The sequence below is a fragment of the Crinia signifera genome, chromosome 4 (genome assembly GCF_055691185.1).
Source record: "Crinia signifera chromosome 4, ASM5569118v1, whole genome shotgun sequence".
Lineage (NCBI taxonomy): Eukaryota > Metazoa > Chordata > Amphibia > Anura > Myobatrachidae > Crinia > Crinia signifera.
The window spans coordinates 338986791-339058879 of record NC_139220.1 but is presented as its reverse complement, the minus strand read 5'-3'; the positions used below and the strand labels follow the sequence as shown (position 1 = coordinate 339058879).

Here is a 72089-nt window from a genome sequence, read left to right as displayed (position 1 = left end):
TACATTTTTCCCTGTCCATGTTAATTGCCCAGAAGCAGACCAACAATAATGGCCAACCCCTGCAAGCTACCCCATCACAGCATACTTTATGCCTGGCAACATGATAACACCTATAACAATGTCAAGTAAGTACTGTAGTTTTCAGTGTGTGCAAATGTTGGCAACTACAAATGAACATAGGCTTCATGGATGGAGGTGACATGGATCATTGATTTCAGGTGCTTGAAATGGTGCAAAAAAAGTGGTGGCTACACTTTCTCGGCTCCTAAGTTGGCCGCTAGGCGGCCAATGGAATCATTCTGAGAAGAGGCGCGGAAGATGAAACATCTCTGCGCCTCTTCAATCCGTGAGCGGGTACCAGCCGGGAGCAGCGCGTCTGCCGGAGAGGATGCCGAGGTCGTCGCCGGGGACCAGGTGAGTAGGATTTCCTTCCTTAGGGACCCCTTTTGGACTACTTCGGATCCTGGACCCCGGAGACATCAGCCCTGGAGCCCAGGACCCCGGACCAGCCCCAGAACCAGGACCAAGGCCCCGGAATCGGACTCTTCTGTCCAGGAGCCCCGGACCCAGGATCCAGGGACCGACCTACGGGCTCAAGGTAGGTAAGTATCAGTATGTGTGTGTTATGTGTGTATTAAACTTTTATTTTTCAGGGTGTCAGTGTGTTTTGTTTAACTATTTTTTGTACTGTAGAACTACAAGTGTCAGCGGGCCCTTTAATGCCCCGCATGCTGGGACTTGTGGTTCTCCAAGTCCCAGCTTGCGGGGTAGGCTTGCTGGGACTCATAGTTGTACAGTAGAAAACAATAGTTTTTCTTCTATTTTTTACACTTTCCATCAGCCCGATGCCCACCGCCCAGGGGCATCGGGGACAGCCCCGGACTTTCAGCATGGGCTGGTAAGTCCTGGAGGGGGGGGACCCCTTCATTGGGGGGTCCCCACTTCCCCAGGACCCCTGCCCATGCTGACCAGCCAGGGGCATAATGCTTTGGCCGCGGGACCTTATATAATAAGTGTCCCCCGGCTGTGGCATTACCCTGCTGGCTGGTTGGGTCTGGTGCTGGTTCTTAAAATACGGGGGACCCATAGTCATTTTGTCCCCTGTATTTTGGGAACCAGCGCCGGACCTTGAGCCTGGTGCTGGTTTCATTAAATCAAGGGGACCCCTATTTGTCGGGGACCCTGATTTTATGTCACCAGCACCGGCTCAATGAGCCCGGGGCTGGTTATGCTCTAGCGGGGGACCCCGCGCTGTTTTTTTTTTTATTTTCATTTGCGATTTCCTGCAAATGTGCGATTATCAGACATGAAAATCGCACTTTTTCAGGACTAAAGACATCGCACCAACTCGCACCTATTCGCACTATTTGGCCCGTTTTTCGCATCTCATTAAATATGCGAAAAACGGGCCAATCTTGCGATTTTCAAAAGAGCGAAGTGGTGCGATAAAAAAAATGCGGATTTATCTCAATCCATAGAATGTCACCCCTAGTCTCTACCATAGTGCTATAGGCGCTGCGTTCCACATAGTTGGAACGCATGACATGCTTTTGCCATCCCGTTATTAAAGTATCATAAACTTTTATTTTTATAAAATCTAACGGCCTTTTCCGGGATGATGGTGACCACTCCCCTGGATAAGGGCGGTCCCTGGCCCAGTAGGTATAAAAATGGGTCCAAGGGAAAAGCACATATACACACCTCGGTGTTTGATAGGAGGGGACATGTCCTGGCAGATAAAGATCTACATATGGCAAGCTATTACGCCTGTGTATTTCTGGTTGTATTTTAACATCTAGATGTGATACCCAGTTTTTATACACAAATAAATTGTTGAAAATATCATCATTGAGAAGTTATTATTTGGACTGGAGGACCCCTTAAAAGAAACCTTTATATGAGGATTTCCTGCACGACTGTATAAGCATACGTGTGAGCAGCCCCTTTGTACCCTGATTATGTGCTGTGGAAAAGATACCTTTATGTGTTTTTAACCAGCTGACGAATGTGAGCCGATTGTTATTTTGTTATTTGACACACAACGGTGATCCTTTAGGAGGAACATTTTGGTGCACCAGCCCTATTGGAGGAGGAAAAATCTTTGTCCCACACGTGTGATTTGATATATCCAGTTTCCAAACTACCTACTGTACGATGATACTCCCTTATTTCTCCTATTTCTGCACATATTGTGTACAATACCATGGTTGGCCACCGGGAGTCGGCAGCACCTAGTTAGTTAGATGCCTATACTTATTTATCAGTGTTTAGATAGACAGTGACGCTAGATTGGCAGGAGGAAGGCAGCGACGGGAACCTGGTCAACAGTAGCAAACGACTAAAACCCGTGTCAACCTTGCTAGTGTCATCCAGGTTCCTGTCGATGCCTTCCTATACATCATATATGTCATAATATTGGCCAATAGTATGAGCCTGCCCACCAAACCTAAAGGAAACCTCTTCAGGTAGGTCCCTAACATGGGGGCAGATGTATTAAGCCTTAACAAGAGATAAATGCCAGGGTGATAAGGAGAGATAAACGTCCAGCCAATCAGCTTCTTACTGACATGTTACAGGCTGTGTTTGAAAAAAGTCAGTAAGGAGCTGATTGGCTGGACATTTAAATATATATATATATATATATATATGTGGCAGAAGGGCATGTCACTCCTCCGGGCTTGCAAAGAACGGACACGACACACAGCAGGGTGGTCACCACCCTGCTGTGTGTCGTGTCCGTTCTTTGCAAGCCCGGAGGAGTGACATGCCCTTCTGCCACAAATATATCATTGCATTTGTGCACCCCGGCGCCTTTGGTTTGATGGACTTGAGTGCCGGCCACTACTGATAGATATATATATATATATATATATATATATATATATATATATACGCTGTCTGGGGGGTTGGCGACACTCAGAAAAAAATAGACCAGGCTGTGGGTTTACTTAACCAACATTTCAGAGCCTGTTGGCTCTTTTCTCAAGGTGCAGGGAAACATTAAGAAAAGAGCCAGCAGGCTCAGAAATGTTGGTTAAGTAAACCCACAGCGTGGTCTATTTTTTTCTGAGTGCCGCCAATCCCCCAGACAGCGTACATTATAGCAGCACATTGCTGCGCCTCGGAGGGCACCAGGATTTATCTGCATAAGCCAATTTATGGCGATTTTGGATTGCGGTAGTGCCACCTACCTACAAAGAGATATATATCCTCCTGATTAGGTGAAACTGTGTCTATTGACTGGAACTAGAGGAACAGGTTATTTAACACTTCTTCAGCTTCTTTTGTTTGACTGCACGACACACACGCAGCCTCCATGGTTAGAAAAAGATACAAACTATTCACACAAATGTATAATGGCAGTGAAAACCCAAATCAGGATCTGATTAACATTAATATGGAGGTGAATGAGACGTATAACAATGAACGGTTATGTCACTTTTACCCTCCCCTGAGACACTAAAACCCTGGCAGTAATTATTACTGTCTGTTATTAATATCATTATTATTTATAAGGCGCCACAAGTGTTTTGCAGCGCCGCACAGTACATGTAGCACATACCAGAACAATACATAATAAACAGAATTAAAGATAAAAGTAACTGGGGAACTGTTGCACCTCCATTTGATTTTAACCCACGGTCTGACCATTGGAGCTTCCAGACAGTGTTCCTGCTGTCTCTGAGTCATACATTCACGCAGAGGACTCAGGATGAGAGGATATGGCCGGGTTTAAGGGTCAGATAAAGGCAGAGGAGATTGACACTTCTGCTATTAGCAAATCAATACCAGTTATTAATAACCAGTCAAATTTGGTATGATGTGGTATTGTCCCAAATTTTCTTATTAACATAAAATATTAAAAGTTAAATTTTTCAGGAGTGCCCCCCAAAAATGACTTTCAAGTAAGATTCGGAGGTGCTACTTACTGCTTAGATATAAACCTGAAGCACTAAGAGTCTTATAATGAAAATATAACTTTTATTGTTTTTGATAAAAATTTGTGAAATGTTAAAATACATTAAGTGAAGAAAGAATGAAAAAAGTCTGTTAAAATATAAGTGGCCACTGCCTATATTCTGTATATTAGGGGTATCCCCTACAGTATATGTGCTTATGTCTCCTATTATTACTGTATGTTAATAAATCCTGCCCAGTTACTCAGCGCATCACACTGTTTTATTACTCTAGATAATGTGTGTAACGGTGTCAGTATCTTCCATGACACATTTTAGCAGGATAACAGTATCTATTCATTATTCTATTATCTATCTATTTTCTTTGGCTCTTCAATATGCCATAGGACAGTGGTTCCCAAACTGTGTGCTGCAGCTCCCTCGGGTGCCGCGGGTTGGTGGTTCAGGACCAATTCAAATCATTTATGGCCGGTGCAATAGACAAAACCACTGCCGGGGGCTTCCAGTCATAAAATATGCGGACAAGTAGAAGGGGATCCTTTCTAAACATATTTATTGACGTTTTTTTATTTGACAAACAAAAATAACAACAATGTAAGTTGGGCCTGATTCAGACCTGCTCGCTGAGGGCCGATTGTTCAAAACCCAGCCAGCAGGAACCCGCCGCCCCACTGAACACCCTGCACTTCCCCATATCTGCGCGCAGCTGCGAAGGCGTAGACAGTCATGCGCACATAGGGAAATCATTCACCATCATATTATTGCCCCCTGCTGGCCACTTGAAGTAAGCCTGGACATGCTCGTCGCTGTGAAGGTCGCGGGGAGAAGAAGGCTGCTGCTGACCTTGGCCGGGAAACGCCTGTGTTTTCTGGGGGACAGGGCCGGCGCTACCCACTCAGCAGCTCCTACAAAGCAGGAAGGCGCCATGCTGAAAAGGCGCTGTCTCCCTTCCTGCTCTGCTAAAGCTGCCTCAGCCCTCACTGTCACTGCCTCCTGCACGCCGCCCGCAGCGCCTGTCTGACAGCGGGCGGCAGTATGGAGAAGCTGAGCAGCTCCCTGCACTGCGCACACACTGTCCTCCTCCTGCGACCTGCCCCCTCTTCCTCACGGACACTTGCGCTGAGACATGTAGCGCTGTCTGTGAATGCCTGGATGACATGTCATGTCCGGATCCGCCCCCTACCCATTGCTCCCTGCGCCTGTCAGCTGTCAATCAAATGACAAACAGGCAGCAGCGCCGGCTCCCCTTCCTTCCCTCTTCTCAGTGTGCTGTGCCAGTGCCACTGCCCGTCCTCAACACTTCGCCCCCTCTATCTCCTCCCCTCTTCTTCCATCTCCTCCTTCTCTCCCCTCCTTTCCCCCTCAGTCACGAGAGGGGTGTAATGGCGTCCTCAGCGTCCTGCCTACGCAGATAGAAGAGGAGGGACTGCACAAGAGTTAAACAGCAAAAGAACAGTGAGTCTTTTATTGTACATGTTTATAACAATTTTTTTAATACTTGTAGTTTTTTTTTTTATTAATTTAGACACTTTTTAAATAATGGGCTGGATTATGTGCCTAAGGGCCTTACTCTGGTTGGAGCGGCCGGGCCGTACGCGTACGTCCCGGTGTTTTTCATGATCTGCGCATGTGCAGATACGCTAATGCGCCGGCGCGAACACTCCACAACGCTTACGGCCGGGGTCTCAACGTGCGAAAAAACCTGTACGCGAGTGTACGGGTAATGGGGCGGCATAGGGGCGTGTTGATGGGAGCGGCCGAAATAATGAGGGAAAATGGGCGTAAATATGGGCGTACACGGGGGTGTGCACCAAAAATGAGCGGTGCTACTACCGCACGATCGACTAAGGCACCGTTCATTTCGGACACAAAACAGGCGGCTTCCAGCCGCCATCTCAAACTACCCCTACAGATACCGCATGCCAGCGTGCGCCTGAGTTTGCTAATTAACGCTGATTACTACTCAAACACATACACCTGAATGTAATAAGCAATGCTGCAGTCTATTAAGTCCAAAGCATGATTTCACTACCTGCAAGCCACACACACAGCACGCAAACACATTGGAAGCTTCTCTTTCTATACTTCTCGACATTTAAAGGTTTGTTTAATTTAAGGTAAGAATCTTTTTAAGACCTGCTTATATACGCTAAGGTAGGGATTTGCTAAACAGTTAGACACATTCACTACGTACTTTCATAGACTTTACACAGTAGCACACTCAATCTACACAAGTCGACATGTGTCAACGTGTTCACTCTAATACAAACATAGGTTTTCTATTTAGGATACAATAACATAAACCACATCTAACACCTACAAAGGATGTTTCAGCAATGTTTGAAGGCCATGACCACTATTTTGCACACAATCTTTGTATAGTACCCAAAATACTGAACTGTACCACTATCTTATCTGCTATGAATTGGATTTTACTACACTCTGGATGTAAGATGCCACCAATCACATTATTGCACTCACATCTCTCTAACAAAGGATTCCTACATCTGCTTATGACACTGTCAAATCATATATATTTAAAAAGTTATGCATGTTTGTTCACAAGCTATTTTATCATGTTTGGCCCATTCACACATCTTTTTTTAGGGAGGACACATATGCATTCCTACACAAATGTACCTTTTCACCCTTGTTTGTCTGCCTCACCCACTCCATGAAGAAAGCATTGTTCTGGACCTGCTTTTACCTACTACTGTAGGAGCTACCTCACCTGCACACAAACTGCTTTCTCACCTATTAAGTTGCTCTGCACATGTGCTGACACAAACTAATTAGCTGGGAAAAGTTGGATAGGAACATGGGAATGGCCATGGAGAGGGTTACACATGGGAAACTTCTACCACACTTCAACAAATGTTCAAAAATACCCTGGTCAGTAAGTACACATACATCTAGTATTTGTTTCACACAAGAAATTACACAGACCACAATTTTGATTTAATTTGGAAAAGAAATTTATTTGCTGTTCAGCATCACAGCTTATTTCACACTTTAATGTAAGAAATCAAATAAACAAATAAAATAGACACAAAAATAAAAAAACTGCCAGAACAAGAGGTTGCATATCTCCAAACATGTGTTACCCTGCAAATGCAATGGTGAAAGAAATGGGGACACCAGAATACGTACTGCAACAACCAGGGTGAATACTAAGCAAGATACACACCACCAAAAAAAAATATCCTGCATTTGTAGAGGTCAAAATACGAACTTTCATGCCCATGGCACGCAAATGGATCGATGGCCAACTCAGGAAGCGGATGTCCAGTGCAATTTAAACCTTTGGCCTCCAACCACAGAGGAAGTGAACCAGGTCTCATTTGTGCCCTTTTTTCCCTCTTTTAGATGGGGCATTGGGGACAGGGGCCTTTGGCTCAGCTGGCTTTCGGCATCTTCCCCTAGTCGACACAGGAGGGTCAGCAGAGGTGGAAGGTTGGGGAGCAGCTTGGGGTGGGGCAGCAGATGGGGGATTGTCCCTTAGGGACCTGGCGGTGGACAGCTGCTCCGCAAGAAGTTCATTCTGGCGGCTGAGGTGTTGGCCAATGCTTACTATGCCAGCCGCCAGAGTTTCATTAATGCGGTTCAAGGCCTCAACCTGCAGCTTGTTTGTGGCCTTCCACTCCGCCAGAAAATCCGCCACCTGCTGCTGACGGATCGCAGCATCCACCCCTTGCTGCTCGATCCTCTCCAGCGTCACCATCATGCTCTCTTCCCATGTCTCCTGTGGCTGGGGCTGGGGGCGACGTCTTGGTGGAGGCTGGACCACTTGCTCCACCTGTGGCTCTGCAGAGGAAGATGCTGCCGGTACATCCGGGGTTTCTGCTTCTGCTAGGATAAGAATTGAAAACAATGTCACCATCACATACGCAATAAAAAATATCTTTCTAAATACAATGCATTACTGTGACTTACCATCAAAAGCAGCAGCAAAGACCTCCGCCGGGAGCTCACTGTCCATATTGGAGATCCCCCTGATCTCCCCCACATCAATCACGTCCATGGAGTCCAGCTCCAGGGGGGTATACTCCAAATTGTCAGGCATAGGACCTCTCCCGGTGGACATGCTGTGGTTGTACCGGTCAGTCATCTTCCTCTTCAGTGTACTTTTGAAGTCAGTCCACCTACAAGTTTAAAAATACAAATATCACCATGAGATATGTGCACCACTGTGCTACGTGTAGGGTTACCACCTAGTCCCTTAAATTCCGGACACATGTTAATTACACAGGTTCTGTGGCAGTTTAAAATTAGGTGAAGTGGAGTCTTGAAGTCAGCCAGCCACAGAACCTGTGTAATTAATATGTGTCCGGAATTAAAGGGACTATGTGGTACCCCTAGCTACGTGACATTTCCTAGTGTGGGTGCTCTTATGTTTTTTTGCCATATGTGTCCCACACACACATTCATGTCTCAATTAGGAGGCATTTCAGTGTCTCATCTCATTCATTAGGCCACTAAATGCACATACATACATCACTATGCAGAAATGACATCATCCATGGCCAAATTAGGCACCTCCACCTGGTGTGAAACTACACATTCCACCATAGCTTGACAATGTGGTTATTATGGAGTAATTTAACTATGGAATGGCATACTGGGATGTGTAGTTTTTCACCAGCTACATGTGCACAGTTTGCTCATTCTTGTTTCAGTAGCATCATATGGAACATGTTACAACAACTCTTTCAAAAACACACTTTCTCTTGTCCCATCACATACTTCACATGAGCAGAACTGTGCCCATAACCTCACATCACAACAATGGTGCATGTTTCATATATCAATGTGGGTTATTAGACATGGTTGTGTTCACATGTGACATTGAAGTGTAGCACTATCTACAAACACACCTTTCTATTAGTCTCAAAACATACATGTAACATATGTACACACATATGACATCAGGGGGACAAAGACCAGGGCAATTTTTCAGCCGTCTCCAGCAGGAACTGAGGCCCTTATTCTAGTTCACTCTTTCTGCCCAAATATTTCTTTGATGGACAAAACCATGTGCACTGCAGGTGAGGCAGGTGTAAAACCCCACCCAAATCTGATTATCTCTGCACAAGTAACACCTGCCTCACCTGCAGTGCACATGGTTTTGTCCATCTAAGAAATATTTGGGCAGAAAGAGTGAACTAGAATAAGGGCCTCAGTTCCTGCTGGAGACGGCTGAAAAATTGCCCTGACAAACACACTAACCTTTTCTTCACCGCGTCCCAATTTCTGACCACTGGTGCCACCTGGTTCACTTCCTCTGTGATCTTCTCCCAAAGGTTTCTCCTTGCACTGGCACCCGGCTTCCTGGTTGCCAATTCAATCCATTCGCGTGCCCTGGGCACTAGAATTCGCATTTCGGCCTCTACAAATGCAGGGTTTCTCTTTCTGGTGGTGGTATCCTGCTCAGTCATCACCCTAGATGTTGCAGCTCGTTTTCTGGTGGCCCCAGTTCTCTCACCATGCACCTGCTGGGTCACACCTGTTTGGAGAGATGCAACCTCTTGTTCTGGCTGGTTGCTTGGCCCTTGTGGAGCTGGTGGAGGTTCAACAGGGCCTGTTACTGAGGGGCCCGCTTGGTCTTGCAGGCTACTCCTCTCTTGGGCCCTCCTTCTCCGCTCCTGTTCCCTCTTGTTCAGTGCATCAAGCAGGGATTGTGCTGTAGCTCTCTGCAGAGCGTCCTCAGCTGCGGAATCGTCTGAGTCAGACATGTTTGCAGCAATTGTGGCCTGCATCTGACTGAATATTTATATGTTAATCTCCCGCCATGAACAAGGGGGCGTATATTTTTCCACGCAATGTAGATGCAAATTTACGCCGATATTTCCCGCCGATAATTCCCGCTTACATTACGCAGGTCTCAACGCACCTGATCAATCACCTGTATATGCACATACACAGGTTGGGGAGCATTGTGGGCTACATCGTGAAATGTGTGCACCTGTCATTCCAATGATGAGTGTTGTCAGCTGGTATCTGTTGGAGTTCGTGTATGCTTTGTGAGTCACATTTCAAAACATCACGTTATAATGCTTTCCTTACATATGTAATGTGTATGAAATTGTCATACAGCAACATGTTGCATTGTGCCCCCTTTAAGCAGCGTAGTTATGACTAGAGGGTTGCGTGTATTATTTTCCGCACACTGTAAATACAGTACTCCTCTCCATGGATATCGGTGTATCGTGCCCCCTTTAAGCAGCGTAGTTATAAGTAGAGGGTTGCGTGTATTATTTTCCGCACACTGTAAATACAGTACTTCTCTCTTCATTGAATGCATGCTGTTGGTTGTGGTGTGTGTATATCGGAACGGTCCGCGTAAGTTTCTATTCGCATCCAGTTTGTTAATGTAAGAGGGATTAATAAAGTTAATACCAAACAAACAATTTTTTCGACCAATCAGCAAGCACCAAAAGTGATATATGTACCTGCAATTAATAACTGCGCCATTGCCACTATGACTTCTAATCGAGCTAGGCCCTTTTCCACCCCTGAGCTGTTGGCCCTGGTCGACGTTATGGACCGTCACCTGGGGCCCAGGGGCCCATATGTTAGTAATGCGGACAAGCGGCGGGCGTATACTGCTGCCCGCCGCCTGATCTTCTCGACGACCGGCGTCCGCAGAAGCCTGGGGCAGGTTGAGCGGCGCTGGTCAGACCTGCGCCGGCGGCAGCCAGTGTTTCTCAGTAGCCTTCGCCGCCATATTGCCCGATGTAAGTTTTGATTACTAGTATGTCAGCGTTTTTTAGCAATGTTTTGTGTACTTTTTATAAATATGTTCCTGAGTATGGGGGTGTATATGGGGGTGTATATGGGTGTATATGGGGGGTATATGGGGTGTATATGGGGGTATATGGGGTGTATATGGGGGTATATGGGGGTGTATATGGGGGTATATGGGGGGGATATGGGGTGTATATGGGGGGTATATGGGGTGTATATGGGGGGTATATGTGTGTATATGGGGGGTATATGGGGGGTATAGGGGGGTATATGGGGGGTATATGGGGTGTATATGGGTGTATAGGGGGTGTATAGGGGGGGGTTTAAGTAGTTGCTCATTTTTTGGGTGTAGGATATCAATTAGTTTGCATGATAAATGTCTGAAATATCACAGCAATGATAATTTTGAAGGTTATGAGCATGACTAATGTGAATTTTTCTTTCCCCCTTTTTTATGAAACCCAATCTTCGATTTCTATGCCATCAACATGAACATTTCAGCACGGGCAAGAGCCGCCAGAGAAGCCCGGGAGCAGGCACGCCGGGACCAGGCAGCCCAGGAGCAGCCGGAAGAGGAGGAGGAGGAAGAGGAGGAGGAGGAAGAGGAAGAGGAGGAGGAGGAAGAGGAGGAGGAGGAAGAGGAGGAGGAGGAAGAGGAGGAGGAGGAGGAGAAGAAAGAGGAGGAGGAAGAGGAGGAGGAGGAAGAAGAGGAGGAGGAAGAAGAGGAGGAGGAAGAAGAGGAGACACTGGGTGCAGCTTGGACCCACACAATTTCCCCATCCCCTTCCCCCTCCACAACCCCCACCACCTCCCCAACCCCCACCCCCTCCCCAACCCCCACCCCCTCCCCCTCCCCAACACTGGAGACACTGGGTGCAGCTTGGACCCACACAATTTCCCCATCCCCTTCCCCCTCCACAACCCCCACCACCTCCACAACCCCCCCCCCCCTCCCCAACCCCCACCCCCCCCTCCCCACCCCATTTCCAACCCCCCTACACCTCTCCACCACCCACCCCCAAACCTCTCCACTCCCCACTCACACACACTACCTCGGTCCAAACTCCAGGACCATCCCCCTTGCTCCTGACCCCCCCAACCACTGCACAGCCAACCAGCGGCGACCAGGATGGCTCAAGTAGCCGTAAGTAAATAATGTGTCTAATGTTGACCTACACATTTCTACACATAAACAATCACAACAACCACATATGTGTATCCAACATCAACATTAGTTGCAACATATCACTGCAGGCCGACCATGAGGTGTGTCCTGTCCTTCTCCAGGAACAAGGGTCCCCTTGGTGGTTTTTTTGAGTGTGGCCATGCCTCACCCCTTGAATAATTGACATAACAGTACATCCAATGAGATATCCGACATTAGTGGTGTGGTAGTTATGTGGCTCCAGGTGTTGGGTAACTCCAGTTCCCAGCATGATGTGCAACACAGGGCCGGATTATAATGGAGGCGCAAGGGGTCAGTGCCCCTGGGCCCCCCTCTAGCTAGGGGCCCCCTGTGGTTGTCATGTATTTTTTAAAAATAAAATGTTTAAGTTATGTTTTTTTTTTAGCTAAATGTTTTGTGCATGGGTGGGGTAGTGCTGCAGCTTCACCTATCTGCCAATGTGACAATGATTTATGGTGCTGAGCATCGGGAGCCAAGGCACACTGATTGCACAAGTGTGCAGTGCATTTCTGGGAGTTGACTAAGTCCCATGACACTTTGCACCAGAGGACAGAGGCTGAGAAGTTTGTGCTGAGCTCTGATTGGTGGAGCTCATTACATGCTTCTCAGGTCCATGGAAAACAGCAGCAGCAGCTTAGTCATAGGAGGGTTTTTAATCAGAGGCAGCACTAGGACTGTGAGGTCTCCTCCAGAGTAAGGGGCAGAGGGACAAACACAGGCTTTTCATGTGGTGTGTGTATATATATATATATATATATATATATATATATATATATATATATATATATATATATATATATCCCCTGCAGGTAACCATTGACCAAGTTTATTCTGCCTTTACTCTGTGTTTTGACAGTATAATATTCGCCCATGCAGTGTGCGGCCAGTAATGACAAGTGCAAGGGGGCCCCCCGCTCTAAAGTACCCCGGGCCCCCCAAAGGCTTAATCTGCCACTGGTGCAACTTAAATGTAGAGATTGTTTTGGTAATAGTGTGTGAGGCCATGCGGATGCATGCTTTACAAACATAGCTGTAGGCCTATAATTTGTACAGCAATGTCCTAAATTTAAAATACTAAGGAGTGCTTAAGCCACAACAATGTCATAACCCTTAAATAGCACAGGCTAATTGTGAGGTTAGAGGACAGTCCCCCAAAACCAAAGTACCAATTGGGATACAGCATACATTCATCCATGAAGGAGTAATTGAATTAATGTTATTTACTATGTACAGTATGTGTGTGTTAACATATTATTTTTTAGTACTGTGTTTACAGCAGACCCATCTTCAATGTAGTTTAAAAATGTATGTGGCCTTCACACATAACTCTGAACTTTTTATTATGTACAAATACAACAAACATTTGTGTATGTTATATATTAATTTTTTTTTTTTATCCCTTCACTACAGACACTGAACAGCAGCAGGAGGAGGTGGCAGCCCTAATGCGGGAGATCGTCCTCACCCTCCTGTACCTCCAGATCCTGTTTGGCCTTCTGGAGGCCCGCATTTAATTTTTTTTTATCCCCCCCCCCCTTATTATTTTTGTTATAAATAAAAGTTTATGTACAGTTCGAAATTGCCTGTGTTTTTAATCAGAAATATGTTAGAGGGCTTGTAAGGGTAGGTACATACAGATGTGTACTGTAAGTTATACTTGTATTTTGATGTGAGGGGTAACGATTGCTGTGTGAATGTGTGTGTTTTTGAGTTAAATAACACAGTGAAAATGCATGAATGTTTAATGTTGTTAGATGAAAACATCACACATAACATCAGGGTAGGTATACATGTTACACATTGTGGACAAAGTAATTATGGACATAATTTAGTACATATACTGAAACACCAACATAACTTGATTTAAAAGTAACAGCAATATGGGGACACATAGATAGTGATTAAAATGCCACATTAGAACATAACAAATGTACATGTAATGAGGGTTCAAATGTTGTTTTATTAGGTCTTTATTAAGGTAGACAATTGAGTTAATAGAAAACAATAATAGATTAACAAATAGATTAATTAATCAATTGTCAGAATTGTAGTTGAAAGGCAAGATTTGCAGGTCCATATATGTGAAGGGTATGGCAGCGTACACGGACGTACGCTCACTCTCACGAGCGGTGACATAAGCTGTGTTTTCCATTGAAAACAATAGGGACCCGTCCGTGCAAGCTGGCGTACGCTCAGATCTCCGCAAGAAGTCGGTGGGAAGACGGACGAGAGACGTCCGTAAACGGCGCCATACGCTCAGTTGTACGCCTGTTGTCGGAGTGCAAGGGCTGGCCCGTCCGCGTACGGTGCCGTACGCTCATTTGTACGCCACTCCCCTTCTACGTTATTTCTGCCCGTACGTAAGCGGCTGATTTGTGGGTGGACCTAACCCTAACGGCCGCGTACGGCTAGCGTACGTTAATAGTGAACGTACGCACGTTTGGCCGCTCCGATCAGAATAACCTCCTAAATGTGGCCATACACACTGCAATAGCAGTGTGCGATGCGATGTGCGCTCCTGCGGGCATCGCATCGCATCACATCGCATTGCACAGTACAAAAAGTATGTTCTGCACATACTTTTTGTACTGCTTTCGGATCGCATCGCACACACATTCCATGCATGCCGTGCGATGCGATCTAGCCCATAACGTATGCGATTCTCGCAGCGTGTATGGCCACCTTTAGTGCCTGTAACATTTTGCGGATACAGCACTGAGATGGTGTATGCATACATGTACATGCACCCGAGATCCTCCATAGGATCGCATGTTGCATACACTCCCACAATCGGGCTGCAGCTGTGAAAGGGCGCAAAATGTATGGTTTGTAGGAGGGCGCCGGACACCCTAGCACCGGTCCTGCTGGGGGATGCCCCCAAACGCCTACAGGATGTCAATCACCCTGAGAGCAGCGTGACGGCTAGCCCCCACTCACTGCCTTTGGTCTATGGCTCTTGCATGCGTACTGTGTATGGGGCCTAACGTCTCGTAAGACAGAATACACCGAGGTAGGAGCGTTTCATATACAAAGTGACCCGTAACAATTCCAAAGCCCACTTAGGTTAACAGAATGAAAATTTTAGGTAAAAAAAAAACTGTTTCATTTCAATAGTGTTCAGATCGTCTCTATGAGGTAATGCTGGTGGGTTCACCCTCCAATATCAATAGGTCGTCTTTCCTCCTCCTGATGCAGAAGGTCCTGGAATGGGCAGAAAAAAACATCATCCTGCAGGAACATTTTCTATATTTGTATTTTCAAAAATGAAGTGGAGAGTAGGGAGCCAATCAGATCACTGGGAACCAATAACTGCTTGTGATGTCACTCATGGCTTTGTGACTGGGAATATGGTCACTGCATGCAGGAAACTAACTACCAACATGATGTCACTGGTCTGGGACATCGCCGAGACCTCTGTCTCCCCCTATCCCAGCTTAATTAGATCCACATTGTGACCTTTTGGGGCCAACCTAGATCCTCTGATCCACACATGTGGACCCTTAGTACTTTGGTCTGAGCCAATCCCTGTGTGGTTAGTGTGGTCGCAGGGTGTTATTACTCACAATGAACATGGTGCAGGCCAGCAGCAGGGCTTTCATAGTGACATCCAGGTCCCCCGGACATTGGACAACATAGTGATCGGAGAGGCTGAATACTTCCTTCTTAAATCCCTGCCCCACGCGTGTGATTACACCCAAAGTCACCGATTTATCGGCTGACATCACCTGTAGAAGAAGAGACTCAGTCATCATCCCAGAGGGTCTCACCCCAGCCTGCCAGCAACAGAGTCACCACCAGGAATACGATGGACGCCAGCACAGAATGTCTGACCAATGGCAGATTGAACAGAAGAGATAAGGTTAAAATGGGCACCAGGTTTCCTAGAAGTTACACATAGTGTAGTGTGACCATTTGTTTGTGAAAGTAATAGATGTCTGTGAGACAGAACACTCAGCAGGACAAACATAACTAGGACTATGGGGAAACAGGACACACGAGCGGACCGCAGGACAAACATAACTAGGACTATGGGGAAACAGGACACACGAGCGGACCGCAGGACAAACATAACTAGGACAATGGGGAAACAGGATACACGAGCGGACCGCAGGACAAACATAACTAGGACTATGGGGAAACAGGATACACGAGTGGACCGCAGGACAAACATAACTAGGACTATGGGGAAACAGGATACACGAGCGGACCGCAGGACAAACTTAACTAGGACTATGGGGAAACAGGACACACGAGCGGACCGCAGGACAAACATAACTAGAACTATGGGGAAACAGGATACACGAGCGGACCGCAGGACAAACATAACTAGGACTATGGGGAAACAGGATACACGAGCGGACAGCAGGACAAACATAACTAGGACTATGAGGAAACAGGATACACGAGCGGACCACAGGACAAACATAACTAGGACTATGGGGAAACAGGATACACGAGCGGACCACAGGACAAACATAACTAGGACTATGGGGAAACAGGATACACGAGCGGAACGCAGGACAAACATAACTAGGACTATGGGGAAACAGGATACACGAGCGGACCGCAGGACAAACATAACTAGGACTATGGGTAAAAAGGATACACGAGCGGAACGCATGGCAAACATAACTAGGACTATGGGGAAACAGGATACACGAGTGGACCGCAGGACAAACATAACTAGGACTATGGGGAAACAGGATATACGAGCGAACCGCAGGGCAAACATAACTAGGACTATGGGGAAACAGGATACACGAGCGGACCGCAGGACAAACATAACTAGGACTATGGGGAAACAGGATACACGAGCGGACCGCAGGACAAACATAACTAGGACTATGGGGAAACAGGATACACAAGTGGACCGCAGGACAAACATAACTAGGACTATGGGGAAACAGGATACACGAGCGGAACGCATGGCAAACATAACTAGGACTATGGGGAAACAGGATACACGAGTGGACCGCAGGACAAACATAACTAGGACTATAGGGAAACAGGATACACGAGCGGACCACAGGACAAACATAACTAGGACTATGGGGAAACAGGACACACGAGCGGACCGCAGGACAAACATAACTAGGACTATGGGGAAACAGGATACAAGAGCGGACCACAGGACAAACATAATTAGGACTATGAGGAAACAGGATACACGAGCGGACCGCAGGGCAAACATAACTAGGACTAAGGGGAAACAGGATACACGAGTGGACCGCAGGACAAACATAACTAGGACTAAGGGGAAACAGGATACACGAGCGGAACGCATGGCAAACATAACTAGGACTATGGGGAAACAGGATACACGAGTGGACCGCAGGACAAACATAACTAGGACTATGGGGAAACAGGATACACGAGCGGACCGCAGGGCAAACATAACTAGTACTATGGGGAAACAGGATACACGAGCGGACTACAGGACAAACATAATTAGGACTATGGGGAAATAGGATACACGAGTGGACCGCAGGGCAAACATAACTAGGACTATGGGGAAACAGGATACACGAGCGGACCGCAGGGCAAACATAACTAGGACTATGGGGAAACAGGATACACGAGTGGACCGCAGGGCAAACATAACTAGGACTAAGGGGAAACAGGAAACACGAGCGGAACGCATGGCAAACATAACTAGGACTATGGGGAAACAGGATACACGAGTGGACCGCAGGACAAACATAACTAGGACTATGGGGAAACAGGATACACGAGCGGACCGCAGGGCAAACATAACTAGGACTATGGGGAAACAGGATACACGAGCGGACCGAAGGAAAAACATAACTAGGACTATGGGGAAACAGGATACACGAGCGGACCGCAGGACAAACATAACTAGGACTATGGGGAAACAGGACACACGAGCGGACCGCAGGACAAACATAACTAGGACTATGGGGAAACAGGATACACGAGCGGACCGCAGGACAAACATAACTAGGACTAAGGGGAAACAGGATACATGAGCGGACCGCAGGACAAACATAACTAGGACTATGTGGAAACAGGATACACGAGCGGACCGCAGGACAAACATAACTAGAACTATGGGGAAACAGGATACACGAGCGGACCGCAGGACAAACATAACTAGTTCTATGGGGAAACAGGACACACGAGCGGACCGCAGGACAAACATAACTAGTACTATGGGGAAACAGGATACACGAGCGGACCGCAGGACAAACATAATTAGGACTATGAGGAAACAGGATACACGAGCGGACCGCAGGGCAAACATAACTAGGACTATGGGGAAACAGGATACACGAGTGGACCGCAGGACAAACATAACTAGGACTATGGGGAAACAGGATACACGAGCGGACCGCAGGACAAACATAACAAGGACTATGGGGAAACAGGACACACGAGCGGACCGCAGGACAAACATAACTAGGACTATGGGGAAACAGGATACACGAGCGGACTGCAGGACAAACATAACTAGGACTAAGGGGAAACAGGATACACGAGTGGACCACAGGACAAACATAACTAGGACTATGGGGAAACAGGATACATGAGCGGACCGCAGGACAAACATAACTAGGACTATGGGGAAACAGGATACACGAGCGGACTGCAGGACAAACATAACTAGGACTAAGGGGAAACAGGATACACGAGTGGACCGCAGGACAAACATAACTAGGACTATGGGGAAACAGGATACACGAGCGGACCACAGGACAAACATAACTAGGACTATGGGGAAACAGGACACACGAGCGGACCGCAGGACAAACATAACTAGGACTATGGGGAAAAAGGATACATGAGCGGACTGCAGGACAAACATAATTAGGACTATGAGGAAACAGGATACACGAGCGGACCGCAGGGCAAGCATAACTAGGACTATGGGGAAACAGGATACACGAGCGGACCACAGAACAAACATAACTAGGACTATGGGGAAACAGGACACACGAGTGGACCGCAGGCCAAACATAACTAGGACTATGGGGAAACAGGATACACGAGCGGACCGCAGGACAAACATAATTAGGACTATGGGGAAACAGGATACACGAGCGGACCGCAGGGCAAACAAAACTATGACTATGGGGAAAAAGGATACACGAGTGGACCGCAGGACAAACATAACTAGGACTAAGGGAAAACAGGATACACGAGCGAAACGCATGGCAAACATAACTAGGACTATGGGGAAACAGGATACACGAGTGGACCGCAGGACAAACATAACTAGGACTATGGGGAAACAGGATACACGAGCGGACCGCAGGGCAAACATAACTAGGACTATGGGGAATCAGGATACACGAGCGGACCGCAGGACAAACATAACTAGGACTATGGGGAAACAGGATACACGAGCGGACCGCAGGACAAACATAACTAGGACTATGGGGAAACAGGACACACAAGCGGACCGCAGGACAAACATAACTAGGACTATGTGGAAACAGGATACACGAGCAGACCGCAGGACAAACATAACTAGGACTAAGGGGAATCAGGATACATGAGTGGAACGCATGGCAAACATAACTAGGACTATGGGGAAACAGGATACACGAGCGGACCACAGGAGAAACATAACTAGGACTATGGGGAAACAGGATACACGAGCGGAACGCATGGCAAACATAACTAGGACTATGGGGAAACAGGATACACGAGCGGAACGCATGGCAAACATAACTAGGACTATGGGGAAACAGGATATACGAGCGGACCGCAGGACAAACATAACTAGGACTAAGGGAAAACAGGATACACGAGCGGAACGCAGGACAAACATAACTAGTACTATGGGGAAACAGGACACACGAGCGGACCGCAGGACAAACATAACTAGGACTATGGGGAAACAGGATACACGAGTGGACCGCAGGACAAACATAACTAGGACTATGGGGAAACAGGATACACGAGCGGACCGCAGGGCAAACATAACTAGGACTATGGGGAAACAGGATACACGAGCGGACCGCAGGACAAACATAACTAGGACTATGGGGAAACAGGATACACGAGTGGACCGCAGGACAAACATAACTAGGACTATGGGGAAACAGGATACACGAGCGGACCGCAGGGCAAACATAACTAGGACTATGGGGAAACAGGATACACGAGCGGACCGCAGGACAAACATAACTAGGACTATGGGGAAACAGGATACACGAGCGGACCGCAGGGCAAACATAACTAGGACTATGGGGAAACAGGATACACGAGCGGACCGCAGGACAAACATAACTAGGACTATGGGGAAACAGGATACACGAGCGAACCGCAGGACAAACATAACTAGGACTATGGGGAAACAGGACACACGAGCGGACCGCAGGACAAACATAACCAGGACTATGTGGAAACAGGATACACGAGCGGACCGCAGGACAAACATAACTAGGACTAAGGGGAATCAGGATACATGAGTGGAACGCATGGCAAACATAACTAGGACTATGGGGAAACAGGATACACGAGCGGACCACAGGACAAACAGAACTAGGACTATGGGGAAACAGGATACACTAGCGGACCGCAGTACAAACATAACTAGGACTATGGGGAAACAGGATACACAAGCGGACCGCAGGACAAACATAACTAGGACTATGGGGAAACAGGATACACAAGCGGACCACAGGACAAACATAACTAGGACTATGGGGAAACAGGACACACGAGTGGACCGCAGGACAAACATAACTAGGACTATGGGGAAACAGGATACACGGGTGGACCGCAGGACAAACATAACTAGGACTATGGGGAAACAGGATACACAAGCGGACCGCAGGACAAACATAACTAGGACTATGGGGAAACAGGACACACGAGTGGACCGCAGGACAAACATAACTAGGACTATGGGGAAACAGGATACACGAGTGGACCGCAGGACAAACATAACTAGGACTATGGGGAAACAGGATACACGAGCGGACCACAGGACAAACATAACTAGGACTATGGGGAAACAGGATACACGAGCGGACCACAGGACAAACATAACTAGGACTATGGGGAAACAGGACACACGAGCGGACCGCAGGACAAACATAACTAGGACTATGGGGAAACAGGATACAAGAGCGGACCGCAGGACAAACATAATTAGGACTATGAGGAAACAGGATACACGAGCGGACCGCAGGGCAAACATAACTAGGACTAAGGGGAAACAGGATACACGAGTGGACCGCAGGACAAACATAACTAGGACTAAGGGGAAACAGGATACACGAGTGGACCGCAGGACAAACATAACTAGGACTATGGGGAAACAGGATACACAAGCGGAGCACAGGACAAACATAACTAGGACTATGGGGAAACAGGACACACGAGTGGACCGCAGGACAAACATAACTAGGACTATGGGGAAACAGGATACACGAGTGGACCGCAGGACAAACATAACTAGGACTATGGGGAAACAGGATACACGAGCGGACCACAGGACAAACATAACTAGGACTATGGGGAAACAGGATACACGAGCGGACCACAGGACAAACATAACTAGGACTATGGGGAAACAGGACACACGAGCGGACCACAGGACAAACATAATTAGGACTATGAGGAAACAGGATACACGAGCGGACCGCAGGGCAAACATAACTAGGACTAAGGGGAAACAGGATACACGAGCGGAACGCATGGCAAACATAACTAGGACTATGGGGAAACATGATACACGAGTGGACCGCAGGGCAAACATAACTAGGACTATGGGGAATCAGGATACATGAGCGGACCACAGGACAAACATAACTAGGACTATGGGGAAACAGGACACACGAGCGGACCGCAGGACAAACATAACTAGGACTATGGGGAAACAGGACACACGAGCGGACCGCAGGACAAACATAACTAGGACTAAGGGGGAACAGGATACACGAGCGGACCGCAGGACAAACATAACTAGGACTATGGGGAAACAGGATACACGAGCGGACCACAGGACAAACATAACTAGGACTATGGGGAAACAGGACACACGAGCGGACCGCAGGACAAACATAACTAGGACTATGGGGAAACAGGATACAAGAGCGGACCACAGGACAAACATAATTAGGACTATGAGGAAAAAGGATACACGAGCGGACCGCAGGGCAAACATAACTAGGACTAAGGGGAAACAGGATACACGAGTGGACCGCAGGACAAACATAACTAGGACTAAGGGGAAACAGGATACAAGAGCGGAACGCATGGCAAACATAACTAGGACTATGGGGAAACAGGATACACGAGCGGACCGCAGGGCAAACATAACTAGGACTATGGGGAAACAGGATACATGAGCGGACCACAGGACAAACATAACTAGGACTATGGGGAAACAGGACACACTAGCGGACCGCAGGACAAACATAACTAGGACTATGGGGAAACAGGACACACGAGCGGACCGCAGGACAAACATAACTAGGACTATGGGGAAACAGGATACACGAGCGGACCGCAGGACAAACATAACTTGGACTATGGGGAAACAGGATACACGAGTGGACCGCAGGACAAACATAACTAGGACTATGGGGAAACAGGATACACAAGCGGACCGCAGGACAAACATAACTAGGACTATGGGGAAACAGGATACACGTGCGGACCGCAGGACAAACATAACTAGGACTATGGGGAAACAGGATACACGAGTGGACCACGGGACAAACATAACTAGGACTATGGGGAAACAGGACACACGAGCGGACCGCAGGGCAAACAAGATGATAGGGTATAGGTAGGAATTGTATATTAATTCTAACTTTTAACCCATATATTAATGTTACTGTATCCTTAAAAATGGTTATAATCTAAAATACAGTTTTTAATACAAGAAGCATATTCAGAGGGTCTGAAGACAAGGACACAGACAACAGGAAGTCATCCTAAACATTCCTCGGCGGAACACCAAGATATAGACATTCCTCGGCAGAACACCAAGAAACGGGCATTCTTTGGCAGAACACTCTGTTTCACCTAAGGGAGAGAAGGAACCAGACTAGACCTCTTGACCAGCCGATGTTGGCCTTGTCTTAAAGACTGTCCTTTGATAATGAATACAATAAGAATATTCTCTTTTATTTAGGGAAATAACTGACTTATTGAGGTCCTATATGAATGGACCATCATGATCATTGTCCATTTATTGCTGTCTGTAATCAATCATATCTTTTTATAGTCTACTTTTTGGGTATAAATAAAGGCGGACCAACACCGCCCTTCAGATCAGAAACTTCTGTTGAGTTGACCATATCCAGCGTGGTGTCTCTTCATTTCTGGTCTCCAGCCGGCTGATTGCAGTAAATACTCTGACTGATGATCGAAGGTAGTTGTTCAGACTGATGAGGAGCCTGAACCCCATCATGGGGAAACAGGATACACGAGCGGACTGCAGGACAAACATAACTAGGACTATGGGGAAACAGGACACACGAGCGGACCGCAGGACAAACATAACTAGGACTATGGGGAAACAGGACACACGAGCGGACCGCAGGACAAACATAACTAGGACTATGGGGAAACAGGACACACGAGCAGACCACAGGACAAACATAACTAGGACTATGGGGAAACAGGATACACGAGCGGACTGCAGGACAAACATAACTAGGACTATGGGGAAACAGGATACACGAGTGGACCGCAGGACAAACATATCTAGGACTATGGGGAAATAGGATACACGAGCAGACCACAGGACAAACATAACTAGGACTATGGGGAAATAGGATACACGAGCAGACCACAGGACAAACATAACTAGGACTATGGGGAAACAGGATACACGAGCAGACCGCAGGACAATTGGCAATTTCCTGGATTGATGAGCTCCCTTGAGCCCACCTGAGCATTCCTGACCAACGGTAACATACTGACAAGAACAATACACATAAATAATAAAAGGGAATGTTTAAAATGTCAATGGTGAAATAAATTGGTACAGTGACCTAAATGCTTGGATAGTCACCCGTTTATCCACCAGTACTGGGGAAGTCCGTCCAAATTGTATGGATATGGCATGGAATTGCCGGTATCCTTGCGGAATGGGGTTCCTCTCACTTTCAAGGAAAAAGCCGCATTTAGCGGTGAAACGCGTAGGTACTTGCACCTTCAATTTTAAATCATCTTGGATACAGAACCCACTGCATTGAACTCCTGCCAATACTCCAATCCAGCGGCCATCACCCTCGGCAACATTGCACCAGAGGTATCTTCCTTCATTCACTCACCGTGGCTCAGAGATCTTCTGGAGGAACGCCACCTATTAAGGACCCTAAGTAGTGAGAGGAACCCCATTCCGCAAGGATACCGGCAATTCCATTCCATATCCATACAATTTGGACTGATGTTTCTATGAGACTATGGAGACACAATTTTTTATATCAGGAGATTTGATACAAACTCTTCCACTGAGAGGTGACCGTACAGTGATGGCGGCAGGAACACTGACCTGATAGTTGACGTCAGACATAAAACCATTCCCCCATCCTGGACCTTTTACTGTGAGACAGACTTGCTGAAATGCGTTCATGATGTTTAAACTCATCCACTTCTGTTCTATGTAGCCGAGGAGAATCCCCGAGGAGTCCAAGACCTGCAGCTGGTTACACAAGGAGCGGTCACCAAAGATCAGTGTACACCCATGGACAATGTATGACACCCCACATCATACAGCCTGGTACCTGTATCTGCATATCGCCTGTCCGTACATATTATATCTTACCAGCGACATCCATACGCTCCTCAATAGTGACTGGTCGGAACATGTGTACTGTACACCATGATACGTGTCATAACACCCCACCCTGTAGATGACCAATCCTAGGTATCTGACGTCCGATATCACCAACATCCACCCAGACGGACATACTAGTCCAAACGGCTGAAGCATTGATGGTTATACACTGCTCTAATGGGTAAATAATATATGGGTGCACCCTTATTAATAACTATATACATTATAGTGATAAGAGAACTGGAAGGACATTTCCCAGCAGGTATATTTGGGTTAAGGTTGGGTGGGTGCCTTTAGTGTGGCATGCCCTTACATTCTATTAACACTTTTCCCTCACTAACACTATCTCTATCCTATTTTAATTACATTCATTTATCTCTCCCTTTTATATAGCTTCTGCTTCCTATCACTAATTATTAACACTTAGTATATCACTGGCATGCCGCACTGGGCTTCCCAGCTTATGATGGTTTTTGGGGTGCCGCACCCTGCACCTAGATATAGCGCTAGGGACCCCCAATATACAGAGAAGCCTTGACGCGGCTTGGGGGCATAGCATACACCTGTGCAGGTATATGTAACCAATATCTCTGAATTCTATTATCATGTAGTGTTCTAGATTGGTTACTAGCATTGCTCAGTGTGTTGAGGGAAAAAATGTCTTGTTTTACTTACCCAGTAATTAACCCCTCCCTCATGCACCTGGGAAATGTTACTGAACTAATTGAGCATCTACCACTATCTGTATGTATATTTGGGTTAAGGTTACGACGTACGTGTCTCCATCCCCAGGAAAGGACTGTAGTAGAACTGATGACTATAAAGGGTCTGAGCTTAGTCTAAAAGCTGACACTCTATTACACAGCGTCTGTTGCTACTGACTACACACTGGCATTTCAAATTGCAATCAGCCGCAAAACTTGTGTAAAGCAGGAACATTCCGGTATAAAGTGACAGTGTGGCACGCTTGTGAATAAGGGGTCCTGGGTTATGGATGCAAAGTGAGGCAGGACGCCATCCATTTGGGTCTTTGTCAGGGCTAGGGTTTATGCTAAACATCCATCCGCAGCCTGTGTGGGCGAACCCGCTCTGTGAAGGGGGGGGGGTGGGCGGACATTCGGCGGGTGGGGTTTGGCGGATTTGCAAGGCTGCGAATCCACCAGAATTACCCCCTATGGTGTCTTGCGGTTCCTCACTCACTATAGTCTTACAGCTGCAGAAATCATATGGCAGAAGCAGGTGGAGGACATTGTAGCCCTGGGTATTGCAGACTTTCACATCCATCCGGGGACCGCAGCATGTCTTTTCCTCCACGCCATGGTATAGGAGAACGCCATCGGCATTGAGCAGGTCATAGGTGCAGTGGGACTGGAAGACGCTGGTCCCTGGAATGACAGATGATTATATTCCTCCCCATACATAAACACAGAGCATGGAAGTATCATCTGAGATGCTGGGGTACAGAGCAGGTGACGGGGGACACCGATCAGGGGTGACTATGGGCGTCCCATGGGAAAGTGTGCTGGGGCGGAGGTCAGTGGAGACGGACTTATATTGGCTGGCTCCCGGATGAAGACAGGGCGGGCTTATGTTAGTAGGCTCATGTGATGCCAGTCCGGCCCACTGCATTACCACCTCATCTGCATGGGAACGCCCACGAACCGACACGCCCCCATATGCCGACCTGGATGAGGTACCTTAGAGCAGGTATTCCCAACCACGGTCCTCAAGGCACACCAACAGTGCAGGTTTTGTAGACATCCAGGCTTGAGCACAGGTGACTAGTACCTGAGTAATTCTGATTAAACCATCTGTGCTGAAGCCTGGATATCACTAAAACCTGCACTGCTGGTGTGCCTTGAGGACCGTGGTTGGAAAAGCCTGCACTAGTGGTCGGCAAGTATCCCTGTCATTATCATAGCACAGCAGTTATCAGCTGATTGGTTGGTGCATTATCAGAGGCGTAACTAATATTGTGGCACCCCCCCGTCAAAAAATTACCTTACCCCTCCGCATGCCGCCTCCGCCGGCCCCGCATTCAGTCCGGCACCGCAGATAGCCTCCGGGCTCCGTCTCCTGCAGTAATGAAAAATGACACGACAAAATGGCTGCCCCCGTACAGCAGACAGTTTTTTTAGGGATGTTAGAGGAGGCGGCGGCCTCCTCTAGCATCTGTAAAAACTGTCTGCTATTAGGGGGCAGCCATTTTGTCGTGTCATTATTCATTACTGCAGGAGACGGAGCCCGGAGGCTATCTGTGGTGCCGGACTGAATGCGATGGCGGCGGCATGCGGAGGGGTAAGGGGGGGTCTGACCAGAGTGCCCGGGCACCGGGGGCGCCCCGCTGGCCCTTGCTCCCCCAAGCAGCCGCGGTGGCTGCCTTACGGTAGCTACGCCTCTGTGCATTATCCCTACTTTATCACCCTCCAAGCGTTGCTGCATATGCCCCTTATGTCAGACATGGCACACCAACGAGATGCCCATTGTAGACAGGGGCGGGCAGTGAGCAGGTGCCCTGAGTGGGGGACGGGGGGGGGTTTCTGCATCATTTATGCTGACAGTTAGGGGTCCCAAGAACCAAAGGAAAATTTTCAGCACCCACGGGCCGCCCAAACCCCGCCCATGCACTTCCTGTGCTCCTGCTCCTGTGCGGCTGCACAAATTTCAGGCGCGGTGTATTCGGGACTGCCGCTGTCCTCCAGGCCTGTCTGTCGGCCTAGAGAGTGCGCTCACTGTACTGTTACATTGTTCTGAAGGCGGAAGTGCCCGCCCAGGCAGCAGAATGGGCACCCCCTCACATGCCGTGATTACCAGGGCACGGCATTCACCAGACATGGGGACAAGAGTTCAGCATACGAGGAGGACAGGAGTGTGTCTGCCAGCCCAGAGACCTTCACATCCTGAGGGGACTGCTCCCATCCGCCAGTAGGTCACACAAGTAGGTAAATAGCAATCTTACCTTATATCAGAGGGGTGTAAAATATTTGTGGGTGGAATGGGTGTCTGTATGTGATAGACATAATATATTTGGCTCCAACTGTGCTTCGTAATCTGATATTTGGGTCCTACTGTGCAGCATAATCTGATATTTGGCTCCTACTGTGCGGTGTAATCTGATATTCGGCTCATACTGTGCAGCGTAATGTGATATTGGCTCCTAATGTGCGGCGTAATGTGATATTTGGGTCCTACTGTGCGGTATAATCTGATATTTGGCTCATACTGTGCGGCATAATGTGATATTTGGCTCATACTGTGCGGTACAATCTGTTATTTGGCTCATACTGTGCGGCATAATGTGATATTTGGCTCATACTGTGCGGCGTAATCTGATATTTGGCTCCTACTGTGCGGTATAATCTGTTATTTGGCTCATACTGTGCAGCATAATCTGATATTTGGCTCCTACTGTGCGGTATAATGTGATATTTGAGTCCTACTTAGCGGTATAATGTGATATTTGGCTCATACTGTGCGGCATAATGTAATATTTGGGTCCTACTGTGCGGTGTAATCTGATATTTGGGTCCTACTGTGCGGTATTATGTGATATTTGGCTCCTACTGTGCAGCATAATGTGATATTTGGCTCATACTGTGCGGTATAATCTGTTATTTGGCTCATACTATGTGGTATAATCTGATATTTGTCTCCTACTGTGCGGCATAATCTGATATTTGTCTCCTATTGTGCGGTGTAATGTGATATTTGGCTCATACTGTGCGGCGTAATGTGATATTGGCTCCTACTGTGCGGCATAATGTGATATTTGGGTCCTATGGTTCGGTATAATCTGATATTTGGCTCCTACTGTGCGGCGTAATGTGATTTTGGCTCCTACTGTGTGGTATAATGTGATATTTGGCTCATACTGTGCGGTATAATCTGTTATGTGACTCATACTGTGCGGTATAATGTGATATTTGGATCTTACTGTGCAGTGTAATCTGATATTTGGGTCCTTCTGTGCGGTATAATTTGTGATATTTGGATCCTACTGTGCGGTGTACTCTGTTATTTGGGTCCTACTGTGCGGTATAATCTGATGTTTGGCTCCTACTGTGCGGCGTAATCTGATATTTGGCTCATACTGTGCGGCATAATGTGATATTTGGCTCCTACTGTGCGGTGTAATCTGTTATTTGGGTCCTACTGTGCGGTATAATTTGATATTTGGCTCCTACTGTGTGGTATAATGTGATATTTGGCTCCTACTGTGCGGCATAATCTGATATTTGGCTCCTACTGTGCGGCATAATTTGATATTTGGCTCATACTGTGCGGTGTACTCTGTTATTTGGGTCCTACTGTGCAGTATAATCTGATATTTGGCTCCTACTGTGCGGTGTAATCTGATATTTGCGTCCTACTGTGCGGTATAAAGTGATTTTTGGCTCATACTGTGCGGCATAATGTGATATGTGGCTCCTACTGTGCGGTATAATGTGATATTTGGCACCTACTGTGCGGTATAATCTAATATTTGGCTCCTACTGTGCGGTATAATCTGTTATTTGGCTCCTACTGTGCGGTATTATCTGATTTTTGGATCCTACTGTGCGGCATAATGTGATATTTGGCTCCTATTGTGCGGTGTAATCTGAATTTTGGATCCTACTGTGCGGTATAATGTGATTTTTGGCTCCTACTGTACGGAGTAATCTGATGTTTGGCTCCTACTCTGTGGTGTAATCTGATATTTGGCTCCTACTGTGCGGTGTAATCTGATGTTTGGCTCCTATTGTGCGGTATAATCTGATATTTGGCTCCTACTGTGCGGTATAATCTGTTATTTGTCTCATACTGTGTGGTATAATGTGATATTTGGCTCATACTTTGCAGTATAATCTGTTGTTTGGCTCATACTGTGTGGTATAATCTGATATTTGGATCCTACTGTGCGGTATTATCTGTTATTTGGCTCATACTGTGCGGTATAATCTGATATTTGGCTCCTACTGTGCGGCGTAATCTGAAGTTTGGCTCCTACTGTGCGGTGTAATCTGATATTTGGCTCCTACTGTGCGGTGTAATGTGATTTTTTTGCTCCTACCATGCAGTATAATGTGATTTTTTTATTCCTACTGTGAGGTATAATGTGTTTTTTTTGCTCCTACTGCATGGTATAATATGACAAATCGCTCCTACTGTGCGGTGTAATCTGATATTTGGCTCCTACTGCACAGTATAATGTGACATTTCGCTCCTACTGTGCGGTATCATGTGATATTTTGTTCCTACTGTGCGGTTTAATGTGATATTTGGCTCCTACTGTGCGGTATAATCTGTTATTTGGCTCATACTGTGTGGTATAATCTGATATTTGTCTCCTACTGTGCGGCATAATCTGATATTTGTCTCCTATTGTGCGGTATAATCTGATATTTCGCTCCTACTGTGCGGCGTAATGTGATTTTGGCTCCTACTATGTGGTATAATGTGATATTTGGCTCATACTGTGCGGTATAATCTGTTATTTGACTCATACTGTGCGGTATAATGTGATATTTGGCTCCTACTGTGCGGTGTAATCTGATATTTGGGTCCTTCTGTGCGGTATAATTTGTGATATTTGGATCCTACTGTGCGGTGTACTCTGTTATTTGGGTCCTACTGTGCGGTATAATCTGATGTTTGGCTCCTACTGTGCGGCGTAATCTGATATTTGGCTCATACTGTGCGGCATAATGTGATATTTGGCTCCTACTGTGCGGTGTAATCTGTTATTTGGGTCCTACTGTGCGGTATAATTTGATATTTGGCTCCTACTGTGTGGTATAATGTGATATTTGGCTCCTACTGTGCGGCATAATCTGATATTTGGCTCATACTGTGCGGTGTAATCTGATATTTGGGTCCTACTGTGCGGTATAATTTGTGATATTTGGATCCTACTGTGCGGTGTACTCTGTTATTTGGGTCCTACTGTGCGGTATAATCTGATATTTGGCTCCTACTGTGCGGTGTTATCTGATATTTGCGTCCTACTGTGCGGTATAAAGTGATTTTTGGCTCATACTGTGCGGCATAATGTGATATGTGGCTCCTACTGTGCGGTATAATGTGATATTTGGCACCTACTGTGCGGTATAATCTAATATTTGGCTCCTACTGTGCGGTATAATCTGTTATTTGGCTCCTACTGTGCGGTATTATCTGATTTTTGGATCCTACTGTGCGGCATAATGTGATATTTGGCTCCTATTGTGCGGTGTAATCTGATTTTTGGATCCTACTGTGCGGTATAATGTGATTTTTGGCTCCTACTGTGCGGAGTAATCTGATGTTTGGCTCCTACTGTGCGGTGTAATCTGATATTTGGCTCCTACTGTGCGGTGTAATCTGATGTTTGGCTCCTACTGTGCGGTATAATCTGATATTTGGCTCCTACTGTGCGGTATAATCTGTTATTTGGCTCATACTGTGTGGTATAATGTGATATTTGGCTCATACTTTGCAGTATAATCTGTTATTTGGCTCATACTGTGTGGTATAATCTGATATTTGGATCCTACTGTGCGGTATTATCTGTTATTTGGCTCATACTGTGCGGTATAATCTGATATTTGGCTCCTACTGTGCGGCGTAATCTGATTTTTGGATCCTACTGTGCGGCATGAAGTGATTTTTGGCTCCTAATGTGCGGTGTAATCTGATTTTTGGCTCCTAATGTGCGGTGTAATCTGATTTTTGGATCCTACTGTGAGGTATAATGTGATATTGGGCTCCTACTATGCGGTATAATCTGATATTTGGCTCCTACTGTGCGGTATAATGTGATTTTTGGCTCCTACTGTGCGGAGTAATCTGATGTTTGGCTCCTACTATGCGGCATAATGTGATTTTTGGCTCCTACTTTGTGGCATAATCTGATGTTTGGCTCCTACTGTGTGGTGTAATCTGATATTTGGCTCCTACTGTGCGGCGTAATCTGATGTTTGGCTCCTACTGTGCGGTGTAATCTGATATTTGGCTCCTACTGTGCGGTGTAATCTGATATTTGGCTCCTTTGTGCGGTATATTGTGAGTTTTTTATTCCTACTGTGCGGTATAATGTGATATTTTGCTCCTACCATGCAGTATAATGTGATTTTTTTATTCCTACTGTGAGGTATAATGTGTTTTTTTTGCTCCTACTGCATGGTATAATATGACAAATCGCTCCTACTGTGCGGTGTAATCCGATATTTGGCTCCTACTGTGCGGTATAATGTGATATTTGGCTCCTACCGTGCGGTATAATGTGATTTTTTTTTGCTCATACTAGAGATGGCCAAAACGGATCATTAAGCTGAGCCGGGATCCGGCGGGGCCTCTTAGTGAAAAGATACGGATCTTTAAGACGACTCCTCAGCTCGCATTAAAAAAAAAAAAAGGAATATACATGATCGGGTAAAAACACTGATCGATGGCTGGGTGCAGAATCACCATCGATGGCAACCATTGATGGTGTCTGCACCGATGGCCATCCCTAGCAGCAGCAGCTAATCTTTCTATCACTTGTAGTCACAGCACTGTACTCAGTCTACAGAGGTAGTACATCTCAGCTGCCACAGGTGGCAGCACTGAGATCAGGAAAATGCATTGTAAACTGAAACGGATCACCTTTTTGGGATCGGTGGCTCATTCGTTCTTGGGTGGGACCCGTTCAAAAGATCCGGTTCGTTCGCGAACGAACCATCTCTAGCTCCTTCTGCACAGTATAATGTGACATTTCGCTCCTACTGTGCGGTATCATGTGATATTTTGTTCCTACTGTGTGGTTTAATGTGATATTTGGCTCCTACTGTGCGGTATAATGTGACATATCGCTCCTACTTTGCGGTATAATATGATATTTGCTCCTACTGTGTGGTATAATGTGATTTTTTTATTCCTACTGTGCGGTATAATGTGACATTTCGCTCCTGCTGTGCGGTATAATATGATATTTAGCTCCTACTGTGCGGTATAATGTGATATTTGGCTCCTACTATGCGGTGTAATGTGACATTTCGCTCCTACTGTGGGGTATAATGTGATATTTTGCTCCTACTGAGCGGCATAATGTGATATTTTGTTCCTACTGTACGGTATAATGTGATTTTAGAGCTGTCCCGTCTGCATGTGCGTCCTGGGAGTTGGGCTGGCAGTTTGCAGGCTGTGCAGTGGCTGAGGTCGGCATTTACACTTTTATTAAGACGTGATTATGCACTAATTTTTACCCACCCCCATTGTAGCTCCTCCTACCTCTGCCCCCCATGGCCCACCTATGCTCCCTGGGAAAGGGGCCCCTGACAATTGTGTCAGTCCTGGGCCCCACAGTTTCTGATGGCAGCCTTGGGGAGGGAGAGATACTAATGTCATCACTATCAACTACCCCAAGTAGTGGCAGGCCGGGCCGGGGGGCAGAGTGCCCTGTGCACGGAGAGTAGTCACGAGTCTGGGCAGCTCACACAAGTCTGACAGCCTCAGCGTGACCGCAGGGGGCGGAGCCATCCAGGTCACAGACACAGAAATTCAATACTGTACAGTGTCTGGCTTCTCCCCTAATCCTTGATGAGATCCCTCCCTCCCCACCACCAGCCGCTAAGCATTCCCATGGGCGCCGCCCCACGCCCCATTGAAACTGAAGGGGGAAGTGTCTGGTGGTGGGGAGGGAGGGATCACAGTAAGGATTAGGGGAGGAGCCAGACACTGTATAGTATTGAATTGCTGTGTCTGTGACCTGGATGGCTCCGCCCCAGAGACTCCGCCCCCTGTGGTCATGCTGAGGCTGTCAGACTTGTGTGAGCTCCCAAGACTCATGACAACTCTCCGTGCACATGCGCACAGGGCACTCTGCCCCCCGGCCCGGCCTGCCACTGCTTGGGGTAGTTGAATGTTACTTAAGGGTGTACTTCCAGTTGCTGGCACACGGGGGCGCTAGAGAATCTACAGGAAAATGCTTCTTCAAAGCCCTGGAAAAACGCAATGACAAATGGTTCACTAAAATCGTTATTGTTCAGCTCCCATACGGGATGGGCTGATGGGTAATATACTTAAACCTTCCGCAAGACCTGCGCTGCAAGATAACCACATTCAGACAGACAGACAGACGGACGGACAGACAGATGGATGCGCTTGGAGGACTTACAGGAACTATACTAGTAAGGGTTTTACAGTAATGGTAAGAACTTACGCTTCTGATTAACAAGGAACTGTCTGCCCTGTAATATAAGAGAATCCAGATTACAATACATCATTACATCTCCTCTTATCACTGGTACTACTAGATGTATAATCACCGGTGGTTGGGTTCCCGGCAGTCAGAATACCAACATCAGCAACCCGATAGACTAGAGGGAATCCCGCCCGGTGTGAGCTAAGACACTCTGCAGAACCAAGTCACATCATTGCGCAACAAGAAGGAAAATTTAACATATGTGAAAAAGGGGCATAATTGTGTTTCCATAGGGACGCCCATAAAATATAGAATTTGAAACATTGAATTTGACGGCAGATAAGAACCACTTGGCCCATCTAGTCTGCCCCTTTTTTAAACATGTAACCTCAAACCATATTTAATCGATATTTTTTTGTAAGGATATCAATATGCCTATCCCAAGCATGTTTACATTGTACTACTGTATTTGCGTCTACCACCTCTGATGGGAGGCTATTCCACTTATCTACTACTCTTTCTGTGAAGTAATTCTTCCTCACATTTCCCCTGAATCTTCCTCCCTCTAGTGTCGGTGCATGTCCTCGTGTTCTGTTGCTCCTCTTCCTGTGACTGATGTCTCCCACCTGTACCTTCCTCCCCCTAGTGTCAGTGCATGTCCTCGTGTTCTGCTGCTCCTCTTCCTGTGAAGAATGTCTCCCACCTGTACCTTCCTCCCCCTAGTGTCAGTGCATGTCCTCGTGTTCTGCTGCTCCTCTTCCTGTGACTAATGTCTCCCACCTGTACCTTCCTCCCTCTGGTGTCAGTGCATGTCCTCGTGTTCTGTGACTAATGTCTCCCACCTGTACCTTCCTCCCTCTAGTGTCAGTGCATGTCCTCGTGTTCTGCTGCTCCTCTTCCTGTGGCTAATGTCTCCCACCTGTACCTTACTCCCCCTAGTGTCAGTGCATGTCCTCGTGTTCTGCTGCTCCTCTTCCTGTGACTAATGTCTCCCACCTGTACCTTCCTCCCCCTAGTGTCAGTGCATGTCCTCGTGTTCTGCTGCTCCTCTTCCTGTGACTAATGTCTCCCACCTGTACCTTCCTCCCCCTAGTGTCAGTGCATGTAATCGTGTTCTGCTGCTTCTCTTCCTGTGACTAATGTCTCCCTTCTGTACCTTCCTCCCTCTAGTGTCAGTGCATGTCCCCGTGTTCTGCTGCTCCTCTTCCTGTGACTAATGTCTCCCACCTGTACCTTCCACCCCCTAGTGTCAGTGCATGTCCTTGTGTTCTGCTGCTCCTCTTGCTGTGACTAATGTCTCCCTTCTGTACCTTCCTCCCTCTAGTGTCAGTGCATGTCCCCGTGTTCTGCTGCTCCTCTTCCTGTGACTGATGTCTCCCACCTGTACCTTCCTCCCCCTAGTGTCAGTGCATGTCCTCGTGTTCTGCTGCTCCTCTTCCTGTGACTAATGTCTCCCATCTGTACCTTCCTCCCTCTAGTGTCAGTGCATGTCCTCGTGTTCTGCTGCTCCTCTTCCTGTGACTAATGTCTCCCTTCTGTACCTTCCTCCCTCTAGTGTCAGTGCATGTCCCCGTGTTCTGCTGCTCCTCTTCCTGTGACTAATGTCTCCCACCTGTACCTTCCTCCCCCTAGTGTCAGTGCATGTCCTCGTGTTCAGCTGCTCCTCTTGCTGTGACTAATGTCTCCCTTCTGTACCTTCCTCCCTCTAGTGTCAGTGCATGTCCCCGTGTTCTGTTGCTCCTCTTCCTGTGACTAATGTCTCCCACCTGTACCTTCCTCCCCCTAGTGTCAGTGCATGTCCTCGTGTTCTGCTGCTCCTCTTCCTGTGACTAATGTCTCCCACCTGTACCTTCCTCCCTCTAGTGTCAGTGCGTGTCCTCGTGTTCTGCTGCTCCTCTTCCTGTGACTAATGTCTCCCACCTGTACCTTCCTTCCTCTAGTGTTTGTGCATGTCCTCGTGTTCTGCTGCTCCTCTTCCTGTGACTAATGTCTCCCACCTGTACCTTCCTCCCCCTAGTGTCAGTGCATGTCCTCGTTTTCTGTTGCTCCTCTACCTGTGATGAATGTCTCCCACCTGTACCTTCCTCCTTCTAGTGTCAGTGCATGTCCTCGTGTTCTGCTGCTCCTGTTCCTGTGACTAATGTCTCCCACCTGTACCTTCCTCCCTCTAGTGTTAGTGCATGTCCTCGTGTTCTGCTGCTCCTCTTCCTGTGAAGAATGTCTCCCACCTGTACCTTCCTCCCTCTAGTGTTAGTGCATGTCCTCGTGTTCTGCTGCTCCTCTTCCTGTGACTAATGTCTCCCACCTGTACCTTCCTCCCCCCTAGTGTCAGTGCATGTCCTCATGTTCTGCTGCTCCTCTTCCTGTGACTAATGTCTACCACCTGTACCTTCCTCCCCCTAGTGTCAGTGCATGTCCTCGTGTTCTGCTGCTCCTCTTCCTGTGAAGAATGTCTCCCACCTGTACCTTCCTCCCTCTAGTGTCAGTGCATGTCCTCGTGTTCTGTTGCTCCTCTTTCTGTGACTAATGTCTCCCACCTGTACCTTCCTCCCCCTAGTGTCAGTGCATGTCATCGTGTTCTGCTGCTCCTCTTCCTGTGACTAATGTCTCCCACCTGTACCTTCCTCCCTCTAGTGTCAGTGCATGTCCTCGTGTTCAGCTGCTCCTCTTCCTGTGAAGAATGTCTCCCACCTGTACCTTCCTCCCTCTAGTGTCAGTCAGTGTCCTCGTGTTCTGCTGCTCCTCTTCCTGTGAAGAATGTCTCCCACCTGTACCTTCCTCCCCCTAGTGTCAGTGCATGTCCTCGTGTTCTGTTACTCCTCTTCCTGTGAAGAATGTCTCCCACCTGAACCTTCCTCCCTATAGTGTCAGTGCATGTCCTTGTGTTCTGCTGCTCCTCTTCCTGTGACTGATGTCTCCCACCTGTACCTTCCTCCCCCTAGTGTCAGTGCATGTCCTCGTGTTCTGCTGCTCCTCTTCCTGTGAAGAATGTCTCCCACCTGTACCTTCCTCCCCCTAGTGTCAGTGCATGTCCTCGTGTTCTGCTGCTCCTCTTCCTGTGACTAATGTCTCCCACCTGTACCTTCCTCCCTCTGGTGTCAGTGCATGTCCTCGTGTTCTGTGACTAATGTCTCCCACCTGTACCTTCCTCCCTCTAGTGTCAGTGCATGTCCTCGTGTTCTGCTGCTCCTCTTCCTGTGGCTAATGTCTCCCACCTGTACCTTACTCCCCCTAGTGTCAGTGCATGTCCTCGTGTTCTGCTGCTCCTCTTCCTGTGACTAATGTCTCCCACCTGTACCTTCCTCCCCCTAGTGTCAGTGCATGTCCTCGTGTTCTGCTGCTCCTCTTCCTGTGACTAATGTCTCCCACCTGTACCTTCCTCCCCCTAGTGTCAGTGCATGTAATCGTGTTCTGCTGCTTCTCTTCCTGTGACTAATGTCTCCCTTCTGTACCTTCCTCCCTCTAGTGTCAGTGCATGTCCCCGTGTTCTGCTGCTCCTCTTCCTGTGACTAATGTCTCCCACCTGTACCTTCCACCCCCTAGTGTCAGTGCATGTCCTTGTGTTCTGCTGCTCCTCTTGCTGTGACTAATGTCTCCCTTCTGTACCTTCCTCCCTCTAGTGTCAGTGCATGTCCCCGTGTTCTGCTGCTCCTCTTCCTGTGACTGATGTCTCCCACCTGTACCTTCCTCCCCCTAGTGTCAGTGCATGTCCTCGTGTTCTGCTGCTCCTCTTCCTGTGACTAATGTCTCCCATCTGTACCTTCCTCCCTCTAGTGTCAGTGCATGTCCTCGTGTTCTGCTGCTCCTCTTCCTGTGACTAATGTCTCCCTTCTGTACCTTCCTCCCTCTAGTGTCAGTGCATGTCCCCGTGTTCTGCTGCTCCTCTTCCTGTGACTAATGTCTCCCACCTGTACCTTCCTCCCCCTAGTGTCAGTGCATGTCCTCGTGTTCAGCTGCTCCTCTTGCTGTGACTAATGTCTCCCTTCTGTACCTTCCTCCCTCTAGTGTCAGTGCATGTCCCCGTGTTCTGTTGCTCCTCTTCCTGTGACTAATGTCTCCCACCTGTACCTTCCTCCCCCTAGTGTCAGTGCATGTCCTCGTGTTCTGCTGCTCCTCTTCCTGTGACTAATGTCTCCCACCTGTACCTTCCTCCCTCTAGTGTCAGTGCGTGTCCTCGTGTTCTGCTGCTCCTCTTCCTGTGACTAATGTCTCCCACCTGTACCTTCCTTCCTCTAGTGTTTGTGCATGTCCTCGTGTTCTGCTGCTCCTCTTCCTGTGACTAATGTCTCCCACCTGTACCTTCCTCCCCCTAGTGTCAGTGCATGTCCTCGTTTTCTGTTGCTCCTCTACCTGTGATGAATGTCTCCCACCTGTACCTTCCTCCTTCTAGTGTCAGTGCATGTCCTCGTGTTCTGCTGCTCCTGTTCCTGTGACTAATGTCTCCCACCTGTACCTTCCTCCCTCTAGTGTTAGTGCATGTCCTCGTGTTCTGCTGCTCCTCTTCCTGTGAAGAATGTCTCCCACCTGTACCTTCCTCCCTCTAGTGTTAGTGCATGTCCTCGTGTTCTGCTGCTCCTCTTCCTGTGACTAATGTCTCCCACCTGTACCTTCCTCCCCCCTAGTGTCAGTGCATGTCCTCATGTTCTGCTGCTCCTCTTCCTGTGACTAATGTCTACCACCTGTACCTTCCTCCCCCTAGTGTCAGTGCATGTCCTCGTGTTCTGCTGCTCCTCTTCCTGTGAAGAATGTCTCCCACCTGTACCTTCCTCCCTCTAGTGTCAGTGCATGTCCTCGTGTTCTGTTGCTCCTCTTTCTGTGACTAATGTCTCCCACCTGTACCTTCCTCCCCCTAGTGTCAGTGCATGTCATCGTGTTCTGCTGCTCCTCTTCCTGTGACTAATGTCTCCCACCTGTACCTTCCTCCCTCTAGTGTCAGTGCATGTCCTCGTGTTCAGCTGCTCCTCTTCCTGTGAAGAATGTCTCCCACCTGTACCTTCCTCCCTCTAGTGTCAGTCAGTGTCCTCGTGTTCTGCTGCTCCTCTTCCTGTGAAGAATGTCTCCCACCTGTACCTTCCTCCCCCTAGTGTCAGTGCATGTCCTCGTGTTCTGTTACTCCTCTTCCTGTGAAGAATGTCTCCCACCTGAACCTTCCTCCCTATAGTGTCAGTGCATGTCCTTGTGTTCTGCTGCTCCTCTTCCTGTGAAGAATGTCTCCCACCTGTACCTTCCTCCCCCTAGTGTCAGTGCCTGTCCTCGTGTTCTGCTGCTCCTCTTCCTGTGACTAATGTCTCCCACCTGTACCTTCCTCCCTCTAGTTTCAGTGCATGTCCTCGTGTTCTGTTGCTCCTCTTCCTGTGACTAATGTCTCCCACCTGTACCTTCCTCCCTCTAGTTTCAGTGCATGTCCTCGTGTTCTGCTGCTCCTCTTCCTGTGAAGAATGTCTCCCACCTGTACCTTCCTCCCTCTAGTGTCAGTGCATGTCCTCGTGTTCTGCTGCTCCTCTTCCTGTGAAGAATGTCTCCCACCTGTACCTTGTTAAAACCAGGGTTGCCGATTTGTAAATTCTCCTCTCTGGGAGAAGCCCGGAGAGGAGACTTTCATTACCCATTCGGAGGCGGGGCTTGACCGTGACATCATTAAGCCCTGCACCTATTACGGGAAATAGTCTAAATTACTGATCTCCATGGAGGGGGCGGGGTTAAAATGACACGAGTGTGTCATTTTAGCTCCGCCCCCTCCTCTGAGACCCGCGGATTGCGGCATTTAAATGCCGCGATCGGGGGGCTCAGTGGGGGTCCCCCTGATTCCGGGAGGGTTGCCCACCCTTCCGGGGGACCGGGAGGGGGACCCGATTTTCGGTATACTCCCGGTAATTCTGGGAGGGTCGGCAACCCTGGTTAAAACCCCTGATATATGTGAAAGCTTCTATCATGTCCCCCCTTTCCCTTCTCTGCTCTAAAGTATACATATTAAGATCTTTTAGTCTTTCCTGGTACGTTTTGTGATGTAGGCCATGCACCATTTTAGTTGCTCTTCTTTGTACAGTCTCTAATGTATTTATATCCTTCTGGAGATATGGCCTCCAGAACTGGACACAATACTCTAGGTGAGGTCGTACCAATGACCTATACAGTGGCATTATTACTTCTTTCTTTCTACTGCTGATACCTCTCCCTATGCAACCAAGCATCTGACTTGCCTTTTTCATTGCTTTGTTACATTGCCTACCTGCTTTTAAGTTCCCTGAAATAGTGACACCTAGATCCCTCTCTTCCTCAGTAGTTTCCATTATAGTGCCATTTATACTATATTGAGTCTTTGGATTTCTGAGACCCAAGTGCATGATTTTGCATTTTTTGGCATTAAACTGTAGTTGCCATGCTCTTTACCATTCCTCTAGTCTACCTAGATCCTCAATCACTTGTTTTACCCCTCCTGGTGTGTCTACCCTGTTTCATACCATTGTATCAGCTGCAAAAAGGCACATTTTACCCTCAATTCCATATGCAATATCACCAATAAAGATATTAAAAAGCACCGGTCCAAGTACAGATCCCTGGGGTACTCCACTTGTAACCTTTCCCTCCTTTGACTGTACTCCGTTTACTACAACTCTCTGTTTTCTGTCCTGCAACCACGCTCTTATCCATTCAACTATCTTAGAATCCAATCCCAAGCTTTCAAGTTTATTTAACAGTCTGCGATGTGGGACAGTGTCAAAAGCTTTACTAAAGTCTAGATAAGCTACATCTACAGCCCCACCTTGATCTATTACTTTAGTCACCCAGTAAAAAAAGTCAATAAGATTTGTTTGGCATGATCTTCCCCCAGTAAACCCATGCTGTTTTGGATCCTGTAAATTGCTGGTTTTGAGATATTCTACATCTCTTTGTTTTAAGAGTGTTTCCATCAATTTCCCTACTGCTGATGTAAGGCTCACTGGTCGATACTTGCTTACCTCTTCCTTGCTTCCACTTTTGTGCAGTGGGACTTTATTCGCTGTTTTCCAGTCCTCTGGGATTACCCCAGTAGCTAGTGACTGGTTGAATAATTCTGTTATTGGTTTTACCAGCTCCCCTTTAAGCTCTTTTAGTATCCTTGGATGTATCCCATCTGGCCCCATTGATTTATCTACTTTCAGTTTTGAGAGTTCTGTGAGGACTATCTCCTCTGTAAATGTACTTGTTTCTCCCTCAGTTTTCTGACTATACTTGCAACTTAACATGAATAAGGGCATTATTGTGTGGTATAATATGAATAAGGGCATTATTGTGTGGTATAATATGAATAAGAGCATTATTGTGTGGTATAACATGAATAAGAGCATTATTGTGTGGTATAATATGAATAAGAGCATTATTGTGTGGTATAATATGAATAAGAGCATTATTGTGTGGTATAAAATGAATAAGGGGCATTGCTGTGTGGTGTAACATGAATAAGAGAATATGAATAAGATAATTTAATGTGTGGTATGATATGAATAAGGGCATTATTGTGTGGTATAATATGAATAAGGGGCATTGCTGTGTGGTATAATGTGAAAAGGGGCATCATTGTGGGCATTACATGAATAAGGGGCACAATTGCTTGGCATTACATAAGTTGTGGAAACTCCTATATGGCATAATGTGAACTGTGAGTGTTATGTGGTGTAATGTGAGTAGCGAGTGCTATTGTGTGCCATGACTAGTCTCTGCAGAACGTCATGTTCATATCCCAGCTACATCTCATATCTTCAGAGCATCACTCTCATATTCTACCCTCTTCTGTCCTCTGCAGAGCATCATTCTCATACCCCGGCTATGCCTGATATTTCTTGAACGATAGCTACATATCTATTTTCTGCATGATCTCTGCAGAGCATCACACCAAGTAGAAAGACACTTAACAGCAGTCTCACCTGAACCAGATGCTCCAAACCAGGGGGTGTAATCGCAACCCTGGCCATGGTTACCTGCAACACATACATATGTACTAAGCCTCTATATATAGCAGCGTCCCCATACACCAGTGGAGAAATATACTGATATCGCCCTTCTCAGCCAATCCCACGTGTGGCTGGGAACTAACATAAGCGGATGGGAAATAAGGGGTGAGAACTCGGCTAATTTACTAAGCTGCAGAGTTTCAGGATGTATATTGACCAACGCTGAAGAGTTGCACGGATCAGTGGGATCAGTCAGATAAGTGTGATCAGTCAGATCACTCAGATCTGAGCGATCAGTCAGATCTGAGCATTCAGTCAGATCTGAGCATTCAGTCAGATCTGAACAATCAGTCAGATCTGTGCATTCAGTCAGATCTGTGCATTCAGTCAGATCTGTGCGATCAGTCAGATCTGTGCGATCAGTCAGATCCGTGCGATCAGTCAGATCCGAGCGATCAGTCAGATCCGTCAGATCAGTGCAAACAGTCAGATCCGTGCAATCAGACAGATCCGTGCAATCAGTCAGATTAGTGCAATCAGACAGATCATTGCAATCAGTCAGAAATCTGCGATCAGTCAGATCAGTGCGATCAGTCAGATCAGTGCGATCAGTCAGATCAGTGCGATCAGTGCAATCAGTCAGATCTGAGCGATCAGTCAGATCTGAGCAATCAGTCAGATCCGAGCAATCATTCAGTTGCGAACATCCAGTATGATCCGTGCAATCAGTCAGATCCGTGCAATCAGTCAGATCTGTGCAATCAGTCAGATCAGTGCAATCAGTCAGATCAGTGCAAACAGTCAGATCCGTGCAATCAGTCAGATCAGTGCAATCAGTCTGATCAGTGCAATCAGTCAGATCAGTGTGATCAGTCAGAACTCTGCGATCAGTCAGATCCGTGGGATCAGTCAGATCCGAGCGATCAGACAGGTCCGAGATATCAATCAGATCCGAGCAATCAGTCAGATCTGTGCATTCAGTCAGATCTGTGCGATCAGTCAGATCTGTGCGATCAGACAGATCAGTGCGATCAGTCAGATCAGTGCGATCAGCCAGTTCCGTGCGATCAGCCAGTTCCGTTTGATCAGTCAGATCCGTGCGATCAGTCAGATACACACAGCCCAGCACAGACACTACTACACCATGCCATATATACACACAGCCCAGTACATACACTACTACACCATGCCATATATACACACAGCCCAGTCCAGACACTACTGCACCATACCATATTCACACAAATCCCAGTACCATATACACACAAATCCCAGTACATACACTACTACACCATGCCATATATACACACAGCCCAGTACAGACACTACTGCAACATGCCATATACACACACAGCCCAGTACAGACACTACTACGCCATGCCATATACACACACAGCCCAGTACAGACACTACTACACCATGCCATATACACACACAGTCCAGTACAGACACTACTACACCATGTTATATATACACACACAGCCCAGTACAGACACTACTACGCCATGCCATATACACACACAGCCAAGTACAGACACCACTACACCATGCCATATATACACACACAGCCCAGTACAGACACTACTACACCATGTTATATATACACACAGCCCAGTACATACACTACTACACCATGTCATATATACACACAGCCCAGTACAGACACTACTACACCATGCCATATATACACAGCCCAGTACATACACTACTATACCATGCCATATACACACAGCCCAGTACAGACACTACAACACCATGCCCCATATACACACACAGCCCAGTACAGACACTACTACACCATGCCGTATATACACACACAGCCCAGCACACTACTACACCATGCCATACACACACAGCCCAGTATAGACACTACTACACCATGCCATATATACATACACAGCCCAGTACATACACTACTACACCATGCCATATATATATATATATATATATATATATATATATATATATATATATATATATATATATATATATATATATATATATATATATATATATATATATATATATATATATATATATACAAACACAGCCCAGTACAGATACTACTACAACATGTCATATATACACAGCCCAGTACAGACACTACTACACCATGCCATATATAGACACAGCCCAGTACAGACACTACTACACCATGCCATATAGACACACACAGCTCAGTACATACACTACTACACCATGCCATATACACACACAGCCCAGTACAGACACTACTACACCATGCCATATATACACACACAGCCCAGTACAGACACTACTACACCATGCCATATATACACACAGCCCAGTACAGACACTACTACACCATGCCATATACACACACAGCAAATGACAGACACTACTACACCATGCCATATACATACACAGCCCAGTACAGACACTACTACACCATGACATATACACACACAGCCCAGTACATACATTGATATTGCATATAATATCTCTCCATGTGACGTGTTACCTCGGCTTTGTGTCTCTTTGTGGTTGTCTGCTTTTCCTTGTTCCCTCTTCCTGTAGCTGTCACCTGTATGTCTCCTGTGCACTCTGTGCTTCTTTTCTCTGCTTTCCAGCAACAGTCTTTGTTACACAAGTAAGTGATTGTCCTGTGAGTCAGGTGTCAGATCTCTGATGTCACCATACCACTGTGTTTGCTACCTACACAGCACACATACCTACATGCACTGCACATCTAACTACATACCAGGGTTGCCGACTTTAAGATTCTCCTCTCCGGGAGAAGCCCGGAGAGGAGAGTTTAAGCAGCCGCTCAGGGGGTGGGGCTTACGAGTGACATCACTAAGCCCCGCCCCATGCTGGTAAAGCAGGGAATTCACGGATCTCCGTGGAGGGGGCGGGGCTAAAATGATGTGATTGTGCCGTTTTAGCTCCGCCCCCTCCTCTGAGACCCGAGGATTGTGGCATTTTAATGCCACGATCCAGGGGACAGCGGGGGTCCCCCCTGAATCCGGGAGGGTTGCCCACCCTTCCGGGGGGCCGGGAGGGGGTCCCGATTTTCGGGAGACTCCTGGAAATTCCGGGAGGGTCGGCAACCCTGCTACATACACTGCAAACCTACCTACATATAGTTCATACACTGTATACCTACCTACCTACACAGCACACATACCTACACGCACTGCACATCTACCTACATATAGTACAAACACTGTATACCTACCTACATACACAGCACACATACCTGCACGCACTGCACATCTACCTACATACACTGCACACTATCCAACCAATAGTACATACACTGCATACCTACATATAGTACATACCCTGCACACCTACTTATATACACTGCACACCTACCTACACTGCATAACTACCTACATATAGTACATACCCTGCACACCTACCTATATACACTGAATATCTACTTATATACACTGCACACCTACATACATACACTGCACACCTACCTGCATGTGGTACATACCCTGCACACCTACCTACATACACTGCACAACTACCTATATACACTGCACGCCTACCTACATAAACTGCACACCTACCTAAATACAGTACATACCCTGCACACCTACCTACATACACTACACACCTACCTACATACACTGCACACCTACCTACAGTGCATAACTACCTATATATAGTACATACCCTGCACACCTACCTATATACACTGCATATCTACTTATATACACTGCACACCTACCTATATACCCTGCACACCTACCTACATACACTGCACACCTTCCTCCATATAGTACATACCCTGCACACCTACCTACATACACTACACACCTACCTACATACACTGCACACCTACCTACAGTGCATAACTACCTATATATAGTACATACCCTGCACACCTACCTATATACACTGCATATCTACTTATATACACTGCACACCTACCTACATACACTGCACACCTACCTACATGTGGTACATACCCTGCGCACCTACCTACATACACTGCACACCTACCTATATACACTGCACACCTACCTAAATACAGTACATACCCTGCACACCTACCTACATACACTACACACCTACCTACATACACTGCACACCTACCTACAGTGCATAACTACCTATATATAGTACATACCCTGCACACCTACCTATATACACTGCATATCTACTTATATACACTGCACACCTACCTATATACCCTGCACACCTACCTACATACACTACACACCTACCTACATACACTGCACACCTACCTACAGTGCATAACTACCTATATATAGTACATACCCTGTACACCTACCTATATACACTGCATATCTACTTATATACACTGCACACCTACCTACATACACTGCACACCTACCTACACTGCATACCTTAGGGTTACCACCCGTCCGGGATTTCTGATGTGTATTGGATCTATCTCATGTCCACCTTCTTCTGATGTGTCTGGGATATATCTCATGGCCACCTTCTTCCTACACTGTCCTCCTGATATGTCTGGGATGCGTCACTCATGGCCACCTTCCTCTTTTGATCTAGGAGACCTCTCTCGTGGCCACATTCTTCCTACGTTCTACTGCTGATGTGTGTGGGATGAGTTTTTCATGGAAACCTTCTTCCTACACTCTTCTCCTAAAGTGTCTCTCATGTCCAAAGGGTCTAGTGCAGGGGGGACAATTATTTTGGCTGGGGGCTACATAACAATTTCAGTAAATATTCACGGGCCGCACACAAAATTCATATTACTCCACACGGTATGAGCTAAAATTCTATATATAGAAAAACAGGCCGTCTTACTTGTTTTGTAGGGAGCAGCCATCCCGTAGCACTGAGACAAGGGGGTTATTTTGGTTCACTCTTTCTGACAAAATCCTTCTTAGATGGACAAAACCATGTGCACTGCAGGTGGGGCTAATGTTAATTGTGCAGAGAGAATTAGATTTGGGTGGGGTTTTACTTCAAAGTGAGATCTACATTGCAGCAAAAAAATAAAGCAGCCAGTATTTACCCTGCACAGAAACAAAATAACTCACCCAAATCTATTTCTCTGCACATTTTACATCTGCCCCCCTGCAGTGCACATGGTTTTGTCCATCTAAGAAGGAATTTGTCAGAAAGAGTGAACCAGAATAACCCCCAAGAGGAGAGCAGATACTCTCTCTCTGTCTTTCCTCCAAGCAGCCTCCATCCACAGGGCACACGCTGCCTGGGATCCCGCCTCCTGCAGTCCTGCACAGCCCGTGGCTCAGCCAAACACTGAGCCTCTGGCATCTACCTAGCACATTACGGGACAGCTGAGCCGTCGCTCAGCTGCCCTGCACTGCTGTGCGGAGCCAGTGGCTCCCCATGTGGAGTGAAAAACATGTCCTCAGCGACACCGCGGGCCAGTCAAGATCGGGTCGCGGGCCGTAGTTTGCCCACCCCTGGTCTAGTGGGTACTAAACTATTTATCTATCCCTTCTTCCCTGAACTGATGCTACTATATCACTCTCTTATGCTCACTTCACTTATTTTCTCCTGTTACAGGTGAGACCGCTAGAGGTCCGAGTACAGCAAGAGGTGACTGACCCTGCATTGCTGCGACTAGATGTCGGGGACATTGTTACGGTCATTGATGCTGGGTAAGTACTCATTATCTCTGGGAAGGTCCTATATATCCAGCAGAAGGATGTCATTAGTTCCCCAGAGATATCAGATGCCCCATTACAATCCTGTGAGGTCTAGAATGCATTGAGGCAGCTCCTTCTCATCAAGGAATCGGTCTTCTTACCCCTGATTTTCTCTTGTTGTATAGGCCAGACTCTCAGTTGTGGAGAGGGCAGAACCGCCGGACTCTGAAGGTGGGGCAGTTTCCTCCTTCTGTTGTCTGCCCAGAGGACTTAGCCCAGTCTCGGAGCTCAGTTCATTTGTCCAGCAATCTGGGGAAGTTGTCTCTTGGCGATGTGGAAGCAGACAGCGAGTAAGTGTCTTGTTACCCTGTAGATACAATGGTGATAGCACCTCATGCTCCACCACCGAGCTCATGAATTTGTGTTTCTTTCAGGAGACGGAACAGAGTTAAGGAAGTTGTGCGGAAAGGTGGAGCTGGGAGTGGAGGAGCTGGGAATGGAGGAACTGGGAGTGGAGGAGTGAAACTGCTCCGTATGCAACGTGAGTGTTGGCGTGACTATACGGTCTCTCACCAATGTGGTGGCTTCCTCAGTTCCTTATATATTAGACATATGCTCCTTTCCTTCATAGATCCAACTGTTTCTTTAGCAGAACTTATAGTAATATTTTACATGTCTTTGTCCACTGGGTTTTCTTGGCTTTCTCTCACCTCACAACTCTATCTCTTCCCACCCCAGGTCTCTCCAAGAGCCTTGAGTCCCTCTCTAACTTTGGACCTCAAAGCAGCCCACAAAATCCTCCACCAGCCAGAAGCCGCGGGCGAGATCTGGAGAGTTCACCACCCCGTGACCCATCCCCAAGAAGAATGAGCGACCTTCCCCCACGCCGGATTCTTGCAAATCTTCGCCCCCAGATTCTTCCGAAACCAAAACCGCCAGCTCCTAAGGAAAGGTTCCTTCACCTGCCAAACATGGACTACCCTGCTCAGCAGGTGTCCCGGTCCAACAAAGAGAAGTTCTCTTCCACCCCAGTTTTATGTGGTGGGGATGCCGGCCTAGTCCCTCGCTTAGCACAGGACGGGAAAACGACAGGACAGAGAGGAGCAGGAGAGAGCGATACACAGAGAAAGGTCAAGGAGGTGAGAACATGAATAGTGGTCAAGACAGCTGAGGATCTGACATGTATGATGACTAGTGATCTAGTCCGTATGTTCTCTGTATGACTTTATGGGGGACATTTACCAAAATGGATTCGTAGAAAAAAGGTGTATTCGTAGGGAGAAATACACCTTTTTTTTACGAATTTGTATTTTCGGGATTTACAATCCCAAAAATACAAAAATTCGTAGTCCTAAAGATGGAACATTCGTATTTGTATTTACAAATACGAATGTCTACACCATCGATAGAATACGACAGAAATCACCATTCAAAAGAATGGTGGTTTCTGATTTACTAAGCAGCCGTACTGATAATACGGCTGCTTAGTGGTGTAAAACACCCACGCAAATACGACAGGAAAATAGAACACCATTTTCATGTCGTATTTGCGTTTTAGCCTGCACGGATCAGTCAGATCCGTGCAGGCTTCAGTGTAAAAAAATAGAAAAAATAAATAAATAAAAAAAAAACCGGCGTGGGGTCCCCCCCACAGCCGAAACCAGCACCAGGCTGACAGAGCCTGGAGCCGGTAATTAAAAATCAGGGAACCCGACAAATAGGGGTTCCCCGATTTTTAACAACCAGCCCCAGGCTCCTGCTCTGGGGCTGGTTCCCAAAATACGGGGGACAAAATGACTAGGGGTCCCCCGTATTTTAAGAACCAGCCCCAGGCAAAACCAGCCAGCAGGCTAATGCCACAGCCGGGGGGAGACTTTTTATGCAAGTCCCCCCGGCCAAAAGCATTAACACTACCGACCAGTCAGCCTGGCCAGGGGCCCTGGGGGAGTGGGGACCCCCCCAATAAAGGGGTCCCCCCCCTCCAGGACTTACCTGACCAGGCTGAAGCCTGGTGCTGTCCTCGATGCCCCTGGGCGTTGGGCATCGAGCTGATAGTTGTGTAAAAAATAGAAGAAACCATTGTTTTTTACTGTGGCACTACAAGTGCCAGCAAGCCTCCCCAGCAAGCTGGGACTTGGAGAACCACAAGTCCCAGCCTGCTGGGCATTAAAGGGCCCGCTGGGTCTTGTAGTGCCACAGTAAAAAAAATAGTTAAATAAAACACACTGACACACATTTTAAATAAAAGTTTAATACATACAAAACACACATACTGATACTTACCTAGCTTGATCCCGTTGGTAGGTCGCTGGCTCCGGTGTCGGCGGCTCCGTGTCGGCGGCTCCGTTGTCGGCGGCTCCGTGTCGGCGGCTCCGGGGTCGTCGGCGTCCTGTCCGAAGATAATCCATGTTGGACCTGTGGAAGGAAATCCTACTCACCCAGGTCCTGCATGGATGGTCTTCGTTCTTCATCCGTCGACATCCCGGTCTTCTGACAGCTGCTGGCGACTTCCAGCAGCTGTCGGCATCTTCCGCGACGCTCCCCGGCTTTCAGAGCCGGAGAGAGAACCTTCCTGGTCGGCGTCTGGGCTCAGAATGAATTCTGGCCAATCAGGAGCCGCCTAGCCGCCTAGCGGCCAATCAGGAAAGGTCTTTCCTGATTGGCCGCTAGGCGGCTAGGCGGCTCCTGATTGGCCAGAATTCATTCTGAGCCCAGACGCCGACCAGGAAGGTTCTCTCTCCGGCTCTGAAAGCCGGGGAGCGTCGCGGAAGATGCCGACAGCTGCTGGAAGTCGCCAGCAGCTGTCAGAAGACCGGGATGTCGACGGATGAAGAACGAAGACCATCCATGCAGGACCTGGGTGAGTAGGATTTCCTTCCACAGGTCCAACATGGATTATCTTCGGACAGGACGCCGACGACCCCGGAGCCGCCGACACGGAGCCGCCGACAACGGAGCCGCCGACACGGAGCCGCCGACACCGGAGCCAGCGACCTACCAACGGGATCAAGCTAGGTAAGTATCAGTATGTGTGTTTTGTATGTATTAAACTTTTATTTAAAATGTGTGTCAGTGTGTTTTATTTAACTATTTTTTTTACTGTGGCACTACAAGACCCAGCGGGCCCTTTAATGCCCAGCAGGCTGGGACTTGTGGTTCTCCAAGTCCCAGCTTGCTGGGGAGGCTTGCTGGCACTTGTAGTGCCACAGTAAAAAACAATGGTTTCTTCTATTTTTTACACAACTATCAGCTCGATGCCCACCGCCCAGGGGCATCGAGGACAGCACCAGGCTTCAGCCTGGTCAGGTAAGTCCTGGAGGGGGGGGACCCCTTTATTGGGGGGGTCCCCACTCCCCCAGGGCCCCTGGCCAGGCTGACTGGTCGGTAGTGTTAATGCTTTGGCCGGGGGGACTTGCATAAAAAGTCTCCCCCCGGCTGTGGCATTAGCCTGCTGGCTGGTTTTGCCTGGGGCTGGTTCTTAAAATACGGGGGACCCCTAGTCATTTTGTCCCCCGTATTTTGGGAACCAGCCCCAGAGCAGGAGCCTGGGGCTGGTTGTTAAAAATCGGGGAACCCCTATTTGTCGGGTTCCCTGATTTTTAATTACCGGCTCCAGGCTCTGTCAGCCTGGTGCTGGTTTCGGCTGTGGGGGGGACCCCACGCCGGTTTTTTTTTTATTTATTTATTTTTTCTATTTTTTTACACTGAAGCCTGCACGGATCTGACTGATCCGTGCAGGCTAAAACGCAAATACGACATGAAAATGGTGTTCTATTTTCCTGTCGTATTTGCGTGGGTGTTTTACACCACTAAGCAGCCGTATTATCAGTACGGCTGCTTAGTAAATCAGAAACCACCATTCTTTTGAATGGTGATTTCTGTCGTATTCTATCGATGGTGTAGACATTCGTATTTGTAAATACAAATACGAATGTTCCATCTTTAGGACTACGAATTTTTGTATTTTTGGGATTGTAAATCCCGAAAATACAAATTCGTAAAAAAAAGGTGTATTTCTCCCTACGAATACACCTTTTTTCTACGAATCCATTTTGGTAAATGTCCCCCTTACTGTCCCGAAAATACGGCAATTCGTAGTCGTATTCATGTGCTATCAATACGAATACGAATTGCCGTATTTTCGGGATAGTAAATGTCAAAAATAAGTGTATTTCTGGATACAAATACACCTATTTTTTACAAATTTCCTTTAGTAAATTTCCCCCTTAGTGTCTGTTGACCTATTGACTGACTACCTACACATTGTCTAAACCCAACATCTCCTTTTTTATATGAAGGAGACATGTTTTACATATTCCACTTCTTTCACCCAGTATGGTGAAACCTCTCATTTGGCAGCTTTTGTGTACCAGATCCAGTTTTAGAGCCTCGCATGGTCCATGTGAAATGCTGATATTGACGTAGTTGAGCATATTGACGCCATAATAGTAGCGCCAAAGATTATAACCCGGGCTGACCATCCCACCAATTTGACCTGGGTTATAAGAAGGGTTAAACCTGGGTCATACTCTGTATGTGGCCGGGTCAGTGCCGGGTCGAACCCGGGATCTAGATCCTGTGTCTGACCCAGCGTAGCGATATGAAAGGGGAATAACAGTGCCCTGTGCCCTGTGTCATCTGCTATGTGTTTTTGCGTATGGCCTCCCATAATACCCTCTCTCCCCCTTAGGTGGAGCAGCTGTACAATGTGAGCCGCCACAGTAAGGAGGAATGCCGCCGAATCCTGGAAAAGTGCCAGTGGAACCTGGAGGCCGCTTCCCGCTATGTCCTACGACGCGTGCTTCCGTTGTGATGGGATCATTGACATTTTCCAATGGAAGATTATTTCCTTGGTGGCTGAACAAAGCTTCCATTATGAGGAGACTGAGGATTGGCCGAGAGCTGCAGCTCCGTGTTCGGATTGCGGAATGTTTGCGCCATTTACAGGACTATGATAATGGGCGCATAGGAAACCTCAAGTTGAAGTCTATCTACAGAATGGTTGGAAGTCTTGGGGCGCTGGTCGTCTCTTCCCTCCAATCACATGCACAGAAAGTCTCGGGTGTTCAACAGAATTTTTACTCTAATGATGAACTCTGGGACCCGAAACCTGAATAATGATCAGAAGGCAGAGGATATAGCAAACAGTGGGGGTACTCCTTTACATGAGGCCCACCATTGTGGGACTGGCATAATGCTTGTATTGTCAATGTCACAATACTTACTGGCAACAATTATCTGATTGTAGTGGATGCTGGACATCCCTGAGATCCATGGGAGAGGCCATGGTGGAGTTTTATGAGATGCCTCTGTGAGGATTGATAGTGGCCATGTTGGAGTTTGGTGGGATCAGTTTGGGAGATATGAGAGCGGCCATGTTGGAGTTTGGTGGGATCAGTCTGGGAGGAATGAGAGCGGCCATGTTGGAGTTTGGTGGGATCAGTCTGGGAGGAATGAGAGCGGCCATGTTGGAGTTTGGTGGGATCAGTCTGGGAGGAATGAGAGCGGCCATGTTGGAGTTTGGTGGGATCAGTCTGGGAGGAATGAGAGCAGCCATGTTGGAGTTTGGTGGGATCAGTCTGGGTGATATGAGAGCGGCCATGTTGAAGTTTGGTGGGATTATTCGGGGAGATATGAGAGCGGCCATGGTGGAGTTTTATGAGATGCCTCTGTGAGGATTGATAGTGGCCATGGTGGAGTTTGGTGGGATGAGTCTGGGAGGAATGAGAGCAGCCATGTTGGAGTTTGGTGGGATCAGTCTGGGAGGAATGAGAGCAGCCATGTTGGAGTTTGGTGGGATTATTCGGGGAGATATGAGAGCGGCCATGTTGGAGTTTGGTGGGATGATTTTATTTTGCGGAGAAGAGACTGTTACAGTGATGAATGAGAGTCATTGGGTTACAAAAATCCACCTATAAATTTACAATGCAAAACAGTATTTGAATATTTTGTTATTATTAAGGAGCAGTGAACATAATAGCCGTGGCTTATGGTTCATGGTTTATGGTCCGTGGTTTATGGTCCGTGGTTTATGGTCCGTGGCTTATGGTCCGTGGCGGTACTTTCAGGATGGTTCTTGTTATTCATATCAATAGTGTTTTAAGTTTGCTCTGAGGGTACGAGAGAGGTGAGGTCTCTATATCGCTGTTACTGCCAGACATGATAGACCAGTTCTAGAACCTTCAAACCTTCAGGGGAACTGCAGAGTGACGTTCCCATCTGTCTGTTATCTCCAAAAACCGGTCTGACTCCATCCGGTATGTACACACCTACCCAGTGTGTGTACAGGTGTATATATGTGTATAGGGCTGTGAATATATATTGTACATTATTACACTTTATACTGTTACTGCTGAGAAGTAATAAAGATTTTACAATATTCCGCATCTCGTTATTGTTGGGGTAATGATGAGCAAGTGGGTGACCGATAAAACAGGGACAAGGGAGAGTGAATCCCTGGTCTAGACGAGGCAATAGGTAGGAAAGAACTGACCTTAGGTCAGAGCCGTGTGGACACATAAGGGTTTCTTTCATGAGGGCCCTTTTTGCCAACTAGTCCAACCCCATAGGGGTTTCTTTATCGAGGAATTTCTCTATCAGCAATTCACAATGGCAACTTCCGCCAAACGTTACTCCCATAAAACGGATAACTCGCCTAGGGACAAGGCCCTATATGTACATAGAGGTTTCTTTAGCAGTCCTTCAGTATTCCTCCCGTAAAACCCGTCCATATAGATGAAGTATTTTATTGGAGATCACATATACATATGTAAAAAACTCTAAAAAACTAGGAGCGCCCTCAATACCCCATCCGGATAGGGACAAAGAGGGACAAAGTGCCAGAATGACAAATAATGTTTGTATATATGTTTATTGCTTTTTGTGATACTATGTATATGTGATCTCCAATAAAATACTAAATCTATATGGACGAGTATCACGGATTGCCTGTCTGGGAGGAATACAACATAAAGGCCCGTTCTGCCCACTGAAGGAAATGTATCTCGTCTTGTATCGAGTGGAGGGACAGCGCTTGTTGTGTCCATTTATTTAGTGACATGTCACAGTGCACAGGAGGTGGTAGTTCCTGAGGATTAGCTGCCGTCTCAGGGGCACATTGTTCTTCCCAGGGCTGTCTCAACATTAGAGAGGGCCCCTGGTCAAAATAATTTATGGGCCCCAACCACGTACCTATGTGCTGCAGTATCGTCGTCCAGGCAGCAGGAATCTGGGCATCGGGGGCTGGGAGCTTGTTGCGCTATCTGCCTGTCTCTGCTACTTGTATGCTGCCTGCACTGACCACTGACTGTGTACCCTGACTCTGCTACTTGTATGCTGCCTGCACTGACCACTGACTATGTACCCTGACTCTGCTACTTGTATGCTGCCTGCACTGACCACTGACTGTGTACCCTGACTCTGCTACTTGTATTCTGCCAGCACTGACCACTGACTGTGTACCCTGACTCTGCTACTTGTATGCTGCCTGCACTGACCACTGACTATGTACCCTGACCCTGCTACTTGTATGCTGCCAGCACTGACCACTGACTATTACCCTGACCCTGCTACTTGTATGCTGCCAGCACTGACCACTGACTGTGTACCCTGACTCTGCTACTTGTATTCTGCCAGCACTGACCACTGACTGTGTACCCTGACCCTGCTACTTGTATGCTTCCTGCACTGACCACTGACTATGTACCCTGACTCTGCTACTTGTATGCTGCCTGCACTGACCACTGACTGTGTACCCTGACCCTGCTACTTGTATGCTGCCTGCCCTGACCACTGACTGTGTACCCTGACCCTGCTACTTGTATGCTGCCTGCACTGACCCCTGACTGTGTACCCTGACTCTGCTACTTGTATGCTGCCTGCACTGACCACTGACTGTGTACCCTGATCCTGCTACTTGTATGCTGCCTGCCCTGACCACTGACTGTGTATCCTGACTCTGCTACTTGTATGCTGCCTGCACTGACCACTGACTGTGTACCCTGACTCTGCTACTTGTATGCTGCCTGCACTGACCACTGACTGTGTATCCTGACTCTGCTACTTGTATGCTGCCTTCACTGACTGTGTACCCTGACCCTGCTACTTGTATGCTGCCAGCACTGACCACTGACTATGTACCCTGACTCTGCTACTTATATGCTGCCTGCACTGACCACTGACTGTGTACCCTGACTCTGCTACTTGCATGCTGCCTGCACTGACCACTGACTGTGTACCCTGACTCTGATACTTGCATGCTGCCAGCACTGACCACTGACTGTGTACCCTGACCCTGCTACTTGCATGCTGCCTGCACTGACCACTGACTGTGTACCCTGACCCTGCTTCTTATATGCTGCCTGCACTGACCACTGACTATGTACCCTGACAAATGTATGTTGCCAGCACTGACCACTGACTGTGTACCCTGACTCTGCTACTTGTATGCTGCCTGCACTGACCACTGACTGTGTACCCTGACTCTGCTACTTATATGCTGCCTGCACTGACCACTGACTGTGTACCCTGACTCTGCTACTTGTATGCTGCCTGTACTGACCACTGACTGTGTACCCTGACCCTGATACTTGTATGCTGCCAGCACTGACCACTGACTGTGTACCCTGACTCTGCTACTTGCATGCTGCCTGCACTGACCACTGACTGTGTACCCTGACCCTGCTTCTTATATGCTGCCTGCACTGACCACTGACTGTGTACCCTGACTCTGCTACTTATATGCTGCCTGCACTGACCACTGACTGTGTACCCTGACTCTGCTACTTGTATGCTGCCTGCACTGACTGTGTACCCTGACTCTGCTACTTGTATGCTGCCTGCACTGACCACTGACTATGTACCCTGACTCTGCTACTTGTATGCTGCCTGCACTGACCACTGACTATGTACCCTGACTCTGCTACTTGTATGCTGCCAGCACTGACCACTGACTGTGTACCCTGACCCTGCTACTTGTATGCTGCCAGCACTGACCGCAACCTGTGTACCCTGACCCTGCTACTTGTATGCTGCCTGCACTGACCACTGACTGTGTACCCTGACTCTGCTACTTGTATGCTGCCTGCACTGACCAATGACTATGTACCCTGACTCTGCTACTTGTATGCTGCCTGCACTGACCACTGACTGTGTACCCTGACCCTGCTTCTTATATGCTGCCTGCACTGACCACTGACTATGTACCCTGACTCTGCTACTTGTATGCTGCCTGCACTGACCACTGACTGTGTACCCTGACTCTGCTACTTGTATGCTGCCAGCACTGACCACTGACTGTGTACCCTGACTCTGCTACTTGTATGTTGCCAGCACTGACCACTGACTGTGTACCCTGACTCTGCTACTTGTATGCTGCCAGCACTGACCACTGACTATGTACCCTGACTCTAATACTTGTATGCTGCCTTCACTGACCACTGACTGTGTACCCTGACTCTGCTACTTGTATGCTGCCAGCACTGACCACTGACTGTGTACCCTGACTCTGCTACTTGTATGCTGCCTGCACTGACCACTGACGGTGTACCCTGACCCTGCTACTTGTATGCTGCCTGCACTGACCACTGACTATGTACCCTGACTCTGCTACTTGTATGCTGCCAGCACTGACCACTGACTATGTACCCTGACTCTGCTACTTGTATGCTGCCTGCACTGACCACTGACTATGTACCCTGACTCTGCTACTTGTATGCTGCCTGCACTGACCACTGACTGTGTACCCTGACTCTGCTACTTATATGCTGCCTGCACTGACCACTGACTGTGTACCCTGACTCTGCTACTTGTATGCTGCCTGCACTGACCACTGACTGTGTACCCTGACCCTGCTACTTGTATGCTGCCAGCACTGACCACTGACTATGTACCCTGACTCTGCTACTTGTATGCTGCCTGCACTGACCACTGACTGTGTACCCTGACTCTGCTACTTGTATGCTGCCTGCACTGACCACTGACTGTGTACCCTGACTCTGCTACTTATATGCTGCCTGCACTGACCACTGACTGTGTACCCTGACTCTGCTACTTGTATGCTGCCTGCACTGACCACTGACTGTGTACCCTGACCCTGCTACTTGTATGCTGCCTGCACTGACCACTGACTGTGTACCCTGACCCTGCTACTTGTATGCTGCCAGCACTGACCACTGACTGTGTACCCTGACTCTGCTACTTGTATGCTGCCAGCACTGACCACTGACTATGTACCCTGACTCTGCTACTTGTATGCTGCCAGCACTGACCACTGCCTGTGTACCCTGACCCTGCTACTTGTATGCTGCCAGCACTGACCATTACCCTGACTCTGCTACTTGTATGCTGCCAGGACTGACCACTGACTATGTACCCTGACTCTGCTACTTGTATGCTGCCAGCACTAACCACTGACTATGTACCCTGACTCTGCTACTTGTATGCTGCCAGCACTGACCACTGCCTGTGTACCCTGACCCTGCTACTTGTATGCTGCCTGCACTGACCACTGACTGTGTACCCTGACTCTGCTACTTGTATGCTGCCAGCACTGACCACTGACTGTGTACCCTGACTCTGCTACTTGTATGCTGCCAGCACTGACCACTGACTGTGTACCCTGACTCTGCTACTTGTATGCTGCCTGCACTGACCACTGACTGTGTACCCTGACTCTGCTACTTGTATGCTGCCAGCACTGACCACTGACTGTGTAAACTGATTCTGCTACTTGTATGCTGCCAGCACTGACCACTGACTGTGTACCCTGACCCTGATACTTGTATGCTGCCAGCACTGACCACTGACTGTGTACCCTGACCCTGCTACTTGTATGCTGCCAGCACTGACCACTGACTGTGTACCCTGACTCTGCTACTTGTATGCTGCTAGCACTGACCACTGACTGTGTACCCTGACCCTGCTACCTGTATGCTGCCTGAACTGACCACTGACTATGTACCCTGACCCTGCTACTTGTATGCTGCCAGCACTGACCACTGACGGTGTACCCTGACTCTGCTACTTGTATGCTGCCTGCACTGACCACTGACTATGTACCCTGACCATACTACTTGTATGCTGCCTGCACTGACCACTGACTGTGTACCCTGACCCTGCTACTTGTATGCTGCCTGCACTGACCACTGACTATGTACCCTGACTCTGCTACTTGTATGCTGCCTGCACTGACCACTGACTGTGTACCCTGACCCTGCTACTTGTATGCTGCCAGCACTGACCACTGACTATTACCCTGACTCTGCTACTTGTATGCTGCCTGAACTGACCACTGACTATGTACCCTGACTCTGCTACTTGTATGCTGCCTGCACTGACCTCTGACTATGTACCCTGACCCTGCTACTTGTATGCTGCCTGCACTGACCACTGACTATGTACCCTGACTCTGCTACTTGTATGCTGCCTGCATTGACCACTGACTGTGTACCCTGACTCTGCTACTTGTATGCTGCCTGCACTGACCACTGACTATGTACCCTGACCCTGCTACTTGTATGCTGCCTGCACTGACTGTGTACCCTGACTCTGCTACTTGTATGCTGCCTGCACTGACCACTGACTATTACCCGGACCCTGACAAATGTATGTTGCCAGCACTGACCACTGACTATGTACCCTGACTCTGCTACTTGTATGCTGCCAGCACTGACCACTGACTATGTACCCTGACTCTAATACTTGTATGCTGCCTTCACTGACCACTGACTGTGTACCCTGACTCTGCTAATTATATGCTGCCTGCACTGTCCACTGACTGTGTACCCTGACCCTGCTATTTGTATGTTGCCAGCACTGACCACTGACTGTGTACCCTGACTCTGCTACTTGTATGCTGCCAGCACTGACCACTGACTATTACCCTGACTCTGCTACTTGTATGCTGCCTGCACTGACCACTGACTGTGTACCCTGACTCTGCTACTTGTATGCTGCCTGCACTGACCACTGACGGTGTACCCTGACTCTGCTACTTGTATGCTGCCTGCACTGACCACTGACTGTGTACCCTGACCCTGCTACTTGTATGCTGCCTGCACTGACCACTGACTGTGTACCCTGACCCTGCTACTTGTATGCTGCCTGCACTGACCACTGACTATTACCCTGACTCTGCTACTTGTATGCTGCCTGCACTGACCACTGACTGTGTACCCTGACCCTGCTACTTGTATGCTGCCAGCACTGACCACTGACTATTACCCTGACTCTGCTACTTGTATGCTCTCTGCACTGACCACTGACTGTGTACCCTGACTCTGCTACTTGTATGCTGCCTGCACTGACCACTGACTGTGTACCCTGACTCTGCTACTTGTATGCTGCTAGCACTGACCACTGACTATGTACCCTGACTCTGCTACTTGTATGCTGCCAGCACTGACCACTGACTATTACCCTGACTCTGCTACTTGTATGCTGCCTGCACTGACCACTGACTGTGTACCCTGACTCTGCTACTTGTATGCTGCCTGCACTGACCACTGACTGTGTACCCTGACTCTGCTACTTGTATGCTGCCTGCACTGACCACTGACTGTGTACCCTGACTCTGCTACTTGTATGCTGCTAGCACTGACCACTGACTATGTACCCTGACTCTGCTACTTGTATGCTGCCTTCACTGACCACTTACTGTGTACCCTGACTCTGCTACTTGTATGCTGCCAGCACTGACCACTGACTGTGTACTCTGACTCTGCTACTTGTATGCTGCCTGCACTGACCACTGACTATTACCCAGTCTCTGCTACTTGTATGCTGCCTGCACTGACCACTGACTGTGTACCCTGACTCTGCTACTTATATGCTGCCTGCACTGACCACTGACTGTGTACCCTGACTCTGCTACTTGCATGCTGCCTGCACTGACCACTGACTGTGTACCCTGACTCTGATACTTGCATGCTGCCAGCACTGACCACTGACTGTGTACCCTGACTCTTCTACTTGCATGCTGCCTGCACTGACCACTGACTGTGTACCCTGACTCTGCTACTTGTATGCTGCCAGCACTGACCACTGACTGTGTACCCTGACTCTGATACTTGCATGCTGCCTGCACTGACCACTGACTGTGTACCCTGACTCTGCTACTTGTATGCTGCCTGCACTGACCACTGACTGTGTACCCTGACTCTGCTACTTGTATGCTGCCTGCACTGACCACTGACTGTGTACCCTGACTCTGCTACTTGTATGCTGCCTGCACTGACCACTGACTGTGTACCCTGACTCTGATACTTGTATGCTGCCTGCACTGACCACTGACTGTGTACCCTGACTCTGCTACTTATATGCTGCCTGCACTGACCACTGACTGTGTACCCTGACTCTGCTACTTGTATGCTGCCTGCACTGACCACTGACTGTGTACCCTGACCCTGCTTCTTATATGCTGCCTGCACTGACCACTGACTATGTACCCTGACAAATGTATGTTGCCAGCACTGACCACTGACTGTGTACCCTGACCCTGATACTTGTATGCTGCCTGCACTGACCACTGACTGTGTACCCTGACCCTGCTACTTGTATGCTGCCAGCACTGACCACTGACTGTGTACCCTGACTCTGCTACTTGTATGCTGCCAGCACTGACCACTGACTGTGTACCCTGACTCTGCTACTTGTATGCTGCCTGCACTGACCACTGACTGTGTACCCTGACCCTGCTACTTGTATGCTGCCTGCACTGACCACTGACTGTGCACCCTGACTCTGCTACTTGTATGCTGCCTGCACTGACCACTGACTATGTACCCTGACTCTGCTACTTGTATGCTGCCTGCACTGACCACTGACTATGTACCCTGACCCTGCTACTTGTATGCTGCCTGCACTGACCACTGACTGTGCACCCTGACTCTGCTACTTGTATGCTGCCTGCACTGACCACTGACTATGTACCCTGACCCTGCTACTTGTATGCTGCCTGCACTGACCACTGACTGTGTACCCTGACTCTGCTACTTGTATGCTGCCTGCACTGACCACTGACTGTGTACCCTGACTCTGATACTTGTATGCTGCCTGCACTGACCACTGACTGTGTACCCTGACTCTGCTACTTATATGCTGCCTGCACTGACCACTGACTGTGTACCCTGACTCTGCTACTTGTATGCTGCCTGCACTGACCACTGACTGTGTACCCTGACCCTGCTTCTTATATGCTGCCTGCACTGACCACTGACTATGTACCCTGACAAATGTATGTTGCCAGCACTGACCACTGACTGTGTACCCTGACCCTGATACTTGTATGCTGCCTGCACTGACCACTGACTGTGTACCCTGACCCTGCTACTTGTATGCTGCCAGCACTGACCACTGACTGTGTACCCTGACTCTGCTACTTGTATGCTGCCAGCACTGACCACTGACTGTGTACCCTGACTCTGCTACTTGTATGCTGCCTGCACTGACCACTGACTGTGTACCCTGACTCTGCTACTTGTATGTTGCCAGCACTGACCACTGACTGTGCACCCTGACTCTGCTATTTGTATGTTGCCAGCACTGACCACTGACTATGTACAATGACTCTGCTACTTGTATGCTGCCAGAACTGACCACTGACTGTGTACCCTGACCCTGCTACTTGTATGCTGCCTGCACTGACCACTGACTGTGTACCCTGACTCTGCTACTTGCATGCTGCCAGCACTGACCACTGACTGTGTAAACTGACTCTGCTACTTGTATGCTGCCTGCACTGACCACTGACTATGTACCCTGACTCTGCTACTTGTATGTTGCCAGCACTAACCACTGACTGTGTACCCTGACTCTGCTACTTGTATACTGCCAGCACTGACCACTGACTGTGTACCCTGACCCTGCTACTTGTATGGTGCCTGCACTGACCACTGACTGTGTACCCTGACCCTGCTACTTGTATGCTGCCTGCACTGACCACTGACTATGTACCCTGACTCTGCTACTTGTATGCTGCCTGCACTGACCACTGACAGTGTACCCTGACTCTGCTACTTGTATGCTGCCTGCACTGACCACTGACTGTGTACCCTGACTCTGCTACTTGTATGCTGCCTGCACTGACCACTGACTGTGTACCCTGACTCTGCTACTTGTATGCTGCCTGCACTGACCACTGACTGTGTACCCTGACCCTGCTACTTGTATGTTGCCAGCACTGACCACTGACTGTGTACCCTGACTCTGCTACTTGTATGCTGCCTGCACTGACCACTGACTGTGTACCCTGACTCTGCTACTTGTATGCTGCTAGCACTGACCACTGACTATGTACCCTGACTCTGCTACTTGTATGCTGCCAGCACTGACCACTGACTATTACCCTGACTCTGCTACTTGTATGCTGCCTGCACTGACCACTGACTGTGTACCCTGACTCTGCTACTTGTATGCTGCCTGCACTGACCACTGACTGTGTACCCTGACTCTGCTACTTGTATGCTGCTAGCACTGACCACTGACTATGTACCCTGACTCTGCTACTTGTATGCTGCCTTCACTGACCACTTACTGTGTACCCTGACTCTGCTACTTGTATGCTGCCAGCACTGACCACTGACTGTGTACTCTGACTCTGCTACTTGTATGCTGCCTGCACTGACCACTGACTATTACCCAGTCTCTGCTACTTGTATGCTGCCTGCACTGACCACTGACTGTGTACCCTGACTCTGCTACTTATATGCTGCCTGCACTGACCACTGACTGTGTACCCTGACTCTGCTACTTGCATGCTGCCTGCACTGACCACTGACTGTGTACCCTGACTCTGATACTTGCATGCTGCCAGCACTGACCACTGACTGTGTACCCTGACTCTTCTACTTGCATGCTGCCTGCACTGACCACTGACTGTGTACCCTGACTCTGCTACTTGTATGCTGCCAGCACTGACCACTGACTATGTACCCTGACTCTGATACTTGCATGCTGCCTGCACTGACCACTGACTGTGTACCCTGACTCTGCTACTTGTATGCTGCCTGCACTGACCACTGACTATTACCCTGACTCTGCTACTTGTATGCTGCCTGCACTGACCACTGACTGTGTACCCTGACCCTGCTACTTGTATGCTGCCAGCACTGACCACTGACTATTACCCTGACTCTGCTACTTGTATGCTCTCTGCACTGACCACTGACTGTGTACCCTGACTCTGCTACTTGTATGCTGCCTGCACTGACCACTGACTGTGTACCCTGACTCTGCTACTTGTATGCTGCTAGCACTGACCACTGACTATGTACCCTGACTCTGCTACTTGTATGCTGCCAGCACTGACCACTGACTATTACCCTGACTCTGCTACTTGTATGCTGCCTGCACTGACCACTGACTGTGTACCCTGACTCTGCTACTTGTATGCTGATTGCACTGACCACTGACTGTGTACCCTGACTCTGCTACTTGTATGCTGCCTGCACTGACCACTGACTGTGTACCCTGACTCTGCTACTTGTATGCTGCTAGCACTGACCACTGACTATGTACCCTGACTCTGCTACTTGTATGCTGCCTTCACTGACCACTTACTGTGTACCCTGACTCTGCTACTTGTATGCTGCCAGCACTGACCACTGACTGTGTACTCTGACTCTGCTACTTGTATGCTGCCTGCACTGACCACTGACTATTACCCAGTCTCTGCTACTTGTATGCTGCCTGCACTGACCACTGACTGTGTACCCTGACTCTGCTACTTATATGCTGCCTGCACTGACCACTGACTGTGTACCCTGACTCTGCTACTTGCATGCTGCCTGCACTGACCACTGACTGTGTACCCTGACTCTGATACTTGCATGCTGCCAGCACTGACCACTGACTGTGTACCCTGACTCTTCTACTTGCATGCTGCCTGCACTGACCACTGACTGTGTACCCTGACTCTGCTACTTGTATGCTGCCAGCACTGACCACTGACTGTGTACCCTGACTCTGATACTTGCATGCTGCCTGCACTGACCACTGACTGTGTACCCTGACTCTGCTACTTGTATGCTGCCTGCACTGACCACTGACTGTGTACCCTGACTCTGCTACTTGTATGCTGCCTGCACTGACCACTGACTGTGTACCCTGACTCTGCTACTTGTATGCTGCCTGCACTGACCACTGACTGTGTACCCTGACTCTGATACTTGTATGCTGCCTGCACTGACCACTGACTGTGTACCCTGACTCTGCTACTTATATGCTGCCTGCACTGACCACTGACTGTGTACCCTGACTCTGCTACTTGTATGCTGCCTGCACTGACCACTGACTGTGTACCCTGACCCTGCTTCTTATATGCTGCCTGCACTGACCACTGACTATGTACCCTGACAAATGTATGTTGCCAGCACTGACCACTGACTGTGTACCCTGACCCTGATACTTGTATGCTGCCTGCACTGACCACTGACTGTGTACCCTGACCCTGCTACTTGTATGCTGCCAGCACTGACCACTGACTGTGTACCCTGACTCTGCTACTTGTATGCTGCCAGCACTGACCACTGACTGTGTACCCTGACTCTGCTACTTGTATGCTGCCTGCACTGACCACTGACTGTGTACCCTGACCCTGCTACTTGTATGCTGCCTGCACTGACCACTGACTGTGTACCCTGACTCTGCTACTTGTATGTTGCCAGCACTGACCACTGACTGTGCACCCTGACTCTGCTATTTGTATGTTGCCAGCACTGACCACTGACTATGTACAATGACTCTGCTACTTGTATGCTGCCAGAACTGACCACTGACTGTGTACCCTGACCCTGCTACTTGTATGCTGCCTGCACTGACCACTGACTGTGTACCCTGACTCTGCTACTTGCATGCTGCCAGCACTGACCACTGACTGTGTAAACTGACTCTGCTACTTGTATGCTGCCTGCACTGACCACTGACTATGTACCCTGACTCTGCTACTTGTATGTTGCCAGCACTAACCACTGACTGTGTACCCTGACTCTGCTACTTGTATACTGCCAGCACTGACCACTGACTGTGTACCCTGACCCTGCTACTTGTATGGTGCCTGCACTGACCACTGACTGTGTACCCTGACCCTGCTACTTGTATGCTGCCTGCACTGACCACTGACTATGTACCCTGACTCTGCTACTTGTATGCTGCCTGCACTGACCACTGACAGTGTACCCTGACTCTGCTACTTGTATGCTGCCTGCACTGACCACTGACTGTGTACCCTGACTCTGCTACTTGTATGCTGCCTGCACTGACCACTGACTGTGTACCCTGACTCTGCTACTTGTATGCTGCCTGCACTGACCACTGACTGTGTACCCTGACCCTGCTACTTGTATGTTGCCAGCACTGACCACTGACTGTGTACCCTGACTCTGCTACTTGTATGCTGCCTGCACTGACCACTGACTGTGTACCCTGACTCTGCTACTTGTATGCTGCTAGCACTGACCACTGACTATGTACCCTGACTCTGCTACTTGTATGCTGCCAGCACTGACCACTGACTATTACCCTGACTCTGCTACTTGTATGCTGCCTGCACTGACCACTGACTGTGTACCCTGACTCTGCTACTTGTATGCTGCCTGCACTGACCACTGACTGTGTACCCTGACTCTGCTACTTGTATGCTGCTAGCACTGACCACTGACTATGTACCCTGACTCTGCTACTTGTATGCTGCCTTCACTGACCACTTACTGTGTACCCTGACTCTGCTACTTGTATGCTGCCAGCACTGACCACTGACTGTGTACTCTGACTCTGCTACTTGTATGCTGCCTGCACTGACCACTGACTATTACCCAGTCTCTGCTACTTGTATGCTGCCTGCACTGACCACTGACTGTGTACCCTGACTCTGCTACTTATATGCTGCCTGCACTGACCACTGACTGTGTACCCTGACTCTGCTACTTGCATGCTGCCTGCACTGACCACTGACTGTGTACCCTGACTCTGATACTTGCATGCTGCCAGCACTGACCACTGACTGTGTACCCTGACTCTTCTACTTGCATGCTGCCTGCACTGACCACTGACTGTGTACCCTGACTCTGCTACTTGTATGCTGCCAGCACTGACCACTGACTATGTACCCTGACTCTGATACTTGCATGCTGCCTGCACTGACCACTGACTGTGTACCCTGACTCTGCTACTTGTATGCTGCCTGCACTGACCACTGACTGTGTACCCTGACTCTGCTACTTGTATGCTGCCTGCACTGACCACTGACTGTGTACCCTGACTCTGCTACTTGCATGCTGCCAGCACTGACCACTGACTGTGTACCCTGACTCTTCTACTTGCATGCTGCCTGCACTGACCACTGACTGTGTACCCTGACTCTGCTACTTGTATGCTGCCAGCACTGACCACTGACTATGTACCCTGACTCTGATACTTGCATGCTGCCTGCACTGACCACTGACTGTGTACCCTGACTCTGCTACTTGTATGCTGCCAGCACTGACCACTGACTGTGTACCCTGACTCTGCTACTTGTATGCTGCCTGCACTGACCACTGACTGTGTACCCTGACTCTGATACTTGTATGCTGCCTGCACTGACCACTGACTGTGTACCCTGACTCTGCTACTTATATGCTGCCTGCACTGACCACTGACTGTGTACCCTGACTCTGCTACTTGTATGCTGCCTGCACTGACCACTGACTGTGTACCCTGACCCTGCTTCTTATATGCTGCCTGCACTGACCACTGACTATGTACCCTGACAAATGTATGTTGCCAGCACTGACCACTGACTGTGTACCCTGACCCTGATACTTGTATGCTGCCTGCACTGACCACTGACTGTGTACCCTGACCCTGCTACTTGTATGCTGCCAGCACTGACCACTGACTGTGTACCCTGACTCTGCTACTTGTATGCTGCCAGCACTGACCACTGACTGTGTACCCTGACTCTGCTACTTGTATGCTGCCTGCACTGACCACTGACTGTGTACCCTGACCCTGCTACTTGTATGCTGCCAGCACTGACCACTGACTGTGTACCCTGACCCTGATACTTGTATGGTGCCAGCACTGACCACTGACTGTGTACCCTGACCCTGCTACTTGTATGCTGCCAGCACTGACCACTGACTATGTACCCTGACTCTGCTACTTGTATGCTGCCAGCACTGACCACTGACTGTGTGCCCTGACTCTGCTACTTGTATGCTGCCAGCACTGACCACTGACTATGTACCCTGACTCTGCTACTTGTATGCTGCCAGCACTGACCACTGACTGTGTACCCTGACTCTGCTACTTGTATGCTGCCTGCACTGACTACTGACTGTGTATCCTGACTCTGCTACTTGTATGCTGCCTGCACTGACTGTGTACCCTGACCCTGCTACTTGTATGCTGCCTGCACTGACCACTGACTATGTACCCTGCTACTTGTATGCTGCCAGCACTGACCACTGACTGTGTACCCTGACCCTGCTACTTGTATGCTGCCAGCACTGACCACTGACTGTGTACCCTGACTCTGCTACTTGCATGCTGCCAGCACTGACCACTGACTGTGTACCCTGACTCTGCTACTTGTATGCTGCCTGCACTGACCTCTGACTGTGTACCCTGACCCTGCTACTTGTATGCTGCCAGCACTGACCACTGACTGTGTACCCTGACCCTGATACTTGTATGGTGCCTGCACTGACCACTGACTGTGTACCCTGACTCTGCTACTTGTATGCTGCCTGCACTGACTACTGACTGTGTATCCTGACTCTGCTACTTGTATGCTGCCTGCACTGACTGTGTACCCTGACCCTGCTACTTGTATGCTGCCTGCACTGACCACTGACTATGTACCCTGCTACTTGTATGCTGCCAGCACTGACCACTGACTGTGTACCCTGACCCTGCTACTTGTATGCTGCCAGCACTGACCACTGACTGTGTACCCTGACTCTGCTACTTGCATGCTGCCTGCACTGACCACTGACTGTGTACCCTGACTCTGCTACTTGTATGCTGCCTGCACTGACCACTGACTGTGTACCCTGACTCTGCTACTTGTATGCTGCCTGCACTGACCACTGACTGTGTACCCTGACTCTGCTACTTGTATGCTGCCTGCACTGACCACTGACTGTGTACCCTGACTCTGATACTTGTATGCTGCCTGCACTGACCACTGACTGTGTACCCTGACTCTGCTTCTTATATGCTGCCTGCACTGACCACTGACTATGTACCCTGACAAATGTATGTTGCCAGCACTGACCACTGACTGTGTACCCTGACTCTGCTACTTGTATGCTGCCTGCACTGACCACTGACTGTGTACCCTGACTCTGCTACTTGTATGCTGACAGCACTGACTGTGTACCCTGACCCTGCTACTTGTATGCTGCCTGCACTGACCACTGACTGTGTACCCTGACTCTGCTACTTGTATGTTGCCAGCACTGACCACTGACTGTGCACCCTGACTCTGCTATTTGTATGTTGCCAGCACTGACCACTGACTATGTACAATGACTCTGCTACTTGTATGCTGCCAGAACTGACCACTGACTGTGTACCCTGACCCTGCTACTTGTATGCTGCCTGCACTGACCACTGACTGTGTACCCTGACTCTGCTACTTGCATGCTGCCAGCACTGACCACTGACTGTGTAAACTGACTCTGCTACTTGTATGCTGCCTGCACTGACCACTGACTATGTACCCTGACTCTGCTACTTGTATGTTGCCAGCACTAACCACTGACTGTGTACCCTGACTCTGCTACTTGTATACTGCCAGCACTGACCACTGACTGTGTACCCTGACCCTGCTACTTGTATGGTGCCTGCACTGACCACTGACTGTGTACCCTGACCCTGCTACTTGTATGCTGCCTGCACTGACCACTGACTATGTACCCTGACTCTGCTACTTGTATGCTGCCTGCACTGACCACTGACAGTGTACCCTGACTCTGCTACTTGTATGCTGCCTGCACTGACCACTGACTGTGTACCCTGACTCTGCTACTTGTATGCTGCCTGCACTGACCACTGACTGTGTACCCTGACTCTGCTACTTGTATGCTGCCTGCACTGACCACTGACTGTGTACCCTGACCCTGCTACTTGTATGTTGCCAGCACTGACCACTGACTGTGTACCCTGACCCTGCTACTTGTATGCTGCCTGCACTGACCACTGACTGTGTACCCTGACCCTGATACTTGTATGCTGCCTGCACTGACCACTGACTGTGTACCCTGACTCTGCTACTTGTATGCTGCCTGCACTGACCACTGACAGTGTACCCTGACTCTGCTACTTGTATGCTGCCTGCACTGACCACTGACTGTGTACCCTGACTCTGCTTCTTATATGCTGTCTGCACTGACCACTGACTGTGTACCCTGACCCTGCTACTTGTATGTTGCCAGCACTGACCACTGACTGTGTACCCTGACCCTGCTACTTGTATGCTGCCTGCACTGACCACTGACTGTGTACCCTGACTCTGCTACTTGTATGCTGCCTGCACTGACCACTGACAGTGTACCCTGACTCTGCTACTTGTATGCTGCCTGCACTGACCACTGACTGTGTACCCTGACTCTGCTTCTTGTATGCTGCCTGCACTGACCACTGACTGTGTACCCTGACTCTGCTACTTGTATGCTGCCTGCACTGACCACTGACTGTGTACCCTGACCCTGCTACTTGTATGCTGCCAGCACTGACCACTGACTGTGTAACCTGACCCTGCTACTTGCATGCTGCCTGCACTGACCACTGACTGTGTACCCTGACTCTGCTACTTGTATGCTGCCAGCACTGACCACTGACTGTGTACCCTGACTCTGCTTCTTGTATGCTGCCTGCACTGACCACTGACTGTGTACCCTGACTCTGCTACTTGTATGCTGCCTGCACTGACCACTGACTGTGTACCCTGACCCTGCTACTTGTATGCTGCCTGCACTGACTATGTACAATGACTCTGCTACTTGCATGCTGCCTGCACTGACCACTGACTGTGTACCCTGACCCTGCTACTTGCATGCTGCCTGCACTGACCACTGACTGTGTACCCTGACTCTGCTACTTGTATGCTGCCAGCACTGACCACTGACTGTGTACCCTGACTCTGCTACTTGTATGCTGCCTGCACTGACCACTGACTGTGTACCCTGACTCTGCTACTTGTATGCTGCCTGCACTGACCACTGACTGTGTACCCTGACTCTGCTACTTGTATGCTGCCAGCACTGACCACTGACTATTACCCTGACTCTGCTACTTGTATGCTGCCTGCACTGACCACTGACTGTGTACCCTGACTCTGCTACTTGTATGCTGCCTGCACTGACCACTGACGGTGTACCCTGACTCTGCTACTTGTATGCTGCCTGCACTGACCACTGACTGTGTACCCTGACCCTGCTACTTGTATGCTGCCTGCACTGACCACTGACTGTGTACCCTGACCCTGCTACTTGTATGCTGCCTGCACTGACCACTGACTATTACCCTGACTCTGCTACTTGTATGCTGCCTGCACTGACCACTGACTGTGTACCCTGACCCTGCTACTTGTATGCTGCCAGCACTGACCACTGACTATTACCCTGACTCTGCTACTTGTATGCTCTCTGCACTGACCACTGACTGTGTACCCTGACTCTGCTACTTGTATGCTGCCTGCACTGACCACTGACAGTGTACCCTGACTCTGCTACTTGTATGCTGCCTGCACTGACCACTGACTGTGTACCCTGACTCTGCTACTTGTATGCTGCTAGCACTGACCACTGACTGTGTACCCTGACCCTGCTACTTGTATGCTGCCTGCACTGACCACTGACTGTGTACCCTGACCCTGCTACTTGTATGCTGCCTGCACTGACCACTGACTATTACCCTGACTCTGCTACTTGTATGCTGCCTGCACTGACCACTGACTGTGTACCCTGACCCTGCTACTTGTATGCTGCCAGCACTGACCACTGACTATTACCCTGACTCTGCTACTTGTATGCTCTCTGCACTGACCACTGACTGTGTACCCTGACTCTGCTACTTGTATGCTGCCTGCACTGACCACTGACAGTGTACCCTGACTCTGCTACTTGTATGCTGCCTGCACTGACCACTGACTGTGTACCCTGACTCTGCTACTTGTATGCTGCTAGCACTGACCACTGACTGTGTACCCTGACTCTGCTACTTGTATGCTGCCTGCACTGACCACTGACTGTGTACCCTGACTCTGCTACTTGTATGCTGCTAGCACTGACCACTGACTATGTACCCTGACTCTGCTACTTGTATGCTGCCAGCACTGACCACTGACTATTACCCTGACTCTGCTACTTGTATGCTGCCTGCACTGACCACTGACTGTTTACCCTGACTCTGCTACTTGTATGCTGCCTGCACTGACCACTGACTGTGTACCCTGACTCTGCTACTTGTATGCTGCTAGCACTGACCACTGACTATGTACCCTGACTCTGCTACTTGTATGCTGCCAGCACTGACCACTGACTATTACCCTGACTCTGCTACTTGTATGCTGCCTGCACTGACCACTGACTGTGTACCCTGACTCTGCTACTTGTATGCTGCCTGCACTGACCACTGACTGTGTACCCTGACCCTGCTACTTGTATGCTGCCAGCACTGACCACTGACTGTGTACCCTGACCCTGCTACTTGCATGCTGCCTGCACTGACCACTGACTGTGTACCCTGACTCTGCTACTTGTATGCTGCCAGCACTGACCACTGACTGTGTACCCTGACTCTGCTTCTTGTATGCTGTCTGCACTGACCACTGACTG

At 48.5% G+C, this 72089-nt stretch overlaps 2 protein-coding genes across 2 annotated transcripts; one reads left to right on the top strand and one right to left on the bottom strand.

Moving 5' to 3' along the window:
- Positions 1-15380: 15380 nt before the first annotated feature.
- Positions 15381-44279, bottom strand: LOC146073529 (phospholipid scramblase 3-like). The gene is made up of 6 exons (XM_083180705.1): positions 44169-44279; positions 41660-41713; positions 33774-33801; positions 25814-25998; positions 24329-24478; positions 15381-15572 (listed from the first exon to the last, which is right to left on the bottom strand). The coding sequence occupies exons 2-6, from the start codon at positions 41705-41707 to the stop codon at positions 15381-15383; spliced, it is 603 nt and encodes a 200-aa protein (XP_083036831.1). The 5' UTR covers positions 41708-41713; positions 44169-44279.
- A 2887-nt stretch (positions 44280-47166) lies between these two features.
- LOC146073528 (uncharacterized) lies at positions 47167-52081 on the top strand. The gene is made up of 5 exons (XM_083180704.1): positions 47167-47280; positions 47454-47618; positions 47703-47809; positions 48007-48407; positions 51959-52081. Exons 3-5 carry the CDS (start codon positions 47803-47805, stop codon positions 52079-52081), a joined length of 531 nt encoding a protein of 176 aa, XP_083036830.1. The 5' UTR covers positions 47167-47280; positions 47454-47618; positions 47703-47802.
- The last annotated feature ends 20008 nt before the right edge of the window (positions 52082-72089 follow it).

Coding starts and splice junctions, on each gene's coding strand:
- LOC146073529 (XM_083180705.1), bottom strand. CDS start 41,707: ATGGCCAGGGTTGCGATTACACCCCCTGGTTTGGAGCATCTGGTTCAG. Junction 24,479..25,813: donor TCTGCAGCTGTAAGACTATA/GTGAGTGAGGAA, acceptor TTGTGTAACCAG/CTGCAGGTCTTGGACTCCTC. Junction 15,573..24,328: donor TGTCTGACGTCAACTATCAG/GTCAGTGTTCCT, acceptor CTTCTTCTACAG/GTGATGTCAGCCGATAAATC.
- LOC146073528 (XM_083180704.1), top strand. Junction 48,408..51,958: donor CACAGAGAAAGGTCAAGGAG/GTGAGAACATGA, acceptor TCTCCCCCTTAG/GTGGAGCAGCTGTACAATGT.